Raw genomic sequence first — 72,089 nt, 5'->3', positions numbered from 1 at the left:
TTTTATGGGGTTAAAGTTTACGAGTAAATTAGTGTTAACGTATGATGCTATTGGACCGCGGTAAGGCGCGGGCGACACTCGCAAAAATTGCTCACTGCATCGGTGGCGCAGCTGGTTGTGGTGCGGACGTTCAATGGGCGTGTGTAGCGAAAATAAGAAGTTCATTAAACACTGAAAGCGTGCGTAATAGCAGAACATAATAGACAGGACGAGATTGCAATAGCCGTTTGCATGTTTTGAAACATGCAGTGAGCACCTTGCTTACACATTGGTTGACTTCCACGACCAAACGAATATGGTGCTTTTTGCTTAAGCTATCACGTATTACTTCAGATGGAGTAACCTGGAATGCTATACTCATACATTGCAGGGTTTCGTTACGTTCCAATGTCCATGCAATTCATCCAGTACCAGCACCCCAGTGTCGCTCAGCTGAATGCTGGGGAGTGCACATTTTATCAGAAAATGTGATGTGTACCTGACTATATCAAAACTTTCCTGTATCCACAGTACAAATGTCAGGAGTTCCTCCACCACAATTTCATCTGGCTAGTCTTACCTTCGGGTGGTGTTGTAGTTGCCAAGGCCAAAGTGCATTGGCTTGGAAGCTATACACAAGTTTATGTATCTTGCCTATGCCACTAGTGCATATGTATACAACATATGCTGGCACACATATATACATGCACCAGCATATATGCTTACAGAATGCAATGCATGCCGGATGAGAAAAATTTGTTTATCTAATGTGAATCGATGTGGTAGCGCTCGAACAGTCACTAAGCACTGTTTAGGGCATGTGTAGCATGCTAAGCACTGCTTAGTGACTGTTACTTATCTTGTTTTGTGCAACTAGTTGAGCCACTATTCTGGGTTCAACACTTCATGATGACCTTGGGATTGTTTACTCTGCGAAGTTCTAAAAGCGTGATAATAAGCACTAATATCAGCTGAATTACATGGCCTCTCTAATTGGAACTATTGGAAGGTGATAAAGGTGATACGCTGCCCTACCACCAGACGATAAGGCCATGTAAGCTGGATCCTGACTATATATACCCTAGCCTCCTCCTCTTACTGCCGTCTCTGTGCAGTTACTGCACTCTCCATTGGTTCTTGCAGCAACTGCTGCACCTAGCATAACCGACGCCCCTGGGCATTGCCTAGAAAAGCTCGTTTGCTCACTTACCCGCCGCGGTGGCTCAGTGGCTAAGGCGTTGCGCTGCTGAGCACAAGGTCGCGGGTTCGATTCCCGGCCGCGGCGGCCGCTTTTGTGATGGAGGCGAAAAGCAAAAACGCCCGTGTGTACGATATTTCGGCGCACGTTAAAGATCCCCAGGTGGTCAAAATTAATCCGGAGCCCTCCACTACGGCACGCCTCATCGCCTGCGTTGCGTCGGCGTGTTAAACCTTACAATCAATCAATCGTTTGCTCACTTAACATTCTTTCGCTCTGTGAACTTTTGTTATGCCCTGGATGTGGTCTAACAGAAGGGAAAATGTTTGGGCGTGTTGGTTAATACTCTCACGAGAAGCATAGCGCAGTAAAAACAGAATAAGTCGAGGACGGGACAAGTGCAAGGTTTCAACAAATGCTTTATTGCAGGGCCAGCACATATAAAGACATCTGGCTCGTAAGAGGAGAAAAATAAATAAATAAACAACAAAAGATGAGACGAAACCCGCCACATGCCGCCTACACCAGGAAATCAAGCTCTGGCTTTGATAAAGCCACAGACAGTCTACGGACATACTGATCACCAGAACATGCTATCTCACTTGCTTCCACAAGTTTCTCGTCAGCCCAGAGCAGTGGTAATGCAAAACAATTGTCTGGTCGTACATGGGATAACAAAGGTTTCCCGATACACACATTTTACAATGGGAAGCCAGGTGGCTGTTAGTGGGATCAATGTCTTGTTCACAGCCCCGAACAGGCTTTTGGGCTTGTGCAGGTTAACCTGCTTAACGCGTGTGCAAAAACCGGTCTGCTCTAAGCTGGTACGCTGTGGGCGTCATGCTGTCTACAAAATTTCACTCTCATGTGGCAGCGACTATACTGGCCAAACAAGCAGATATTTGAATGTCCATTTAAGAGTACAAGAATAAAGTAAGCAGCGTTGTCACTGACGGCCAGCAGGCTGCCCATTGTAAAAAGTGCGTATCGGGATACCCGTGTTATCCCCTGCACGACAAGATGATTGCTTTGCATTACCACCAGTCTGGACTGACGAAAGAACTTGTGGAAGCAGCTGAGATGGCATGTTCCGGTGATCAACGCATCAATAGACCATATATGGCTTTATGAAAGCTAGAGATTTATTTCTTGGCGTAGGCGGCGCGTGGTGGTTTTTGTCTCGTCTTTTGTTGTTCGTTTTGATGTTTTCCTTTTTTTCTCTCCTATTATGAGCCAGATGTTTTTATAAGCGCAGGTCCTGCAATAAAGCATTTGTCGAAAGTTAGCTCTTGCCCCAGCCTCACCTTGTCCTTTGTTTCTACTGCACTGTGTTTTCTGTGTGGTCTAACATTGTTGCTCTCTTTTTTTCTGTCTTGCTTGTCACTTTTTTGTTCTATGCCCATTGACTCCCCAGTTTGACAAAATAACAGATGCGATTCTATAAGGTAGGGCACCTACCACGCTTGGGCTAAAATTTATCCGTACTACTTGCATCACTACACACCGTCAAAGCCGCCACTGACTCGGGGGAGGAGCCGCACCCTGCTAAGGAGAGGGTGGGGAACAATGGGCGGGATCACGACTGTGCTTACAAGAAGATGTGGACCTCACTAATGTAAGAAAGTCATGAAGTGGTGCAGCTTCTTATGTGCGACAGTTACGAATAAGTAGAATGCCGCTGTTTCTGTTCCACATCATCATTCCTTCCCTCGGTCTTGCCATCCTTGTCATGCTGGCCATGCCATCCAGCAAGATGAAGAGAACACACCTCCCTTCTAAAGGGGCAATGTTATGTCACCCATGCCTCATCGACATGAAGCCTCCATTAAGGAGTGCATGTGTGTTTGCTAATGCATACGTGAAATCGCAGTGTGCCCTGCAATCCTTTAAAAGGAGAAATTGATTTTTTTCCCCCTGCAATTCCTTGTCTAACTCTCACTGCACATTTTTTTTTCTTTTGCCAGCAGGGAGACACAAGCCAGGTAGCAACAAACTTGGTGTAGATTGGTACCACTGGTGTTGTGTCCCTGGAGCGAGCCAAGAACTTCTGTTCATGGTCAGTGGGGTAGAGTGTCTCATCTGTTTGAGCGGTGGACTGGAGCCATGGCACTTGCAGAGCAACAAGAAGAAAGCGATTGTTGTGGAGCAATTCAGTGACATTTTGTTGCTCATGCCGTGCCAAAGGGCACAAAGAAAAGTTTTACGAAGAGTTACTGAGACTGCTAAACTTTTTCCTTTGCGTGTACATATGACAGTACTTCGTGGTGCCTTGCATCATTCAGCACTGCATTTGATCATTTTAGCTCTGAAAGAATTTTTAGCTCTGTTATAAGGAATTTTAAGTTTACATTTCTGTCAGCACATATATTTAATGAAGCTTGCTTTCTTTTCCGTACAGCAGTTAAAATTTGTAGGTTCATGCACGGAAGCCATACTTGAGCTGTAATGCATACCGTAGTTGCAGACTATCGGCTAATTAAACCAGTTGGTGCATTAATGTTGTCTAAGACTTTGCGCACGAAGGCAATTTTGTTTGCCTTCATAAGAAAAACGGCCGCTCTAGAAATGCACACCTCGTGCAACTGTTTTTATGACAGCGTCGGAGTGAGGAATGAGTTTAAAAAAAATGAGAGGGGGTTTATGAAAAACAGTTTTGCTCCGACCGACTTTATATACAGTGACCTCCCATGCTCGCTGATGCAAATCTTTTTTTTCTCCTTGTTTGACCTTTTTTAGTTGTTTCCTATGTCAGTGCACCAGCATGTGCTGCTTGTGATCCCCATTGAAGCATTGTGAGCTATTAGTCCGGCCTGTTGTCAATGGTATTTCGCCTCCTCCTCAGTTTGTTGCACTTATTATAGGCTCATTGACACTGCGCCAAGTACACCTGTGGGCTCGACAGTGTGCTTCAGTGAATCGCTTTCTAAATGCGAAAATATTACTTGCTATGTTGCGAAACGCTTACACCCGGTTGGTGTCCACAGAATGCACATTCGGATATTGTCTGCAGAAAGCATTCACAACAGCTGACAATTTCCTTATGCATTCCTAACATTCCACGTCATAGAATGGTGCGCACATCCATGGAATTCCATGGATGGTTGTTCCATGGCGTGGACCAGAAAGAAATAAACAAGAAGCACTTGGTGTGCACTGTTGCATATACTGCTGCAAAAAAAGAAACATTTGGCGCTTGGTCAATTCCTATTTCCTTGCAACACGCTCCGTAAGACGTGAAGCACAAAAATAAATGTGTATTCAAATAAATTGCTCCCGCAGTCTTTGTTGGCCCTCTGCTTCAGTCGAGGCAGTGCCGCAGCAGCATAGATAGTGATTTTGTAATGAGTGGCTGCACCGAATGCACTGTCAGGATTGTAGGCTATAGGCGGCATTGGCGGAACGCTCGACAACAAACCGAGCCATAAAAGACGCTGTCGCGCTCTCATCCTGTTAGAATATGATGAGATCCTGTGCAATTTTCTTGCGTTGCACTTTGAGTCAACCCGATGGTTTACTGTTGCATACAGCTGAGCAAGGCCAGCAGCGGCATGGCAAAAGCATTTTCTTTTTGTTTGGTTCTTATCGCTTTGGTATACGGGCGTGGCTCAAAAAGATATCACGAAGATAACTATGTGTACGGTTCTCTTCGCGGGCCCTGACCAGGGCCAACTCTCGTATACCCAACTTTGCCATTTGTAGGGCTGGCGAGCCACCTTGAGGACGGTGCTACACGAGTGGCACAGTTTATGTGAAAGAGCTACCGCAGCCACTGAAGAAGTTTGCATCAACTAGTGCTCCTGCAGTTCGAAAATTGTTATGCTCCTGCGCAAGAATGAGGCATTTCCCTGCTTTAAATGGCCAATTTGGAAATGCTTTGCACAGACTCAAGCGTCTCCTGTCAAATTTCGCATGTGCGCAAATGACCGTCACGCCAAAAGAAAGCTTCTCCATGTAGAGCCAAGGTTAGTAAAGGTTATGAATGTTTGAATGAGTGGGAATGCTCAAAAATTAATAATGGTAGTCGAGCCAGAAAATGTGGTACCCGTGTGGTTTAGTTGTATACGTTGACTTTTCCATTGCTGAGAGTCAGGTCGGGACGAGACATTGTATTCTAGGTGCTGACCGGTGATATACATACTAACTAAAACGGTCGGTTGTTATTGGTACAGCCACTGCATTTCGTGCCAACAGCCACTCTGTGAGCAAAGTGAAGCTGGTGAGGTTGGAGATTATTTAGCACCACCTGATGGAGTGCGCCGTCCCTACCCAGCAATTTTCAGCACGCTGGCCCTCATGGTCGCCGGCTGCCATGGGAAGGTCGCTATCTATGAAGCCAGCCTGGTTTTAGTCGCAGCGCAGTAAAAAAAACAGCGCAGAAGGAAAGATCCTTTCATTCATCCTCTTCACCTGACCATACACATAATCCACATGGATTATATGTGTATTGTTGTTGAAGTGCAGTTGCAGCATGCCAGGATATAATTTTGAATGGGTACGTGTTTACCTCTCATGGCCATTGCTATTCTTTCTGGTGCCTATAGTTTTGTTTTGTACACCTCATTGTAACCACACAAATGGCGTGTACAGTGCATTTGTGTAAATAAAATTTATTTACAAGTGCGATTCCTTTTCTTGTGTTGCACCTTTTCAATATAGTTTGTATCTACTTGTCCAAGTGTCAGTCCTATGAGTAACCTTCATCGCCAGGTCCTGCCTGACAGAGTAAGATGAAAATATGGCAGCAAAGCAAGTCATCAAACCTACTTTATTTTTCACTAAGTGCATACAGAAAATTTTCACTGAAGAACTGTCTGTTGGTCTGTGTACACCAGCTGGCCGGAAAGGCCTCCATGGAAGTATTACAAATTGAAGGAGCTCCCATTCCTAACATGACTGGGACAACAACTCGACCGAAATGTTTACAGAGGTGGCACAACTTTGCACTGCTACAAAGAGCGTTGCCTACCTGTCTGCTATTTTTGTCTGAAAAGGCAATATCTGGTGTACACCATGGTTTGCTCACTGTTGAAAACAATAACCCAAATTCTGAAAGGCTGCAATAAAATAACACAGGCCTGTCAAAGCAGCACTAAATTTTTGAGTCTTAATATTATAAGATCTGAAAGTAAAGGTCCTATATTGAATTGAGCAACCCCGACAGCTGAAACTTATATACCCTTTTTGTGTGTGTAGGAGGGGGGAAGAGGCTTTGTTCAACTTGTGTGCCGAAGCTGCACATGCACCTCGAAGCACACCATATTGGGGGCTATGGATCAATTTTGACTACTTGGGGACCTTGAAATGTGCAGCGAAATCTCTACACACAGGTTTTCTTTTTCGCCTCTACCAGAAAAATGGCTGCCATGGCTGGGATTCAACCCACATCTTCGATCATGGCAGTGAAACATCCTAGCCGCTGGGCCGTTACAGTGGGTAGTACATAATGGTTTTAATTTAAACTGGATCTATTTCTGGTTAGTGGAAACGTAATTTAAAACAGAACGAAAAGTGCTTTTGGTAATTTTTGCTTGCATCAATAACCTGCTAAGGTTCCCTACACAACGCACAGCTCCTTAAGTTGTATCAAGCTATAGAACACATGGCAGATCCTGAAGACGTTTTTCAGAAGATTGCAAAATAGAGATCCACGATTAAGGCAAATGTGTTATCCAAATTTATATGGACCGAGCTTTCAAAATGTAAGTAGTGAGAAAATGCGATACCCTGGAACACATGCACGCAATAGCCTAGAAATTTCTAACAGCACCTCTAAAGTGAGTGACCTAGCGTAAATTATGCTGTTTTTCCTATTTTTATTATGCCTCAGGCAGGGCCACATTTAGTCAGGAAAGCCAGCTTGCAAATGTGACGTCCGGCGGGATATCACAGGTGCCACGCATGTATACCTCAGTTAACGCTATTTTGCTACTATAGAGAGCAAATGGCAGATTTATGCTGTACGCTTCTTCTATCCGAAGTGCAATTTTACCGTTCTAGGTATTCAAAATTTACGAACAGAGCTATAAAAGTTTGCTCTGCCATATAACATGCAATCCTTCAAGCTTCACCACAACGAACGCCTGTTTGGGTCGGCTTTTCTGCACGACGACTAAGCCTTGCAAGAAAGCCTTATGCAAGCAACACCTTGAGCAAAGCCAGAGTGGTAACTCTGCTGTACAGTAACTGAAGTGGAATGTTACCTGTGCAAAGTTAATAAGCCGGAAAGAAGTGTCCGGCCAATTGGATGGCATGAACGAGAAATTGAGTTATTACTTGTTGGCTATGCCTCGGTAGCGTACTGGTCCTAGTAGGCTTGCATAGCAAGGGCCTTATTTCAATGACTGGAGGGGCTGCAGCCCGTCAAATATACTTCTATTCAGAGCACGTTGAAGAACCCACATGTCTCCAAGAAAATGTGTGACAAACTTTTTTCACTGCTCCAGTCTATTACTCACCTTTTTTTGTACCATTTCTGAATCAGTGCACAAACTCTACATGTCCGGTTGTGATTAACCAATTTATCTTTTCTCTCTCTTTGAGATCAGCTTTCAAAGCTGTAAACACGCTAAATCAATGATATTAAGTCGGACATATTTTATTCCATCTGCAGTCACTTTTTCTATTCGTGTGTGATTTGCGGTACAAAATTTGATATTTGTACACCCCTGCAAAAAGGTGTATCGCAGGAGTAGTAAACCTAATTTCTTTGGAGGAAGTGGAAGTTTTTTTTCCCCAATCTGAAGCAGCGCACACAGCATGCTTTTTCTGTAAATTACATACCCTCCATTATAGAAAACAAGAATTTGGCAGTCGTTTGACTTCAGTGTGTGAGTAGTAGCGCTTGAGCGGGGGAAGCACAGTTTGATTATCGTTCTGATTTTTTTTTGTTCAGACTGACGAGTGTGACACTGAGCATAGATATCAGTTGAAATACTTTGCCTGTCCACCCGTGAGACTATTTAGCTTCCAGAGTCAATGCACTGCACGAATACGAGGCAATAAAGCCGCAAAGGCCGGAACCCGGATATATATATATATATATACTGTAAGAAAACTAAGCTTGAGCTCCCCGCTTCTCACAGTCGGCGGCTGTCCTCTTTGCTGTCTTAGTAAATTGACCACAGGTTGTGCTCAGCTCTCTTTCCCAAACCTTCACGCCTCTACTTCAGTTAAGACGAACTCCATGAAGAGGATGAACAACACTTTTGCTTGCTTGTAACATCCACAACGCAAAAGCCTCAGCTTAAAACAAATTTCTGGTAATGCATATTTTTACGGTTTCCTCGAGTTTGTCTTAATGAGCGCCTACTGTATATATGCTCTACCCTGCTCTCCTTACTGTCATTCTCTGTGCATCCTGTGCAGCTACAGCCCTTACTAAGTGGGTCCAGATAGAACCCACTTGTCTTTAGCGTGTGTGAATGAGATGCAGCATAAGTTGCTCATAAGTTGCTCTTCCTTTGTTTTTTTTCTTTAAATGGCCAATTTGGAAATGCTTTGCACAAACTCAAGCGTTTCTGTCAGAGGGGTTCGGCTTTTGAGGCACCAGACACGTGCATGAATATCTTGTGGGCAGCCTCCCTAGTGCGTATGCACTAATAATACCCTGCCCTTGCCAATCCTCGAGTGGGCATGTTTCATTCTTCAGCACACTTGCACACAGTTTGTCGTAAGAAGCATGCTAAGCTCCTTGTTAAGTGTGTGATGAGACACCCTTGACTTGACAAGTTTACATCAGCCAAATGACCTAAAGTATTAGGGACCATTTGAAAACGCCCACTTTCGGTAGAAAATTACCCAGGCTGTTTCATTGCAAAGGTTGTAATTGTGTACCCAAATTGATAAACAAAAATAGCGGAAGGAAGCTGTGGTGTAATGGCACATTAAGTTTGTATCAAATGAAACCCGCCGCGGTGGCTCAGTGACTAAGGCGTTGCGCTGATGAGCACGAGGTCGCGGGTTCGATTCCCGGCCGCGGCGGCCGCTTTTCTGAGGGAGGCGAAAAGCAAAAACGCCCGTGTGTACGAGATTTCGGCGCACGATAAAGATCCCCAGGTGGTCAAAATTAATCTGGAGCCCTCCACTACGGCGCGCCTCATCGCCTGCGTTGCGTCGGCGCGTTAAACCCCAGAATCAATCAATTTGTATCAAATGAAGAACAATGCGTGAGTGAGACCCCTCTTTATCAATCTACTCTAAGGAATGTGCCTTCTTAGATAAGTTCTTTTTGTGTGTGCTCTGGTCGAATGCTTGTGGCCTTTTGTTATTGCATCTCTCATACATGATGGACACATCCTAAATAAATCAGTTGCAAGTAGCGTCCGTCCTGTTAGTTCAATCCTGGGTATTTTGGTATAAAACAGTGACTCATCCTAACGCCAAATACAAGCATAAAGCAGCGCGGCACTTTTCTGCTGTGTATGTCTTTGTACCTACCTTGCTGAAATTAATAAGCGATGCAGGCATCATAGTGGGTAGCACAAGCCACATGCAGTAACTAGAGCTTCTATGTACAGTTAAAATGCATTGTCCGTTTCCTTTTTCACCCTTCGCACTAACTTAAGATTACATGCTTTTTTAGATTCTTCTAAACTGAACACAAATGCTGGCACACGTCAAATTATGCAACGACTAAAGATCCCAGAGTCTAGAATACACTACAAATTCAAACAGACTTGACAAGCTGATGCACTACAAACATACCGAAGCGGAGCTTGCAGGCTCTAGTAGAATGAGGTTATTCATAGAAGTCCTGAGTAATTAGTCACTATTGCTAGGCATATTCCATCACAACTACGAGATAAAAGTGACGGCCGGAAGCACGCCGGCTAATACACGAAGAAGCACAGGCACCAATGTCGAAAGCTTGCAGGGAGCGTAAAGCTCGCCTTCCACTCTCCGATTCCTTGGCACAAACGGGTGGCGGTGCTGCACCAAATGCACCAAGGTGAGCCAACTTCACACAAGGATCGCACGGAGAACACTCAGCAGCAGTTTGATGAAAGCAACCAGCAAGATGGGCACATTTCCGGCGCTGCACAGTGGAGATCGGCTTCTTCTGTAGATCGGCTGATGCGCGATACCCGCTTCTAGGTTCTGTAGTGCTGGGCCGTGCTGGGCAGCATCACAGCAGACCGCAGCGACTAAAACCCACGACCGCAGCCGGTCGTGCTAAAACCCGCCCGCAACACGGTCGTTGTTCCGGGCGCGTTACAAGTGTTGCCAGCATAGCCATGAGGGGCAGCGTCCAGATGGCGTCCAGCGTCGGTCGCGGTCGGAACAAATCAGTGTTGCCAGCACGCGTTTCTCGAGTATGCTGACAACAACGTCCGGTCGGCGGGCGGGTTTTAGTCGCTCCGCGTAAACCTAGCAAGAAGAAGCAGTAAACCAGTTTGTGGGGAGACGCCGTTCCTTTGTTCCTTTCGTTCACGGGCGATAGAGACCGGAAAGAGGACGGGAGGGGCCTCGCGCACGGCGCGCAAGGCCCGCAAAACCCGCAACGCAAGAATCCAAAACTTGCGGGAGCACGCAAAGCGCGCGGCGTCCGCTTACGTACTGCGCATGCGCTCTCGCGCCTCCGCAAGTTCCTTGCGTGCGCAGAGCTGCTGCGTGCGCTCAACTTCTACTACTGGGGGCTCGCGCGCGCGAAAATCGGCGGCGGAGGAAACCAACTCCAGGTTTTCTCTCTAGGTGGCGTTGAGGAAACCGGTCCTCGCCCTTTCCGACGGGGGAGCACGTGAGAAGTCCCGTGTTTTTCAGTCGCTTTTCCTGCTGGTCCGCTTGACTAGAACCGCCTCGTACTGAACTGCTCCTTGGCAGGCGCCCGGGTTACCTAGCAGCTCACGTGATCCGGGTACTCTTATTGGCTGGTTGAGTTGGCGCAGAGCGGCGCGCCGCAAAAATGGGTCGCAGTCTAGTACCTCACACACAGACCCATACTTGTGCGGCATAAGAATGTTGCCGCGAAAGGGCATTTTGCGGCACGCGTTTGTGAGCGCGCTGCGCTGCGCGCACTGATTTCCGGAAGTGAAGACGTACTTTCTGTATGTAACTCAAGAGGCAGAGGAAGCGCAGTGCGAACGCCGTCGTGCGCTGCTCGAGAGCATCTTGTAGAATCTGGCTAAACTTAGCCCCGCCCCTCAACACTTAGCATAGCCTACTAAGAACAAGTGAAACCTACAACATACCTAAATGAAATAAGTGATCACAAAGTCATTCACTCTAATTTTGCTTTTGTTCCTGAAAGACGTCAAGCTTGCAATAAGCAATTCGACTATATGATAAGCGCAACTATGAGGCCATCATTCGTGAACTTGATGCCTTTCTTCCGTCGTTTCAGGACGGTTTTTGGGATCGATCTATTAGATGCGAAGGCATCTCATTCACCCGCCTTGTCCCTGCATCCGGCGTCGTCGTCGTTGTCGGCATCCACCCCTCCCCCATTCTCCTCGCCGCGCCCGCTTCGCTCTCCGCAACACCGAATCTAGTCGGTGTTGCTCTCCGCCGCTCAACCCCTCTCCTCTCCGATAGCGAATACTCTCTCGCGAGGGGCATTGGATTGGATTGGATTAGATTGGATTGGATTAGCGTGGCTTGGATTGGATTGGATTAAAGTGGATTGTGTGGATAGCCGCGGCAGACACACTGGCGCAGGCGCGTCCCCTCACCGTTATGCGCGCTATAAAACGCGGTGCCTGCGGCGCTCCGTTCCATCGTTCCAGCGCCGTTCCTCCGCTGTCCTACGCTGCCTTTAATGGAAACGTGCCGTGAACCACCTATGCGTCGCATCTACACAGGGGTTCCCGCGAGGGGAGGTGGGAGTTTTTTTTAGCGAAAACTGGCTACTCTTCAAAAACAAAATTAACCTGTTAGCTGACGAATTCATCCCTAAGGTAACTTTCCATCCCACCCGCCAAAAACACTGCTTTACGAAGTCATTAAACACACTTGAAAACAAGAAATGCCCTTTTCGTGTCACGAAGACTAGAAACAGTGTTTGCGCGTGCGAAAAATACAACATTGGAGAAAAAGCATATTTAAGAGAAGTGCGCAATGCCAAGTACTCATTCTTTCACACTGAGCTACCTAAAATCCTCGCTGATTCACCCAAACGTTTTTGGCGAATTCTAAATCTACATGACAGCCCCCCTGTTATCCTTAATAATTCGTATGGTCAAGAAGCAAGTAGTTTAGAAAGTGCCAATATGTTTAATGTAGCCTTTCATTCTGTCTTTACGAACGAACCTGACTCTACCAAAACTGAACTGTTCTCTGTTAGTCTGCCTGAAATGCCACCCAAAAGCATGAGCTTTTCTGGTATCCTGTCCTTAATAGAAAAAATGAAGCTGTCATCATCTACTGGCACAGACGAAATAAATACCAAACTCATAAAAACACAAAGCACATATCTGCCGAATTTTCACTATTGCTGTTTTCTCAATCCCTGTCCTCAGGAATTCTGCCTTACGACTGAAAGTGTGGGAAGGTCATTCCAGTTCACAAATCAGGTAACAGAGCCTGTCCGCTAAATTACCGACCCATATCACTAACCAGTGTGTTGGTGTAAATTATTTCCCTTTCACCGCCGCAAAAATCCGCTCCTCTTTTCCTATGAAATTGCTAACATACCTGTCCAAACAAGTGAGTCTTATAAATACCTTGGTGTAACACTAACCCCTGATCTCTCCGGGCGCACGCATATTACTAATATCATTTCATCGGCTAACCGATCATTAGGATTTCTAAAACGCAATCTGTGTCACTCACTCTACCACGTCAGACTTTTGGCTTACCAATCGCTAATTGGGCCCAAACTTGAGTACCCATCACCCATTTGGAGCCCTCACCAAGTTTACTTGAAAAACGCTATCGAAGCAGTGCAAAATCTGGCTGCTCGATTCATTCATTCTTCCTATTCATATGATATCACCGTGTAATCGCTTAAAAATGAATCTTGTCTGTCCACTCTTCGTCTTGCTGCAGAATCGCTACACTATCACTTTGCCACAAGCTTTATCACAGTTCTTTCAGCCACCCACCTTACATCGCTCCCGCCGCGCGCATTTCCCCCGCACGGACCATCCACTTCAAGTTTCCCGACCCCGTTCTGGCAAAACAACTTTTTCTGCATCTTTCTTCTGCCACGCAGCTGCAGAATGGAATGTCCTTCCCCACGACATCGTTTCTATCACCTGTCCATCACATTTTGTTCAAAGTGTATCGATGTATACCGGTCTTGTTAAAAAAAACTGTGGCATTTGTAACATGTCTGTACAACCCACCCCTTATGTAACACCCCCTTGTGGGGTCTTTAGGAAATAAAGTGAGGTGAAATGAAGTGAAGAAAACTTAGCAAAGCTGAGTGAAACGTAGCAATATGTAGCACAACCGGACCCCCAGCTCTTCTGTTCATCCACCTTTGCACCATTAGTGCAAGCAGCGCCATTTTTTTTCTGTGTCTGTTTCTGTGCGAAATCTTTAGCGGAATACTTTCGAATGTTGTTCCGCCAACACGACTTAACCATAATTCACCACTTAACCTAAGTCCAGAGCCTTCATTATTTTATTTGAGAAAAAGGTACGATAAAAGAAAAAAAATACCAGGCCAACTCAACAACTACCGCAATGACGTCATTACTGCCTTCCGATAAGCGGTGGCAACAATTTGGTTTTAAATTACCTTGTGACTAATGTCGATTCCTTGGTTTATTACGTTAAACCCGCCAGCTCTCCACTAGTGGCTCACTGAGGACATGTCGCTTTTCCTCAAAGTTGACAGTGTTAATTCGGCAGGAAACATGTAGCGAAGGAAAAAGCCGGGGAAAGGGGCTGCCATCTTAAACGCTCCTGTAGTGTGAAAGAAATGAACGTAAATGGGACTAGAATGCTCAGAAGATGGCCTTCTAGACATTAGAGCGACACAGAAGAGCGTCGTAATTTTAATGTGACAGCATTACGAGGCATAAAATAAGGCGTAGGCAGCCTAAAAATTCTACTGCGCTTGCGGCTTTTGAACGATTTTCACGGATACGTCGCATGTGTGTCATGCTGGCTCCATGAAGCTAGGTTGCACCGAGTCGTAGATTCCAAGAAGGGAGTTCTGAGAACTGCGAGGCGTCTGTGGAATGTTCTCTTACCCATTCAAGCAGATTGACCAATGACGATTACAGCTGTGCCATCAGTTGAGGGCGAATTAAGGGTTATTTCCCTTTGACGTCAACATAGCCACTGACATTTTACACATACCAATTCTTGAGGAATGGGCCAGTGAAAATGAGAGTTGCTGACAGAGGCTCATCGCCAACCCACCAGTCCGGTTGCCATAATACTGGTGCAATTAAGGCACGTAAGGGGACTTGTACAGTTAATTGTATGCTCACGAAATCGTCAAACGATTTGCCGGCATTTTTAATGGTAGAAGTCGGTTAACAAGCGCCATATTCCTGACATTCCGTCCTCCGCACGGATTGGCTGGCTTCGGTTATGAATTCATACAAACTAGCCCACGTGTCTCAATTAAAATTCAAATTTTAGGTGTTTAACACGCCGAAGGTACACCTGGGCTGTGAGGCGCGCCCTAGTGGAAGGATCCGCATTAGTGTATAGGCCTTGTGCGGGTGTTAAACGTGCACCAAAATCTCGACACGATACTTTCCATCTTCATCTGAGAAGCGGTCACCACTGCCGGTAACGCGTTGTTAGCACATTTAACATGTACAACCAGCACTGCAACATGCAAGCAGCCGATGTTAAGCAAAAATGTAGGTGAGGAGGTGGTGAAAAAAATGTTTATTGGAGCCGGTAATATAATAGAAAAAAAGTGGGTGGCATATTTTGGAGGCTGCGCTAGCATGAAAACGCTCTGAAAACCCGTGTGACGTCAGTGCACGGCAGTTGGGCTGGCGGCTAGGCACACCTCCTGGCGTTCCCTTTCTCATACCAATATAAGGCCCTAGACCTCAACTCAAACACCGAAAGAATGGTTAAACTGCAGAATGCAGTCGCGAATAAGATTTCTGTCCATTCACTTAAGCGTCCTTTCGCTTGGGTGAAGATCCTGTTCCAACAACTTCGTGTTGCTCCTCATCAAAGTGGAACGTATATTTTATAGCGAACAGCGACCTTCAAGTTGTACTGACACGAAATTTCACAGCTGAGATAACTATGTAAAAAGCTTCTCTTGTACATAGAGATATCTTCTACAAGTTTCGACAGTAACCATTCAGTAACACATATTTTAAATCTATTTTAATTTTTGCGCGCATGAGAAAGCTACGGACGGGTACCCTTTCGTATGCTCGTACTGGCCCCAAACTGCCGACTTAAGGGCCTCCGTAACGGGCCAAATGCGCCGGCTGCGGTTGGCGCGCGCTGCTCCGTTTTGTGCATCACGTCACGGTTTTGGGAGTGACGTCATGCCGCCCGGGCGTGTGGACATGGCTGAGACCACGGCTGGTTAGACGTGCGCGTACAGACTGTCAATGGCCCGACGAAAACGGTGACGTCACGAGCGCCCTTCTGTCATGGGGGCCTCACGGTGTTCGATTTGTCGAAACGTAAACTGACAGAAATTAACGACGCTGTAAATAAATATTTACGCTGCGACCCACCGTCTTATGTTCATTCTATGATTAGTGGGCTGCATGTGCACCCATAACAGGAAAAAAAAGTGACACAAAAATTTCATTTATTGCGCGGAAACTTGTTTATAATTATCAAACCACAATTTCTGCTTAACGTAAATTTTGCGATACTGAACATTTTCTCATTCTTTGAGGTTTAAAAAAAGATGCTGGAGACTTCCAAGCGAGGCGTTACAATTTAGGGAAGCGTGATTCCGTTCCCTTGTTGTTACAAGCCCGGCACTTCCTCTGCGCGCCCCTTGCCATGAACCAGTTGGCTTCGAACACTGCTTCTGTTCTTTAGAGCAGCTGCTAAACTCACTCCGCTGTTCAGCCTTAGTGGCCTATAGGAGTAGTCACGATAAAGAGGCCGTTCCTTGTTGAAGGAGCTTCTTTAATCAGCGAAGCTCCGCGTAGAAGAGCAAGAAAGAAGAAGAAGAGAGTGAGCGAGAAATAGCTGTATTCTGGAACCATTGGGTCAACGACGAGTGGCGACCAGCGCTTGGAGGGCGCCGGTGACCTGGGATGCTCGTTCAGCGAGTCCTTGCTGGTCCCGCGGATCCGAGCTGCCTAACGCCGCCTCCCAGTGCTCCACGCTAGAGATGAGAGGGAATGAGTTTTGAGGGCATTGCCAAATGATATGAGCAACTCCTTCGTGGGCTCCACAGTCGGGACATTGGGGAGAGGGAAATACAGATATAAATTTCCTGTAGTCTGGCGCCACAGGAGAGGGTGTTGGTTTGGAGAAGGCGCCAGTACCGTTCCTCGGTGATAGAGAGTGACCAATGGGGTGGAGGGTAGCGCCGGCGAGAGAGGCGGTAGTGGCAGGTAATTTCCCGGAAAGTCATAAGGCTGTCGCGGGTTGATTGGGCTCCATGGGAAGGGGTGCGACCTGGCCCAGCTCGGTGGGTTAGCTCTCGAGCTGCAAGGTTAGCCGCTTCGTTTCCTTCCAGTCCCGCACGGGCAGGAGTCCAAATCAGCTACTCGAGGGAGGTGGGAGGATTTCGAAGAAGAATTTTGAGAGCCTGCGGGGAAATGTTACCACGGGCAAAATTTCGAATGGCCGTTTTCGAATCAGAAATAACAATTGTTGGTGTAGGCCGGTGAGTGAGCGCAAGTGCAATGGCCGCCTCTTCCGCTGCGGCAGGGGAGCGCGTTCGGATAGTGAGTGAGTGGTAAGAGGTTGCTTTTGGATCAAAGATGGCGGTGACTGCGTAGGCGTTGTGACGGGTATAACTAGCGGCGTCCACATAGGCGGTGCACTGGCCCATGGGGTATTTGCGGGCTAGGACGCGTGCGCCATGTTCACGGCGTTTAATATTGTGCTCCGGGTGCATATTGCGGGGAATCGGCTACGCAAGCAGGAGATTGTGCAAGTCGGGAGGAATGTATACTCTGGGGTCAGTAACAATCGGTGCATGAAGCCCGAGCGACTCTAGGATGTATCTGCTAGTAGAAGTGCTAGAAAGGCGGGAAAGTTGATTGACAGAATGGGCTTCTATGAGCTCTTCAGCTGTGTTGTAAATGCCTAGGCGTTCCAGTTTGTCAATGGAAGTCATTTGAGAAAGTAAAAGTGCCAATTTGTATATTTTTCTTATAAGGCAGTTGCTTTTAGACAGCTCCGTTTTATACTTGGGCTAAGGTATTGAAGAGCGCATGTCAGGCGACTAAACACAAATGCTTGAACCAGCCGGAGGCGCTCAAATTCCGTCATTCCTTTGTTGCTGTTATCCGACGGATGACGCCAATAGTTTGGTTGACATGTGAGGTGAGTTGAGAGATATATCGCGTATTGGCTCTGTTGCACTGTATGATCGAACCAAGGACTTTAAAGAGGGACACATGGTATGGGATTACTTTGTATTCATATTGTTACGTCTGGAGTGGAGCGTGACCGGCGGGGGGCAGGGAGGGTCAAGAGCTCCGACTTACTTGGGGAGCACTCAAGACCGGCCAGTGCCGCTTCTGTCTGTGGACTCCGTGCCTGCCTGAAGCGCCTCCTCAATTTGTGCATCACTACCTCCGGCGCACCACAGAGTAATGTCATCAGCATAGAGACTATATGTCTAAGATGTGGAGCTTGATCTAAACGCTTAGGGAGATTAAGGAGAGCCAGATCAAAAACGATAGGAGAAAGGTCTGCACCTTCAGGGGTACCAAAGGAGGGCATGTGAATGGTGCCCGATACTAAGTCACCGACGTGAATCACGGCCGTACGATTACACACAGAACACAAATAAGCCGGAATGGGAGTAAATGGCTTGTGTCATAACTCAGTACCAATTCGGAGTTTTCAAAACTCCTTCCAATGGGAGTTTCGTCTTACTCCCATTATTTCGGCAGTTTTTTCAGTAGCATATGGGAGTTTCATTTTACTGCCACTACAATGGGAGTTTCCAGGGGTACCATTGGGAGTGTATTGTTTCCTCCAACTGGGAGTTTTCAGGGGGCACGTTGGGAGCAGTGTTGACCTGCATTCGAGGTTTTTTTTTGTGTTTTTGTGCGGTGCAGTGGAATTTATTACTGTATTTGGGAGTTCTTAATGAGGGCACAGGCCGCATTTCTATTTTTTGTTGGGGATCACGTAATTTCTAGTCTTTTTCCGCTTCAAACGTTGAATGGCGAAACGTAAAAAGTTTGTTTTCTGCACAGTCAATGTATTTCATAAAAATTACATGAATACGATATACGTGTGAACACGTTAATAAGACAATAAAAACACTGAATCAACAAAACACCTACATCGAGAACACAAGGTATCTTGGTAAGAACTTTATCTACTACAACACTCCTCAACGAAAAACATTTAAGCCATTTGCAAACAATGAGGTCAACATGTCGTCGGTGCGCTGTTTGCTTGCACCTGCCTCCCAAACGCTGACGTTGCCGCACCCCCTGGCATGTTCCCCTGGAAGCCACAGCAGCACATTCATTAGAGGGATAGCAAAACGCTTTAAATCTGCGGTAACAAATACAGAATCATATTGGGCATCTGACCTGAAAAAAAAAAAAAAAGAAACGGCACTGTAAAGAGGCTGAACTTGTCACTTTTGTGTCCAACTTTCCGTAATGTCCGAATGTTTATTTAAAGCTACGCAAAATTGCACTTCTGTCCGAGACACCTGCGCTCACTAGTTCGTCAAAACGAAGTGTTCTGCTGTTCAAAAAGGTGCGCGACCCTTGTGGCGACCAACTTCTCAAAATGCTTCCTTTCCCTCTTTCCTTGCGTGTAGTGTTCTGGGAAAGAGCTTCAGGTTTTATCACCCGCACTGCCCCTCTCTCCCCTCACCGAAAGTTAAGGAAAAATTTCGGTCGGTGTGACGCCTGCGCCTGCCCCCCTTCAAAAAAAAAATAATAATAAGCAGTCCTCTGTCGACTGTACAGAATGCTCCCTCGAATGGCGTTTGCTGGTTATAGTTACACGCGCCTAGCGTACGGAGAGCTCCCACGGGGCCCCGACCTTCTCCCTTTCCAGTGAAAGCAATTAATCGCCGGCGGCACGCGGCAGTCACCCTCCTCGTAGCACGCGCGGCTGGCACCACACCTACTTCTCAAGAAAAGCGGCCACCCTGCGACGTTTGACCGGCCAACTTCACCCTCGCCTGCCAGTAAGCCACAGACACAGCCTAACAAAAACACCTAACAGCCGTTCAGAGTTCGGACAGTTTTTATTCTGCTCGCGAGTGTGAATGAATGAGTGTTCTGCTCGAGACCCGCGCAAATACGCATTGCTTTCACACCGTTCGGCCTCCCCCAGACGCTCCGGGCATGGTGCCGCCTTACGCACAACGCTCACCTCCAGTGGCGGAGAATCGCCCGTGCAGTGGCGCGGGAAACACGTTGAGTTTATTTGACGCTAGAAGCGGCACAAGTCTCCCAAAATGTTGCGTACAATAAAAAACGTGAAAATCTTACCTTCATCCACCTCGCAGAGGCACAACCGCGTTGTTTTTAACGAGCCACTCTCAGCGATCACTGCATTTAGGCCTCGCGTCGGCTCGCTGGCGTATTCCGTCGGCTCGAAGGTCGGTGACTCGGAGGCGACGTTGCAGTCTGTCGCACGTCAGTCAAGGCTGGTTCCACAATGTTCGCAACGAGCTTCAGTTGTTGGGAAGCACTTCACATCCGTTCGTCCGGTCGCAAGTTCACACTGGCAATAAATTTTCGGGGACGCTGGAGCTCACACGACACACGACACCAACTGGCAGCCATTTTGTAAGGACGCGTAGAGGAGGAAGGGGTGAAGGAGAAGGAGAAGGAAATGGAGGTGGCGTGGGAGTTTTTAACACTCCCATTAGGACAAACGCAGTAATCACAGCCAGATACTGCGTTTTGTGAAGAGGTACAACCGTGGTAAATGCGCTTATTTACGACGGCTTGTGGCCCCCGGTGTAAACTGGCAGTTTTTCCACCATCATACTACCACACGTGGGAGCAGGCAGCCTGTCGTGAGGAGTTTAAAAGACGTATTCCAGCCAAGAAACTCACATTCAGGCTAACTTGTGTTTTGTGTGTAGTAGGAAAGTCTTTAATATAAGTGAAAACCGTTCCCAGATTTTGTAGTATACCTCGGTGTGAAACATTGTCGAAGGCTTTAATGAGATCTAGTGTAAGAACAGGAGCTGTATCTACCTTGGAGCCCGGGATAATGATCTCATGTTAAAGTCGCAAAAGGAGATCCTGTGCCGAAAGACCCTGCCTGAAGCCTAGCATGGTGTGTGGAAGTGCATTGGTCTATGTAAGATGTTGAACTAAGCGGGCATGGATGATGTGCTCAAGAACTTTCCCTACGCATGAAGTGAGGGATATTGGGCGGAGATGCTCCAATTTCAAGGTTTTCCCGGTTTAGGTATTAGTGTTATTTCAGCGTGCTTCCATGAAGGAGGCAATGTGCCCGTGGTCCAATAGAGATTATAGTACTCTGTGATGATGTAGATGGAGTTGTCTAAATTTCTAAGGCGTTTATTGGTTACACCATCTTGCCTAGGTGCTGATCCAGGCCTAATCTTCATGAGTGCCGCTCTGACCTCCGTTTCGGAGATTTCTCTGTCCGGATTTTTATCTTATTATCGCCCGTGTATGACGGCAGCTCTATGGTGTCCCCTTCAGCAATGTAGAGAGTATGAAGACAGTGTAGGAGTTGTGTATCTTGAATAGGAAATTGTTGAATAATTTTTATGAGCGGATTATTAGTAGCTATTTGCGAGTGACTGGGATCCAACATGTGTTTAAGGAGGGCCCAAGTACGCCTCATGCTGAGATTACCTTTCATCTGTTCACATAACTGGCCCCATTGAGCACGAGCAAGTTCAGAGGTATAAGTAGCGAGAGAGGCTAACCTAACTTTAAGGCGCTTATTATGCTTTTTGCTTACGCCATCTTCGCTGTATGCTTCGATAAGCGTCCCACAAATGATACAGTCGGGCATCGACTGATTACAGAGTTATTTCTGGGTCTACCGGATTGTTGTGAGTGCGTTTCTTATCGAGAATTTGGCTGACCCAGGCATGATACGTGTCACATGATATTTCAGTGGACTCTGACACGGCACAGATTTTCCTAAATGCATCCCAATCTGTAAGGTATTGCTGTGGGGGTTAGCGCAAGATTTCAGATTGGAGCCGTAGATCGAGTCATATAATGAAGTGGTCGCTGCCGAGCGTATGTGGTGTGCAGAGCCATTTAACTTCTGGGATACCGCGTGAGAAAGTAAGGTTCGGGGAAGTATCTTTTTTCACGCTATTGCCGATTCTTGTGGCGGGGGGGGGGGGGGGGGGAGGGGGGGAGGGGAGGGGTCGGGCTCGATTGTAAAGCGCTGACCCTGGGTGAGCTCCCATTAGAGACGGCCTTTGCAGGTAGTGTGTGTGTAACCCCAGGCTATGTGGGGGCATTGAAGTCACCTAATACGAGCAGAGGGTGAGGTTGCGAAGCTTGAAGACCAAGGTGAAAAAGTTGCCTGAATTTGTGTGATTGCGCACGGGGGCTAATGTACACATTCAGAATATACAACCGGGAGGCTTTGCGCTTGGGGGGGGGGGGGGTATAGGGCAACCAAATCATGTGGAATACCATCATCATCATCATCATCGTCATCATCACCAGCCTATCTACGCCCACTGCAGGGCAAAGGCATCTCTCATTAATCTCCAACTACTCCGGTCCTGTGCTAACTGCGAACAATTTATCCCTGCAAACTTCTTGATCTCATCTGCCCATCTAACTTTCTGCAGTCCCCGCTACGCTTGCCTTCTCTAGGGATCCACTCTGTTACCCTTAATGACGAACGGTTGTCTCGCCTTCGCATTACATGCCCTGCCCACGTCCATTTCTTCGTAATGTCTACTAATATGTCCTTAACACGCGTTTGTTCCCTGACCCACTCTGCTCTCAATTCTTGTCCGTTAATGTTACACCTACCATCTTCCGTTCTATTGCTCGCTGAGTTGTCATCAATTTAAATTGAACCCTCTTAGTGAGCCTCCAAGTTTCTGCACCGTAGGTTAGCACCGGTAATATGCAGCTGTCATACACTTTCTTCTCTTCAGGGACAATGGTATGCTGCCATTCATTATCTGAGAATGCCTGCCGAATGCACTCCACCCCATTCTTATCCTTCTAATTATCTCTGCCTCATGGTTGGGATCTGGGGTCACAACTTGGCCTAAGTAGATATATTCGCTTACCACTTCCACTGCCTCGCCACCTATTTCAAACCGCGGTGCTGTCCCGAGGTTATTGATCATTACTGTAGTTTTCTGCATTTTCAGGCCCACGGTTCGACTCTGTCCAGTTCGGAAAGCATGCTTTGCAATTCGTCCCCCCGAGTTACTTATCAAGGCAACGTCATCAGCAAATCTGAGGTTACTGATGCATTCTCCATTAACCCTTACTCCCCCACCTGTTCAAATCCAATGTTCTGAATACTTCTTGTAAACATGGTGTGAATAACATTGGAGAGATGTGTTTCCTTGTCTGACGCCCTTCCTCATAGGTATTTTACTGCTCTCCTTATCGAGGGTGGTGGTAGCTGTGGACCCATTGTAGATATCCTCTGGTATTCTTACATAATGCTCATTTACATCCTGGTTCCGTAATGCCTGAATGACTCCTGAGGTTTCGACCGAGTCAAATGCTTTCTCATAATCTATGAAGGCTATATATAGGGGTTCAGTATACTCAGCACACTTCTCTATCACCTGATTGATCGTGTGAATATGGTCCATTTGTTGAATAGCCATTACAGAACCCTGCTTGTTCTTTAGGCTGACTGAAATTTAAGGTACAGAAATTCTGTTAGCGATTACCTTGGTAAGTTCCTTGTAGACAACTGACAGTAAGCTGACCGGCCTGTAATTTTTCATGTCCTTCATGTCACCTTTTTTATGGATAAGGATGATGTTCGCGTTCTTCGAAGATTCCGGTACACTTGCGGTCATATAGGCATTGCGTATACAGGTTTGCCAGTTTTTCAAGTACGATTTCTCTGCCATCCTTCAAGAGGTCTGCTCTTATCTGATCCTCAGCAGGTGCTTTGCCCCTTTTCATATCTTGCCAAGCCTTCTTTACTTCTGTCGTTACTGGTGGGATGTCTATCTCCTCTGAACTATTTTCTCATTCGGCGTTATCCTAGATGTCCCGGCTACTGTACAGTTCCCTATAGAACTCCTCAGCTACTGTGACTATTTTATCCCTATTTGTGATGACATTGCCTTGCTTGTCCTTAAGTGCATACATCTAATTTTTCCCCACGCCAAGACGACTCTACACTGCTTTCAGGCTACCTCCGTTCTTTACAGCGTACCCGCCGCGGTGGCTCAGTGGCTAAGGCGTCGCACTGCTGAACACGAGGTAGCGGATTCGATTCCCGGCAGCGGCGGTCGCTTTTTTGATGGAGGCGAAAAGCAAAAATGCCCATGTGTATGAGATTTCGGCGCACGTAATGATCCCCAGGTGGTCAAAATTAATGCGGAGCCCTCCACTACGGCGCGCCTGATCGCCTCCGTTGCGTCGGCTCGTTAAACCCTACAATCAATCAATCAATCAATCAATCAATCAATCAATCAATCAATCAATCAATCAATCAATCAATCAATCAATCAATCAATCAATCAATCAATCAATCAATCAATCAATCAATCAATCAATCAATCAATCTTTACAGCGTATTCGACCCTCTTCATACAGCTGACATACTTCCGTATGGCAGCTGTCCTGCGTTTATTGATTAACTTCGAAAGCTCCGCTAGTTCTATTCTGTCAGCTGGGGTGAAGGTTTTCTTGGTTTGCCGTTTCCTAATTAGATCTTTCGTGTCCTGGGAAAGTTTACCAGTATCCTGTCTGGCCATCGTGCCCCCGACTTCAACTGCACACTCCGTGATAATGCGTGTAAGGTTGTCGCCCCCTTCCCGTGTCGTAAACTCTGCTTCTTCGGTAAGAGCTGAATATCGGTTCTCGCGATCCTGAATTCTTCTACTTTGCGTCTTACTGTTCGCTCATTAATAGGCTTCTTTCGTACGAGCATGTTACGGTCCCTCCTCGAATATGTCACGTCTGTCACGTTTGCCACCGTCCTCGTCTTTTTAGATGCAACGCATCTCTTTAACTTGCCTTGTCCCGCGTCGTTGTCACGGCGTAGTCCGCATCCCTCCCCCATTCTCCTCGCCGCGGCGGCTGCGCGCTCCGCCGCTCTCACCGCAGCTCCATCTGTGCGCCAGCGCGCTCAGCGCGCAGCTTGCGCTCGGCTGCGCTCGCTCCCGTCGCCGTGCAAGTTATGGGTTAGCGCGCAGCTTGCGCTCGGTTAAAAATTTACACCATTTTCCCGCGAAAGGAACCATGAGGTAGATGCGACGCATCGGGGGTGAACATGCTGCGTAAATAGGATACACAACAACAGCAATCCACACGCTGACATCGCTAACATAACGGAAACGCAGCGGCAACACCCGATGCGTTGCATCTACCCCATGGTTCCCCTCCCGGGAAGATGGTGTAAATTTTTGCGCTAAGCCTCCCATTGATTATGTACCAAATAGCCCAACAGCACGTTCTGTTAAAGTACCTTTCTAGCCTAATTCGAGATCTTACTATACGGTGGTCACTACAGATTACTCTTCCGAGAATTTCCACATCCTGCACGACGCCAGGGTTATCGCACAATATGAAGTCTATTTCCTTTTTATGCTCCCCATTCGGGCTCCTCCACGTCCACGTCCGGCTCCCCATATACGCCTCAGTAACACCCGTGGTCTTGCCTAAATTTTACAGCTAAGCTACGTGACAACAATTGACTCAAAAACATGCACACTTTGCTCGCGTTTTTACAGGTGGAAATGAAGAGCAGATGAAAGTAGCGCGTTGCCGACTGAGTAAGAGCCGGCCAGCAAGCGTCCTCGACCGCCGGCGAAGCCTGCATATTGTTACGGTAAAAGGGAGGTTTATTTCTTGGACAGGACGGAGAAGCTTCACAGGAACGAACGGGGCTCCAAACGCACACGCCTGAGGATCGTTCCTCTTCCTCTTCTAGCCCAGGGATTGCCCATCCGTCATGCACATGTCCAAGTATGTGAGGCGTTACAATTCCCCCCTTCACAGACGAAACCCGTAGGGTGAGTCACTGTTCACAGCGTGGAATGAATGCCTTCAAGCGGGCGATGTGAGCCAGTTGCGTCTTGTTGCTCCGGCGTCCAGTCGTAGTGAGCCGTGACAGAACGTACGTAACGTCGCTCAAGCGATCAACAATAACGAATGGGCCTGTGTAGCGTGACAGAAACTTAGTGCACAGGCCGCGCTTTCGTATTGGGGTCCATAGCAAAACCAAGTCACCTTTTGCATAAGAGACGAATTGGTGCCGACTGTCGTAGCGCTTCTTAGAACGCGTCTGCGACGCCACAGTTCGGAGTCTTGCAAGGCGGCGAGCCTCTTCGGCAAGGCACAGCGTCTTCGCAACCGAGGGCTCACAATGCAGCGAAAACGGCAAGATGGAGTCCAGAGTATTACGAGGAACACGAGCGTACAGCAAGAAGAACGGACTATAACCTGTGGTTTCATGCGTCGCAGTGTTGTATGCATATGTGACAAAAGGCAACAGCTCGTCCCAATTCTTTTGGTCCGAGTCGACGTACATGGCGAGCATGTTAGTAAGAGTTCTGTTTGTGCGTTCGGTCATGCCGTTTGTCTGAGGGTGGTATGGTGTGGAGTGGCGGAAACGATAAGTACAAAGACGTAGAAGCTCTTCGATGACGTCTGCAACGAATTGGCGACCGCGGTCACTGATTATCACCCGAGGAGCACCGTGCCGGAGAATGAGAAAGTGCAACATGAATAGTGCCACTTGAGCAGCGGTGGCGGTCGGAACAGCCGCGGTTTCCGCGTATCGCGAAAGATGGTCGACGCAAACGATGACCCATCGATTACCAGTGGAAGAGCGCGGAAACGGACCTAGCAGGTCGATGCCAACTTGTTCGAACGGAGAACTTGGAGGTGCAACTGGATGAAGAAGTCCCGGTGGAACATGGGTAGGGCGCTTATATTTCTGGCACTCTTGACAACTGGCTACGTACTGCGCTACGGTGCGATGCATATTCGGCCAGAAGAAGCGTTCTTTTGTGCGATGCAACGTTCGCGCCGTTCCCAAATGACCGGAAGTAGCGTCGTCGTGCATTGTGCGCAGAACTTGCGAGCGCAGGCGTGTTGGCACAACAAGAAGAAAACGGGCACCCCACGCGAGGTAGTTCGTCTTCCAAAGCAGCCGGTCCCGCATAACGAAGCGGCGAGACGAATTGGGACCATGAGCAACTGCAAACAGCGGTTGTAGGCTGGAGTCGTTTTGCTGCTCCATGACGAAAGTTTCAGCATCAGGAAAGTTGGAGCTAACCACTGCCAGATAATCGTCAAAGTTGTCAGCGTCTGCTTCGGGTTCAGAGGCCGGAAGCCGAGATAAGCAGTCGGCGTCCGCGTGTTGGCGGCCGCTCTTGTAGCGCACAACAAAGTCATATTCCTGTAGACGCAAGGCCCACCGGGCTAGACGACCAACTGGATCGCGAAGTCCAGTGAGCCACCACAAAGCGTGGTGGTCAGTGACCACAGTAAATGGGCGTCCGTATATGTATGAGCGAAACTTCTGGACGGCAAAAATAACTGCCAAACACTCTTGCTCCGTTACCGTATAATTTTGCTCGGCTTTGCTCAGGCATCGGCTAGCATAGGCGACAACATGGTCAACATGATTATGTTTTTGAACGAGCACCGCGCCAACACCGATTCCACTCGCGTCAGCGTGTATCTCAGAGGGCGCGGAAGGGTCGAAGTGACGCAGAATAGGGCCTGATGTCAGAAGAAATTTGAGCTGAGAAAACGAAGCCTCACATTCCGGTGTCCAATGAAATGGGACGTTGTCATGTAAAAGGTACGTAAGTGGCGATGCCAAGTCCGCGAACCGAGGAACGAAGCGACGAAAGTATGAGCACAACCCCAGGAAGCTGCGGAGCTCGCGCACTGAGCGTGGTTGCTTGAAGTTGCCGACAGCTTCAATCTTCCGAGGATCAGGCCGGACGCCATCCTTGTCAACCATGTGGCCAAGAACCAGCGCTTGACGCTCGCCAAAACGGCACTCCTTCGAATTCAGCATGAGGCCGGCACTCTGCAGGCAGTTCAGGACGGTATCCACGCGGCGGTTGTGCTCATCGAACGTTCGCCCGAAAATTACTACATCATCAAGGTAACACAAACCAATTTCCCACTTCAATCCACGCAGAATCGTGTCCATGAACCTTTCGAATGTTGCCGGAGCGTTGCATAATCCGAACGGCATCACGTTGAATTCAAAAAGACCGTCAGGAGTGACGAAGGCTGTTTTTTCCTTGTGTGCAGGTTCCATCGGGATTTGCCAATATCCGGATCGTAGGTCCACGGACGAGAAGTAGGACGCTGAGTGCAGACAATCAATTACGTCGTCTATTCGAGGAAGCGGGTATACGTCTTTCTTCGTAATGGAATTGAGGCGCCGATAGTCCACGCAAAATCGCCATGACCCATCTTTCTTCTTGACAAGGATGACAGGTGCAGCCCACGGACTAGATGACTCTTGTACAACACCCTTTTGCAGCATTTCTTTGACCTGATCCGCTATAACCTTGCGTTCATATGGGGCGACTCGGTAGGGCTTTTGTCGAATTGGACGTGCCGAGCCAGTTTCAATTGTGTGACGCGCACGTGAAGACGGGATCCGGATGTTGGGGCCGTCTTGGGCGAAGTCAAACAAAGAAGCATGTCGGGATAGAACGGTCACCAGCGTAGCACGCTCACTTGAGGAGAGGGATTTATCAATCATGCCCAGAAATTTAGAATCAGGCACGCCGCTAGTGGCAACCTGAGGCTCACTTTCACACACCACAGCAACAGACGCGCTCTTGTAAGCCTCAAAACGGGCAAGTTTCATGCCTCTAGGTAGAACCACGTTATGAGCGGAGCAGTTCAACGCCCACAATAAAGTGTGACCATTGTTGATGCGAATAAGGCACCGCGGCAACAAAATGTCTTTTTTCGCACAGTTCCCGGCCAGTGGCTCCACAAAGGCGTCCAGGGAGCTGACAGGGATTTCAGAAGCGGTCACCGTGATGGGTGATGCTGTGTGTGCTGGCAGAACCACGTCGTCACAAACAACCAGAATTTCCTCAGCTGGAGAATCGTTGCCAGACAAGGGAAAGAGAAGACTGCTGACTGAAAGTTCACCGGCACCACAGTCAACGGTTGCCCCACAGTCTCGTAAAAAGTCCATCCCGAGAATGACGTCGTGTGTGGAACTGGGAAGCACCGCGAACTCCACTGTAAACGTTTTCCCGGCCACCGAGACGTTCACACTACAAACACCCATAGGTCGCAGCCATTCGCCACCAACTCCCCGGAAAGAAAGAGGCTGATCCCAGCTGAACATTACTTTGCGGCCAAGTCTTTCCTTGAACGCATAACTCATTACAGAAACGGTGGCTCCAGTGTCCACTAAAGCCATTGTTGAAACTCCATCGACCGAAACTTGAACTTTGTTTTTGTCCATAGAAACAGGCAGAGGTTTATCGATTACAGACGGTCCAGCGACCTCACCCCCATCGGCCGCACTGGTTAGTTTCCCGGGGGTGGTGACATCGGGCGGCGGCGAGGCGATGGCGACCTCCTCGGGCGCATTGTGGGTGGTGTCAGGCTGCGATCCGATGAAGGAGAGCCACTTCGCTGCGCATTTTGTCCGGAGGGGGTCGGAAGTACTCCCGGATGCCACGATGAGTCAAGCCTGTAGGAAGAACGTTGAGGGTATGCGTCTGGGGCCCTGTATGTTGGCAGCTGGCGTCGACGACGGCAGAATCGGTGGATGTGTCCCGTCATGCCACAGCGATAGCAAACAGGCGGCCGACGCCCCGTATCTGACCGTTCAAAAGACGCATATCGCATATCTGGTTGGTAGGCACGCTGGCCAACCTCGTAGTTTCCTGTGTTCGAGTGATCCAGTTGTAGATTCGGTTCGTAAGAGTCGGCATATAGATTACGAGGAAAGCGACCTGGCCGCCAAAAATCTGCGTCCCTGTGATAGGGACCATTAAGATTTCCCGCGGCTCGGTGGGGCTCAATGCTTGCAGCGTTGATGGACGGATTCATGCATTCACTGTGGACACAAGGGCACCGGCACGCAGCCTCTTTCGTCAGATAGCGTTCAGAGAAGCTTGCTGCCTTGCTTGGGACGTCTTCATGTAGTCGCAACTCTTCACGGACTATTTGCCGTATGGTAGCCGCGAGATCAGCGGGAGACGTGCTGTCAACGCTTGCGACAGTAGTTACGTTGGATAAGCGGCCAAACTTTGGAGTTATACGGCGTTTTTTTAGCGCTTCGAACTTGCGGCAATGCCGAATTACATCCGGCACGGTGTCCAAATGCTCCTTGCTAATGAGGAATGTGTAGACGTCCTCAGCAATTCCCTTCAGTAGATGGCCCACCTTGTCGTCCTCAGGCATTTCGGCGTTAACTACTCTACACAGCTGCAGAATTTCTTCAATGTAGGTGGCGCAGCTTTCCCCTGGGACTTGAGCTCGCTGCAGAAGAGTCTGCTCCGCTCGCTTCTTCTTGGATTCAGCGTCACCGAACCTTTCCTTCATTAACTCTACTAGCCGATCTCACGTCGTACATTTCGCTCCATTGTTGTCAAACCACACCAGGGCGGTCTTCTCCAAGGAAAATACGACGTTTGCAAGCTTGTCTGCCGCATTCCAACGGTTGTACTTGCTCACTCGTTCGTAATGGGTGAGCCAGTCATCGACGTCTTCTTCCGCTTTGCCTTCAAACTTCCGTGGTTCTCGTTGCAGCTGCCAGCCGCCGGGCGGTGTCGCCGAAGAGCTGCCTTGAGCCGGGGGCGCCATGACTTCTCGGACGGGCGAGAGGCCAGCTACGCGACGGCTTCGGCGAAGATCCAGTGACGCCGTTGTCCGCTGGGTTTACCCCGCACCTTCCACCAAGTCTGTTACGGTAAAAGGGAGGTTTATTTCTTGGACAGGACGGAGAAGCTTCACAGGAACGAACGGGGCTCCAAACGCACACGCCTGAGGATCGTTCCTCTTCCTCTTCTAGCCCAGGGATTGCCCATCCGTCATGCACATGTCCAAGTATGTGAGGCGTTACAATATTAACAGGGGCGATCCGCGGCAGCTTTTGTCCCTGATGAAACTTCGGCCGGAGTTTCGTGACCATAAAAGCATTGGCGCTGCGAAGGCGGGAAATTTGAAATGTATTGGGTGGCAGCAGTGAGCGGATAACGGTGCTACAGCCCATTATGGGAAAACACTGCTCTGCACTTCCGACAGCTTTCACATTGAGCGGAACGGCTGGAATGTTTTACTTTCCCCCCCAAACCAATATAGTTTCTCTTAGTAAGCACCCCCTTTCTGGTCAATCCCCCTGAGTGGCTGAAAGCCATCTTACTGGAACTGTCACCACAAAGGAAGTCGGTTTAAGTAATTCTCGCCTAATGACAAAGAAAGGAAAGCGACGCGAATACAGCACTGTGAATTTTTAATAAGTATCGCCAGGCTTTCACCTCCGAAGCACGTAATCCCCGAGAAATTTTTCGCAAGATCCGTGACTTTTTTAGCTGGGAAATGTTTTATGTATTATTGTTATTTGTTATTGTTACAATATTTTGTTTAATTGCATTTGAAATGTTAGGGTAGTTTGGTATGTTTTAGGTCGGTTCAGGGACGGCACGCGGCAAATTAAAAGTTCTGCATCTGAACAGGAGTGTCAATCTCAGAACGGAACATCGCTTTCGAGAAAGGTTTTGGGTCTTATCTCCGTCGTCTTCATCAGCATCATCATCACCGCACGGCCTCGTGGAAGGGAAGCGCCTGCAGTGTTCCGCGCGTGCTGGCACAAGAAGAAGCTGAGTGACCGAACGAAGCCGTTATCTCCACCGCTGCACTACACAACCACTGGACCACCTTATCCAAGGTAAGACAAACTCGTATTTGCCGACATTCCTCATGCGAGCCCGAAATGGTGCCGGGTCTGCTGGACGGGCTCGTAAAATAGCCGGAGATAAGCATCGACTCGGGTTAGATTTCGAAGCGATGACTGGCTTCTCCTGAGTATGGCAGAATCACAGTTGGGGGTTTGGCACCCGTGCCTCCGCAGCACGCTGCATACATGGCCAAGCTCGATTTACTGGGAACAGGGTGACAAGTTACGTTTACCTCTATTGCGTTCACCTTGGCCGGGAGAAATGGTTGGAGGAGGAGACAGACAGCTGTGGGGCAGGGACGGCAGCAGAGTATCGTCTGTCGACGACATTTGCAACGGAGCGAGAAGATACGTGAGCAATTTTTATAGATGAATGTCTCGTGCTAGGCTCTTATCAAAATTGCCTGTGCCTATAGCACGAAGCGCGAACAAGACAGGAGGGCAAACTAGACTTTCTAGCGCGGACAGACAATGTCACGAGCGCTCGTCGTAGGTTAAGCTAGCGGCATATGCCCCGGACGAAGAAACTGCGCGGCCGCCGCACCCGCTATCATTTCCTGCATCAGGTGCCGTTACCCTCTCCTTCGCCGTCGCAGCGACCAAATCTTGCAGTCCGCCTCGGTTTTCATTGTGACGTTATCTGGTCGCTTGCCCGCTCTTATTTATTTACTTATTTATTTAATTTTTTATTTATTTAATTATTTGTTTGTTTGTTCGTTTATTTATTTATTTATTTATTTATTTATTTATTTATTTATTTATTTATTTATTTATTTATTTTTACATACTGCAGCCCAGGCGGACTATCGCAGGAGTGGGTGAGGTACAATGCTTCATATAAGAACAAGGTAGGCTCAGTCAAGTGCAATGCATCAAGGGTCAGGTTCAAATACATCAGATAAAAACAAGGTAAGCTCAGAGTCAGTGTTATACAATAATGTTCAGACGACCCTCAATTTCGTACACAAATACATCAAAAGGGAGAGAGCGGGTTGAGCCGGGGAGAAAATTCCATTTTTCTATTGTACGAGGAAATGTGCTGTACTTGAAAATATTAGTGCGAGCAAAATACGGGGTAACATTGAGGGAGTGGGTTGATGATTGATGGTTCAGCGAAGATGATGTAATGATTATCACAAAGACGACAGTGCGAATTAACAGCACGATAAAGAAGCTTCAATGATTCGATATCGCGACGTACAGCTGTACGATATCGCGTAAGAGCTGTACGATATCGCGACGTACAGCTCTCGCCACAATGGTTGTTTCCCCCCTTGCTCCGTGGTATATAGGGTCGCGTCGACAGAGTCGCACGCGCTCTCTAAAGGCTATAGTGTGGAGTGCGCTGTAGCTCTCAATGTGCAGTTGGTATCTTGGAACAAATGTACTGAAACTGGCCGCTAAGTCGACCGTGCCACGGCGCCGAGTGTAATTTACTTGTCATAAATAGTTCGCGATGAGCAAAGTTGCAAACCGCACAAAATTCCGGCATGCTGCCAATGCAAGGCAACCTACGGAGGGAGTGTGCACGAACCGCAGTTTCGTGCGGGAAGTTCGGCACCGGCCTGTGACATTTGCCGTCCTGCGCCCCGCGGTTGTAGTCATGTGTTCATGCAAACGAAGAAGGCGGGAAGCAGACGCTATCCTCGAAGCAGGCGGCACGTAGGACAGATTGAGTCGTTCGTTGAATTTTATTCTGGCTTGGTCAAGCAGACGACAATATGGTTGAGGGGGTGATGATGGTTGGTGTTTATTTCCGCAAGGCCAACAAGGACAAAGAGAGCCAGAGAAGTTATTGAATGGTTGATAACACCGTAAATAATAAAACCAGTGAGTGAAAGTAAAAGTGACACAAAACAAAAGACAATGAAGGTGGCTGGTGTATAGGCCAGGATGATTACACGTGATACGATAAGAGCTGCAGAAAATTTACCTCAGCGAAAAACTTAAAGGGGCAGACAACCGATTTTTGTCGAGTATATATTCTCTATCCCAAATGAAAGGGCATCACTTAAAGCACCTTGACGAGAAAAGGTTTTGCTGATAACGCCCTGGAACTTTTTAAATCGAAATTTTTAGATCTAAGATTAGTATGGGTCTCTCCCAAGAATAATGCTGGCAACCATGACATAGGGTTGCTCGGGAACATACTTTTGGCTGTATGCGAAATGAAAAACAATATTTAAAAACGTGTCCCCAGCTAAAAAAGTTTGAATCGCAGGCCTCCCTGTTCCTTTATGTGTTTTTAAATGCAATGGTCTATTTTGCACGAATGCGCCATCTGTTGGGATAGACGATACGTAGAATCTGGCTTCACGTTGTGGATGTGGGAAGTTCGATTCTCCAAGATCCAAGGGCGCGACGTTTTTTTTTTTAAGCTGCCGTTGGCGTATTTGGAAACTGAAATCGAATATTCTGGCAGAACAAACGCCCCGACTCAGGCAGAATCGTCAAAGCTCCTTCACTGGGTCTGTTTACTGAACGGTGCCGTTGATTCTAGGCACGGAGGCTCAGTTAGCCACACTGAGAGCAACCCAGCGACGGCGGGCGGCATGTCCTAAAAAATTTCAAAATAATGTTAAAAAATACATGTACAATTCAAACTTATACAAATATTTGTGTTCAAAGGTTTTCAATAAGTGAATAAGCGTTTCAGCAGTCACAGTAGCTTCTAGGTTTGCAGGTCACGTGACAGGGACACATATTGTAGTGTCAAGTTAAGACACGTGCTACGAACCGCCACCCTTCCGGTTTCAGGAAGTTTGCTGCCGAATTGAAATTATTTCTGCCATTTTGTTTAGAAATTGCTTGTGGTTACCGGGCTATATAAAACGCTGGCTTTCATATGAGCTAGAGAACATATACGCGACAAAAATCTGTTGTCTGTCCCTTTAAGATTGATCGTAGGGTTTAACGCGCCGACGCACGCAGTGCCTAGAATCAACGGCACCGTTCAGTAAACAGACCCAGTGAAGGAGCTTTGACGACTGTGGCTAACTGAGCCACCATGCCCAGAATCAACGGCAGTGTTCAGTAAAGAGACCTAGTGAAGGAGCTTTGACGATTCTCCCTGAGTGAGAAGCGTTGGTTCTGCCAAAATATTCGATTTCAGTTTCCAAATACACCAACGGCAGCGTTAAAAAAAAAAAAAAAAAAACGTCGCGCCCGTGGAGAATCGAACTTCCCACCTCCGCAACGTGAAGCCGGATTATACCTATTGTCTATCTCAACAGATGGAGCATTCGTGCGCAATAGACCGTTGCATTGAAAAAAACACATAAAGGAACAGGAAAGCCTGCGATTCAAACTTTTTTTGCCGGGGACAAGTTTTTAAATATCGTTTTTCATTTCGCATACAGACAAAAGTATGTTGCCGAGCTACTCTATGTCATGGTTGCCAGCATCATTTTTGGGAGGGACACATACGGTTCGCAGATCTAAAAATGTCGATGTAAAAAGTTCTATGGCGTTATCAGCAAAACAGTTTCTCGTCAAGGTGCTTTAAGTGATGCAATTTCATTTGGGATAGAGAATATATACTCGACAAAAATCGGTTGTCTGTCCCTTTAAGAACACGTTAACCAGAAAACATTGGTTCGTCAGCTAAAAAGTATGATGGGTGGAGTGGATGTGTCGTAATGTGGGTGAGGGGGTCATGGGCGTTATTTCTGTCGTAATAGGTGAATTTTCAGCTGTCGTCGCAGTACCATGCCCCTCCATGACGCTTGAGGCGTCGTCTTCGCAGGACCAGCACGCCAGCACCGCGCCGGTCGGGAAGGTGCGGCCATGGGCGCACTCTCGCAGGTCTACGCCATCGTGTGGAAGGACGTGTACGTGCAGACCATCCGGCGGCACTACCTGGTGACCGCGTTCGAGGTGGCCCTCATCTTCCTCTCGTTCTTCGGCGTCGAGCGGGACCGGCCGCTGGTGGCGCCACCCGCACACTGCAGCCAGCAACCGCCCCCCTGCCTCACGCAGCCCGTGGACTATGCCGAGCGCAACGAGACCGACTTCAGGCCTCCGCAACTGGCAAGCATGTCTTCTCTTCGCCATCTACCCCCGCCTGGGCCGTGCGGCATTTTTTAGCGGTTCGACACAGAGCTGGCGACACGTTTTCGGGACTTTAAGGGCCTCTGAGTTCAGGACGAGGCACAGTTGTAGAAAAATGGACGACGAGGAATAAGGGCGAAACACATGAGCAGAAAATGACACGTCCGCGCCCGCGTCTCCGGCTATACAACACACGGCCGTTCACACCCTCATCCAATCTGCTGAATATTTTGCCCACGCCGGCCTAGAAGGTAATGAGGTGGCTCCCACACCAGCTCGAGATCTTTCTCCCCGAACAGGCCCTTCTATTACCATAACCACGAAGCGCAACACACTAGGCGTAGAATTACAACGTACGCGGCTTTAACCGCGCTCTACCGCCTCCTCTGCCAGAAATACCTGCAAGCCCATCCGCCACTTCACCAACATAACAACGCTTGTGGCGGCGCCTTCAAGCTAATACCATTCCGCATCGCAGACGCCGTCATCGCATGTACGCTGATCGTAAATACCCACCACACTCTGTGGAGGTGACGACATCATCTGCCACACTGGAAGCGTGCCCCTTCCCCCTAGTCCTATTTATGGATAATTGGGAGGCGGCGTTGTGCTGCTCTGACCCCAGGGTACCGACCCCAGTGGTCACTGCACTAAAGTTCATTCCTTGTCCTACCGTGCTGCGTTGAAAACCGCCTCCGACGGGCGCGCATGTATCTGGCCTTTCACGGCCGCACGATGGTCTTGTTTCCATTGAGCGGCCGTGGCCCTTTTTAAGCGCCACACACTTGAGCGGGGAGGGACGCGTATTTCAGGCATCATAGCACTCTGGAAACCGGTCTGACGGCGGCCAGGAGCACGCATGAAGGCTGCAGGACCGGTTTGGGAGAGGGAAAAACGGGCGCGGAAACGCGTCGCTCTCCGCACATGTGTACCCCGATCACACGCCTCTAGGAGTCGGGCCTCAACAGCCCGTGTCTGTGTGTGCGTGTGCGTGTGCGTGTGCGTGCGTGTGTTGTGTCTGCGCACGCGCGCGCGCGCGCGCGCGCGCGTGTGTGTGTGTGTGTGTGTGTGTGTGTGTGTGTGTGTGTGTGTGTGTGTGTGTGTGTGTGTGTGTGTGTGTGTGTGTGTGTGTGTGTGTGTGTGTGTGTGTGTGTGCGTGCGTGCGTGCGTGCGTGCCTTTATGTGGGAGCGCGTGCGCGCTTCATAGTCCTTCCTATTATCGGCTGCCGTAACTTCGCAATGTAAATATTATTTGTATAATAAACACTTTCCCTCTTTCTGTCCCCCCTTGACTCTGAAAACCGTCACGGCAACGGACAGGCGTGGGAAGCGTGTGCGAAAACGCGTCGTTCTCCGCACATGAGCTTGTCGAACACATAAGCGTCGAACACACGTTTACAAACACGCATTTTGGAATCGCAGGGTCGAACACGCGTGCTTTTCCGCTCATGTGTTCGACCCTTAATTAAAGCGGGGGACACATGTCCGTCCGAGCAATCCGGCTTCCGACGCTGCTCAGCAAAATATCTGGCAGATTGGATGAGTCCGGGAGCGGCTAACGCGTCGCGTCATCCGGCAGGCAAACCGGTTCTCGGGGCGGAGAGGCGCGCGGGGACGCGTCGCTTTCCGCTAGTGTGTTCGACCCGCCGCGTCGGCCGCTCCCGCGCGCATCCAACTTGCTACATATTTTGCCGAGCTGCGTCGTAAGCCGGATTGCTCGGACACTTATAACAGAAAGAAACAATGCGCAAAAGGAAATAACATTCAATTACTGAACCCGTAGCGGTCTGGCTGTCGACCAAGACGACCAGATCGCGTTCTGTATTCTGGGGGGTCAGTTCGCGGTAACAAAGGGCTAGATGAATCGTCAGGTACCACGCTGTCTGTAACACGCATCGATCCCTGTTCGATTTCTACCCGACTGTCTGTCTAGGGAAATCATCGCTACCGCCGTCGTCCTCACAGTCATTCAGCTGCGAAACAAAGCGAACAAGGAATTTTCTGTTTCTCTCCAGAACTACGCCGGTGGAAGTTCTAACCACATACGACATCGGCCGCTCAGCATGACGCATGACTCGCGCTTTCGCTTTGCAGTCTGTCACCCAGACTTCCACGCCCTGTTCGAGCGCTGGCAACGAAGTAGCTCTATTGCGACGGTTGAAATACGTACGCTGCCGCTGTCGAGTGGTTGTATCGTGGTTTTTCAACCTGCTCAGGCTCACTTTCTGAGGCAGAATGCTTTTTGGATGGACAGGTATCGTTGTGCGTAGCCGCCTGCCCATTAGAAGTTCTGCCGGGCTTTTTCCCAGTGGCCCCGGAGTGTCCCTGTACGCTAAGAGAAAAGGATATGGGTCCTTCGCTTTTGTAATCACACATTTAACTGTTTGCACCATCGTCTCTACTTCCCATTGGCCATTCCCGAGGCCATTGCTTCCCCGAGGCCATTGCTTCCTTCCTTGCTTGCTTCCTCCCTCGCGTTTGCCTTTCCCTTCCGACCCCATTCTTCTTTCTCCCGTTACTCCGAACGTTACAGTCCATTTCCCCCTTCCCCTAACACAACTTATTCCCGTTACTACGTCTAATTGTCTTTCCATCTCCTGCCCACCGCCTCACATTTTCTTCACTTGATTCGCTTTCGCTTCCAAGTCTGTCCCTCGCTGGTAACCCACTCAACCATTTCGTTCAGAGCCACCCCCACCCCCTTTACGTTCCCTACACGTTCGTCTTTGTATTCTCTTGTCCCACTCAGGATATCGTTCTTCCTTCTTTCCTCCTCTCATCCCCCACTTTATACTCCTTTTACTCTTAGGCAAGGCCGCTTACTCCTTGTGGGTCCGTCATATAAAGGCAGCAGGCTCACCAGTAACATTTCTGTCTGGCACGAGTGAGACGCCGGTACGTTCGACGGGGACAGGGAGAATAAAGTTTTCGGGTTTAGGTAAAAGGAAAGCTAGGACCCCTAACAGTGCGCTGCAATGCCGTTACTGTCACTATTCTTTCAGATCCTGTACACGCCCCAGACTGGCAACGAAAATTTGGTGGAGGCCGCGTTCGGGTCCAAGGGAGGACGCGGCGTTAGAACCCAGGGGTACAGCTCCGAGGAGAAGATGTTGCGCGCCTTCTACAAACTTTGTCCGATGCCCAATAGCGGGCCTGAGCAGCGGATCATCGCGCTCGTTTTCGGCACCCACAACGGCGCCAATGACCTCGAGTTCACGGTGCGGTTCTTCGACGAGGCCGAGTACGTTGCGCGGCGGGGCAAGGTTTTTCCGATGTTTGCAACGCTGCCCAATCCCGTGTCGCAACGTGAGAGCGTCGCCTATTGCCAGATAGCGCTCGTACGCGCCAAGACAGCGCAGATCCTCGCCAGTGCCACCAAGTTCGGGAAGCCCAACTCCGGGCGACGCCGGTATGTCATGACGACGCGGCGCATGAGCGAAGGCCCGTTGCCCGTGGACGCGGAATCGGAGCGTTGGATGATGATTCTGCGTCTCGGCATGGGCTACATGGTGCCCTTCACTGTGCTCGTGACGCGCCTGAGCGCCGAGGCTCAGTCGGGACTGCGCGAGAAGCTGCGGCTCGGCGGCCTGAATGACGTGGTCTACTGGCTGGGCCACTTCCTGGCGGCCATGTTCGTCGGCCTCCTGAGCGTCGCGTTCATCGTGACGTACATGGTGTTCGTGGAGCACCGCGACGGAGACCTGAGCAGCAGCTTCTTGCAGGGCACGGACACGGCGGTGGCGCTGGTGTCCATGCTGCTCTTCAGCCTGCACTACATCACCTCGGCCATGGCGCTGTCCCTGTTCCTCAGGGAGGCGCGCTTCTCGGTGCTCTTCTCCGTGGCCTGCTGGGTGTCGGCCTACGTCGTGCCCTGGCTAGCGCTCGAGGACTCCCGGGGCCTGGCGGCGCACTACATCAAGCTCGGTCGCGCCACCAAGCTGGTCACTTCGCTGCTGCCATGCGTGGCCCTGCACTGGTGCTTCCGCATCATCGGATGCGCGAACCTGACCGGTGAGACCCGCGTGCTGGTGGCACCGCGGGCGCTCTCTTGATTCTGATAACGGTATTTAGAAGTGACAGCATCAAAAACAAATTGATGTAGCTTGCACTAATGGTTCAAGACGGGACAAAGAGCTGGCGGAACCTGTCATTTCGTCGGAGACCCGGCTGTTGCCCCTCACAATGATTTGATAACTTGCCGCTGGAAATTCTCCATGACTGGCAGGCCCGGACCATTTTTCCTCCGCAGGTCTTCAGATGTCTCCCAAAGTGGATCGCGCTAGCACGCGCTAGAAACCGCGGCAATCAGCGTCGCAAACTTGGCGTCTGTGGCGCGAACACGGCGTGCTCCCCATTTCAGACGCGAACACGCGTGAACTGGTGAGGGAAACCGCACGCGAGAGATATACGCCGCTAACGCAATCTCGTAGAAGCCGGGTTCAAAAACGTGAGGGACTCAGGTTAGATTTCGACCGCGGGAAGAGGTTTCAAGGGCGATATAGTCGTTCTTGGGCTACTTTGGGGCGGAAATGTTGGTCTGTCTGTCTGTCTGTCTGTCTGTCTGTCTGTCTGTCTGTCTGTCTGTCTGTCTGTCTGTCTGTCTGTCTGTCTGTCCGTCCGTCCGTCTGTCTGTCCCTCAATTCAGCGGCCTGGTCAAATTTAATGCAGAGGTTAAACGATACGTTTATATACCCACAGTCATTTACCCATATACCGATTGACCGTATACCATATACCCATATATACACAGCCATTTATATACCCACAGCCATATACCCACAGCACAACCGCGGTAGCAATCACGTTTATCGCCAACATGGCACATTATTGTAACTCTCTAAACACCAAATAGAACACTAAATGAAGAAACAAGATGTATGTTTCCTACGACTGCAAAGAACAAGAACAAATGCACAGAAAAAAATCTCAGCAAGACATTTTAGCTACTTTTCTGACAGCACACAATTACGCAGAACTCACTGTTATGTCTTGCAGTGAAGAATAGCCATTCGCGAGGTTAGGAGTTTACCATTGTAACATTTGCATACCGTATCTAGTGCTTGAATTTATCTTTAGAAAGGTTTTATTTGTGAAATATGATGCCTCTTCAGTTTTATACGTATTGAACGGCTCACAATATACTTTTATTTCACGAAAAATATGTTTTGAAAACGCGCTGTTTATACAACTTTACTTTTAGATGCGAAACATCTTATGGTCGAGCCTGTTCCCTCCGCCGTTGTGTGGGCGCCGTTGTGGGGCGTCCACACCTCCACTGCGCTTGCCTGGCCAGGCACCGCTGATGATGATTGTGGCGGGATGCCCCTAGGGATTGGCCAACCAAAGAATCCATCACGAGATAGCTTCGCGTTCAACCACCGTCATCTTCCTGTAGGGGAACCCTGAGTAGGATGCCAGGCATTCCTCCTCTCCTCTCCGACACTCATCCTCCCCCCCCACCCCCGGCATTCCTCCTCTTTTCTCCGGGATGGCGCAACGAATGGCAACACCTGCGGCTCCGCGCGCGATAATGCGATGCAGCTTAGAGTTAGAGACGCGACGGTAGTCGCTGCATACTCCGCTGGCGGCGCCAGTGTGGCTCCGCGTTATAAATGGCTCCGCGTTATCATTCTCCGCGTGGCTCCGCGTTATCATTCTCCTCCCGCAACGACGCGATCGAACTGAAAACTGATGGGAACTTGAGTCGACCCCATGGCTGCTTCGCATACTACTCAGGGTTCCCCTACGGGGGAAGATGGCGGAATTTTTTTTTAAGTATCCGGATCACTGCGAAGTATATAGATGTGTGTTCACGACAGAATAAATTTTCCGTAAATGGTACGCATTTGTTTTGCATTGTAGCTCCTCAAAATTACAACTCGATGCAACCCCGCAAAGTTGTAAACACATTGTAAAACATGATGCACTGCACTAAATAAAAGTGGCTGCCCTGATGTCATTGGCCACGGTGTACAAATTCTTGTTAATATTCCGAAAGATAAAGAAACTGTAGCTTATATAAGATTCATGTGAGGTGTCCACCGAAAGATGTTATGAGATAGGGCCCGGACAGTTTTTTTGGCGTTCATGATTATTTGATATTCATGATTAAAATATTGGGGAGTTATCAAGGTGGTTCATTGATATACCTGAATAAAAAAACAAAGTATCTTGTTTTTGTTATCATTCAGTAAGTGTTGATTTTCATTTAACCAGCAAAACAGAGTTTCAAGCCTAAATTGGCATTCGAAATGGGTGACGAAAGGTTATAAGGCGTCAAAAAGAGATTGGCATCATGTGCGTTGGGGAGAATATCTGTAGTAAATGGGGCATTCCCAATGTCGTTAATTTACACCAAACTATTGTTGGTCATGCAATGTACACTTAGGAAAGGGACTCGAAAAATCACGCAAGTCGTTTCAAAGATGTAAATCACTTGGGAGGGCAAATGAATTAAGATACAGTTTGAGAAATTGTTCTTGTTGGGCAGTCGTTGGCAGACTGTAGGCAGGGTTCCCAGGTCTGGCGGTTTGTCGCCAAACTGGCGACATTTCGAGTTTCGTGGCGAAGGAAATTTCAGTGTTGTGACTTGGCTACCTTCGGGCTCCTATGAGCATTCGTGATTTATTTCTGGGCACTTCCGATGCCCCACTATTGAAAAAAGGGGTCCTGTATGACGTTTCAGTGCATTTCATCCGTCGAGGCAAACTGAGCAGACAGAACAGAACAGTATTTTAGGCCGACGACATTGATCTGGCAAAGTCTAGAATACGTCCCAACGAATCAGTCACTGAAACACACCACCATGCAGCGCTACTTACCGGCAACAATAGAAATTTGCCTTATGTGCCTTATGAGCCTTATGTGCCTAAATTTGCCTGATGACTTTTTCTTATGTGGACCTGGCAACCATGGTTGTAGGCGCTGTTTTTAAACCCAGGTGGCTCCTTCCGGGGGGTGTATGTGCGCAGGCGAGCAGTACAGCATGTCTTCCGTGAACGGTTACGTTTTGGAGCTGGACAATGTCACCATGCTCGAGGTGTGGACAGTGATGCTGGCGCACGCCGCGGCCATGTGCGTGGCCATCTGGTACCTGGGCAACGTGCTGCCCTGGACGCGGGGCGTGCCTCGTCCGCTGCTGTTCCCCTTCTCTGCCAGCTACTGGGCGCCCGACTGCCAGGGGGACACCAGGCTGCTGCAGCCCAGCATGCCGGACGGAGTCCATTTTGAGCCGTACCCTCCTGACAAGCAGGAGGCCGTCTTCGTCAACAGGTAGCGTCACCAGAAGCACATGCGTTTTTGAGCGGGTCGAGAGGGGGGAAACTCGTCGGGTCAAGCATGGGTGCTGTAAAGCAGGTTTTTCTTATGCTAGCCTCGACAATTTCGAGATGTGACTTCCCATATCCTCGTTTCGCCGTTGACGCGGATAAAAGGGAGTATAAACACGGTATTCTAGAGTAAGCCCTTCCACCCTGTCCGAGCAGCGGTTCTCCTGGTATACCAGTGCCCTATTTTACGGTATTTGCTAAAAGTGTTCTTCAGAAAGTTCGTTACTGTTGTTAACGAAATTTTTTCGACGACCCCTTACCGGAACCAAACCAAAGCCAAGAGGAAGCAAGAACAGGCACGAAACAGGCGTAGTATGGCAAGCTGAGCGCCATAGCGGTACGCATGTTTCCCTGGTTTGAGTTTCGCGTGGTTTTTCTAGCAGTTTTATGGCTCACTGCGCATTGCTGCAGCCGCATAGCTTGCTTTTTGTCGGGCTGTTCCCGCCATAGTGTTCAAGAAGGCTTATTCCTTTGATCATTTGTAAAGCCCAAAGACCGCAAACTCCGATCCGCTTGCTGCGTCTGCACAGGTGCAGTCGGCAGTCCAACCCAGTGATTTCTTTCCCTGACGACTAAATGCTTAGTTTTTACCACGAAAGTGTTTTATTCCGAGGTACGCAAACATTTGAGTGACGTCATATTCGTCACGGACGTGACGCCAGTACAACGAAGCAAGCGGCCTGTAAAGGGTGCACCCCTGCACATGGGGCCTTCTTGCGTGGAAGCAAACTTTAGAACCACAGACTACGTTATACATAGGGTTGTTCGTTTTCGGGTGGTATATTTTACCACGAAAGTGTTTTATAGAGGGATACACCAAGATTTCACTGACGTCATATCCGTCACGGAAATGACTCCAGTACACCTTTGCCGAAGCGACCCGCCAGCAGGACGTCGCTCGCCAAGAACACCCACAAGACAGCCGCCGACCCGCAAATTATGCTCAGGTGCAGATTTCGCTGCACAATTCCCTTTAGGGTTGTACCGATTCCTATGACAGAGGAATCAACCACAACTTTTCTACGACGCCTGTCGCGTAATGGGCGTCATAAAAAACGGCCGCCAGAGTTACCACAAGCAAATGTGGGGTCGTCGTTCACCAGCCAGTGAAAGGCAGCTCTCAGTGTACTTTACAAGTAAAATCTACCTGATTCCATTTGTAAAGTACACTGAGAGCTGCCTTTCACTGGCTCGTGAACGACGACCCCGCATTTGCTATGGACTATGAATTTTTAAAAAAATTCTGTAGTACCCTGGAACAACATTCATTCACAACTTATTTTTGTGCAATATAGTGCGTTCCCCTTTGTGTACCGTTCTTATTTCACAAATTTTCCATCACGCAGTGCGGAGCCTATTCTCTCCGTAAACCAAACTCCTGAAAAACGGAACATTAGGGTCAGGTTTCGCTTAGCGGAAATCCAGTGTACTGCAAGCCGCGGTGCGCGTTGATACCGCAAGACCTCAATTGACGTTAAGCTTATGTTACATTTGCGATAGGTTTTGAAAACCACGTTTTGCTCTGGAGGTTAATTTTTTCTTTCCTTAATTGTGGGAGGGGTACTTGGAGTTTTTATTAAATATTTGTCAAAAATTTGTCTAAAAAATTGTCTAAATTTTTTAACGTTGAAAGTTGAGCCGTAGGAAAGTGCGCACGCGCACATTTTGAAAATACGGTGCGGGTGTAGAATAATGATGCTTTCGGAATCGTCCCGAGGCGTTCACAAAGCATGAAGGCAGCCACATGCGCTCGAACGCAGGCTGGAGTTCGAGAGAGGGCACAACCACATCCTCCGGGAAACGAGCTTCAAGGCGTACCCCGGAGAACTGCTCGCGGTGGTGGGCCCGAACGGGGCTGGCAAGACCTCTTTGGTTCGCACAATGACGGGCATGGACGTCCTCAGCAAGGGCCAGGTCATCGTCGAGGGCTACGACGTGGGCAGTCAGACGTCCAAGGCCCGCGAGAGCATCGGCGTCGTGCTGCAGGAGCCCATACTGCTGAGCGACATGACCGTGCACGAGCACCTCCTCTTCTTCGGCTCCATTGCGGGCCTGCTGGGAGAGCAGCTGGTGCACCGCGCTCTCGAGCTCGAGAACTTGCTGCAGCTGAAGGACGTGGCCCACACGCGGGCTGATGACCTCCGCATGCCTGTCCAGAGGCGGCTGGACCTGGCCCTTGCCATTCTTTCGAAGCCCAGGTGGGTCTCCTTTTTGGTCAACAATGCCAAGCAATATGCGACTAAAGAATTCCTGTCTCGTGGAAATTCAGCTTTTACTTGCAGTCATCTGCGAAGACGTACGAAGGTAGAGAGTAGAAGGTAGAGGCGTACTGGACTGTAGCTCTTCAAATCCATCAGCGAGCCTACGTGCAATGCAATAGAATCATTGTATATGTCCAGGGCGTAACTGCTTAACAGCCGATGTCTAGTATAGTACATGTATGGCGTAATTGTGTTACTTTCGATAGTTAACACAGCACTGTACTGTCATTCACATGGTAAATGACAGTCTGCATGTTATTGTAAGAACAGGTTGCTTCGCTATTTCATCTCTCCATCCACGCCTTTTGGCCTTCCGCTCCACCGACACTTCCGCCAAGTATCAAGAGCGAAGGGTTCCTTCGCCATCACAACGAACCGCAAAACTTCAACAAGGATTTAGAGAACTATTGAGTGCTTTATGTTTACACAAGGAACGATCTCATCAGTATTTTATATTGACGAAAATAAAACCGGCTCGAAAGTAACAATAATATAAATGGATTAGTGCAAAAATTTTGGGCATCGATTCGGGGCTGATGGTGGAATAATTTAGAGTACATTGCGTTTGTGTGTATTATTTGCATCCAATCAGTGGTGTTAGTGTGCGCCAACGCATTCTTGAAATTAGTATCACGACAAACCACTTCACTGGCCAATTTGCGCCGACAACGTAGACAATTAGGCGAATGACAGCAGCGCGCATATATCATCTGAATCAAATACAGTGAAAACTTGTTAATTCCAGCCTGACTAATCCGAATTGTACGATTTTGTCCGGCGAAGCCTCCATGGAAATCTATGTATGAAGAAGCCCGTAATTGGATCCAGAGTAGGTTCCGCTACTGATAATTTGAACTACGCGCAACCCCTCTGGCGCCTTAATTAGCGACTGGCACACGCCCGAAGAATCGCACCCTGTGCTTACACGCGAGGCTGCACTTAGTCGAGAAGAAAAAATGTGGTTGATGCCTCTTTCATAGGAATCGGTAAAACAGGAAAGTGAAATGTGCCTTTACTCGAGCATTTATTGTGCATCCATATAAACTTAGATATCGCTATTTATATTACGTCGGTATGTCACCGTTAGACGCATCAACGTTAGACAATGGATTTCATGCGCCGGAACATTGCGTAAATCCGACTGAAACCACAGCCCCTTGAAAACCGTCCAAACAAAACGGAACCGAAAACGAAACTGAAAGCAGTAGGTGGCGGAAGGTGCCTCGATTCAACCACGTCCTGCGTTCACGAAGGCGCTGGCATCGAGGCGCGAACTGTCGGCGCTCATTAGTGTCATGATGAACTACTTCGCTTCACTTCTCCTAGACGGCAGCATCCCCTAGACGGCATCTGAATGAAGAAAGTAGTTCGACATATATAAGGCGCGTTCGTACCACTACTTGCTCTTGAATTCGTTGCGCCGTGGGCAGAGCGCTGTGTACCTCCCGTTGTGGCGAGAGAGTTCGTGGGTCGAATCCAGGCGCAGCCCCGTCAATGGAACTTTTTCTGGCAACGTCATTTCCGTGACGGATGTGACGCCGGACAGATCCTGGTGTTCTCGGGCACAAAACACTTTCGTGTTAAAAAAGAGTAAACCAATGTAAATGCTGCATGGCGAGCGTTTTAAAAGGAACGTTCCTTGCGAACTCGAGCGATGAGGACGCGAGAACAGTGGTGTATGTGGTGCACGGACAGATGAGGGCACCGAACCACAGGCCGGGGGCGCAAAAACCTGTCGCTGCTAATGGCCACAAGGAGGACGCGGTCGAAGCGTTGTGCGGCTGTTCACTCAGAAGTCATAGCCGGATGGAATGCCTCCCACCTCTTCTTCAGCTTTGAAAAAGGCGAAGATAAGGCTTTCCGCCACATTCGTTTGTCAGAGCAAAAAGTGTGGAGACTTTAGCTTTGAGGGATGAAAGGCAGGCCGCAGATAACGGGTTGTTTCGACCCTCAAAGTGTTGACACGCTCTTCTGCTTCCCAATCGCACTGTACTGTTGTTGTTGTTGACTTGCCTTTCAGTGAAAGTTGCCTTTCAGCGCAGCTTTTAAAGCAAAGCTTTTTACCTCTACCCCCAAGGGTTCTTTCGCGACCGTTGGTGTCACCAGAAAACTCCAGCTAACAAATAAAAGAACTTACTGGCCCCGCCGGGAATCGAACCTGGAACTAATAGACTAACAAAGCGAGAGCCCGTTGTCTTAGCGATTAAGCTACGAGCCCAAGCGAAGACGGAGAAGACAGGGGGTGTACTCACCAAGCACATCTACGGGTTTACCGCCTGCGTTCTCGCCGAACGCCACGTGAAAGCGTCAAGCGACCACTCACGCCCGTCTAGCGGCCCTGTCGCTCCTTGCTCACGTACAAAGAGTTACAAAAATTAAAGGAACCTCACACCAATGCATGGCATATCACTTCTAGTACGCCAATGTGCTAAAGCCTCTGGCCTCCAGTGCTCACGTAAAAATCACAACTCCTTGTCGCCCGCCCTCACGCCAAATCAAGGAATACATTCAAATACTCCTTGATGGTTAGGCCATCACTCCAAGCCCCAGCATCAAAATCCTGGGCCTACATCTTGAGGCTAACACCAAGAGTGACGTCTCCTTGCAGCGCCTCAAAAACAGCATTAAACAAATCATACACATGGTCAGGCGGGTTGCCACCAAGAAGCGAGGCCTAAAGGAATTCGGTACCTTTCGATTAATTAAAGCTTTTGTCCTCTCGAGAGTCACTTGCGTCAACCCCCTGTCTTCTTTGCGACAATGAAGACATAGAGATGCTTTATATAATGATTAGAAAGGCGGTCGAGCAGGCCATTGGTCTTCTCATGAGTGCGTGCACACTGAGGCTGCTTAGCACGGGACTCCACAACACGGTGGAAGAGCTGATAGAAGGCCATCTTTATAACCAGAAGGTCCGACTGAGAACTGCGGTGGGTAACCGCATGCTTCACCAGATTGGCTGGGCAGCCCAGAATGTTACTCCCCTTGATGTACTCCCGGACTCTTGGCGGCCAAAATAAAGATGCTCCCTTTGCTTAGAAATATGAACCCCTCGCATGACGAGGGTTACCGAAAAGCACGGGCTCAAGCGCTAACCACTACCCTCGGTGGGGATCATATCTACACAGAGGCCTCCAAACATCGAGGGCAGCAATACGCCATCATCATCGTGGCTACCTCCAGAACCAACCTCCTTGCGTGTACCTCGCTTAGTACCCAAGAAATGATGGCAGCAGAAGAGGCAGCTGTCACCTTGGCTCTCACTCAACCAGGGGTTCGGAGGGCAGTCACCGATTCTTAGCAAGCCGACTGGAATTACCAGTCGGGTTGGGTGTGCTGACCTGCACTGCGCGTGCTAAAAAACCACTCCCCAAACGGTTCCATTCAGCTCATCTGGACACCCCCTCACGCTTCAATGCAGGGCAACAAATGCGCCCACCCAACAAGCCTGCGCTTTTACCTCCCGTGCTATGGAGCTGCACGAGGACAGTCACCCGCTTGCCACGTTCAGGGAGATAACCAAGCATTATCGCCTTCTGAGACAGACCGTACCTTCGCCTTACCCTGACATTTCCAGAGAACAACAAACTACCTACGGCTCATACAATCCGGGCTCGTTCCCACATCCTACGCGTCTTCACTAAATGCATCCGAATAGCTACTACGCTGAATGTAAATTTTGCTCAGAAGTAGGAACACTCCACCCCGTTATCGGGGTGTGCGACTTTAGCCCTGAGCACCCTCCTCTCTTTCCTTCAACTACCCAACAAGAGCAATGGGAGATGCTGCTGTCCAGGCCCTCTCTACCTACCCAGCTTCAGCGGGTGGACAGAAGACAGACCGCGCGGACTGCATATGGGCCCCACAGAAGAAGGAATCACTCCCCAGGGCTGCACTCTAGGCCGTTCAGAAATCTGAACAGAAGTATTTCTTCCTCATCCTCCTTCTCTGCCGCAAATCTCGTCGCCTCCGTCCGCGGCGCAAAGACGGAGAAGACAGATCGCCTAACACCGGGTTGGAGGTTACTTTAATTTTATAAAAAAAGTCTCCACTCTTGTGCTACACCAATACAACTCAACCAAACACAGTTCATGCATCATGGATTGATTAAACCTTACCGAGAATATCTCTTTGAAGTAATAAATGGTGTGTTTAAGTGCATTTCACTTCTCTCTGGTTTTACTATTTGTTGAGCGATGGGAGTGACTTTAAGTGACGTCGCATGGGTAATCGTTATGGGTGCCGTTTACAGCTTTGCTATCCAACCACATTCACGGCGTGAACTGGCGCGATTTTTTTGTGACTGCCCCCTCCATGTGTACTCAAGGAAGATAAAGTTTGATTTGATTTGATTTGATTTGACTTTCATTAGTTTTAACTTCCAATAAGGGCACAGGATTGAGTAAGGGTTAATGTAGAATACCTCAGTAACCTCAGATTTGCTGATGACATTGCCTTACTAAGTAACTCGGGGGACGAATTGCAAAGCATGCTTACCACACTGGACAAACAGAGTAGAACTGTGGGCCCGAAAATTAATATGCAAAAAGCTAAAGTAATCATCAATAACATTGGGGCAGCGCAGCAGTTCGAGATAGGTGGTGATTCAGTAGAAGTGGTAAGCGAATATATCTACTTAGGCGAAGTTGTGACCCCACATCAAGGCCACGAGGCAGAGGTAATTCGAAGGATAAAAATGGGATGGAGTGCATTCGGCAGGCATTCTCAGAGAATGAGTGGCAGCCTACCATTGTCCCCGAAGAAGAAAGTGTAAGACAGCTGCATCTTACCGCTACTTCCCTACGAACAGAAACTTGGAGTCTCACTGTGAGGGCTCAACTTAAATTGAGGATGACTCAGCGGGCAATGGAACGGAAGATGATAGGTGTAACATTAAGGGACAAGAAGAGAGTGGAGTGGGTCAGGGAAGAAACGCGTGTTAAGGACGTATTAGTAGAAATTTAGAAGAAGAAATGAACGTTGGCAGGGCATGTAATGCGAAGGTCAGATAACTGCTGGTCATTACGGGTTACAGAGTGGATCCCTATAGAAGGCAAGCGTGGCAGGCGGTGGCAGAAAGTTAGGTGGACAGATGAGATCAATAAGTGTGCGTGGATAAATTGGTCCCAGTTTGCACAGGACCGGGATAATTGGAGATTAATGGGGCAGGCATTTGCCCTGCAGTGGGCGTGGATAGGCTGATGATAATGGTGATGATGGACTTCCAGTAATTCGAATTGGCATGGTGTTTCCTTGCGGTTTGAATTCACTTGGTTTTACTGTATACAACTGTATACTGTATACACAGTGTCGAAAGCCTTCCGAAAGCAAGAAATATGCTGTCCGTAATCGACCCGCGATTTAGAACTATGTGAAGACCATGAGTGAAACGTGAAATGTGCGTTTCACATGAGAATGATTTTCTGAAGCCGTGCTGTGAGTCACTGAAAACAATTTGTCTTCCAAAAATTTGGCAACGCAAGAATAGATGGCGTGTTCCATCAGCTTGCATGAAATGGAAGTTAATGACACTGGGCAAGGATTGTGCGGCGAATGTGTATCCCCAAACCCCTGGAAGGGAACCACCCTGCCAATCATTCAATCATCCGGACAACAGTGAGTTTCAAGTCATTGCGTGAACAGTTTTGTCGGAAATATAGAACCGTGCAATTTTGTGTTGATAAGAAATTCGGAATTGATGTGGTCCACTCCACATGATGACGTTTTTGTTTTCCAATTAAGCGTAAAATGCCAGAAATGTCGAATATAATTGGTTCCATAGAAAGCACCTCAAGAGAGGTGACGATCCCATGGCTTTGTTTTTAGGCCTTAAGAATGGAGCAAAACGAGAACCACGTGGAGGAATGAGTCACGGAAGAAGCGCTCACTGTGTTGTTATTCTAGCTACTCTAACAAGCTACTGTCACGGCATTTTTCATACGTGCGAATTTGGTTCATTGCACGGAATATTAGATTTGCTCCCGCACGGCACTGTGCTGAAAGTGGCCATATTTATTTATTTTATTTTATTTATTTATTTCATACTGCGGACCATTGAAGGTCCATGCAGGGTGGGTAATTACATAATATTCAAAGCAAGAAATACAATGGAACATTAATACAGTGAAACAAATGTAGCAATGAACGTCACTTGGAATGAGATATAGGATCATAATCATAAGTAAAATCATAAGAGAATCATAAGTAAAACAAAGCAACAGACATCATTTTGAACAAGGTGCGGGCTCTGCAAGAGAATTCCAATCAGCTACTGTAGGAGGAAAGAAAAAGAATTTAAATGTGTCGGTTCTATCGAAATAGGGCGTTAGTGAATGAGGGTGGTGATGGCGCAAAGGTCGTCTCATTAGAGGGGATAGATACGGAGTGGCGTCAATGGCCATTGTTTGTTGACGAGTTGCGCGAGAAAATCCACGCGAAATTGTTTCCTCCGAAGTTGGAGGAGAGGGATATTGTTAGCTTGCATAAGGTCAGAGGGGGAATCAAGTGGGAAAATTTATAGAAAACGAATCTAACGGCTTTTCTTTGAATCCTTTCGAGTTTAGTAATGTTAGCATCAGTGAACGGATCCCATACAATGCATGCATATTCAAGTTTAGGGCGAATAAGTGAGAAATAAGCAAGTAATTTAACGTTTGGAGGTGTTTTACGGAGTTTGTGCCTCAAGAAACAGCTTTCGCAGAGCAGAAGAGCAGACATTGTCAATATGGGAATTCCAGGACAGATTTTCGGTAAGTGTTAGACCTAGATACTTGTGGTTGGTGACTTGTGTTAAAAGAAAAGACCTTAGTGTGTATGTGAAAGGAATGGGCGTTTTTTTACGAGTTATGCGAAGAAGGACGGATTTATCATTGTTAAGCAACATTCCCCACTCCCTGCACCACTCATTGATATTATTTAGGCTTGCTTGGAGGTCACCTTGATCATTGGAACAGGAAATACTTTTGAACAAGACACAATCATCCGCGAACAATCGAATGTTAACACCAGGCAACACGACAGACACGATATCATTAATATACAATAAAAAAAGCAAGGGTCCTAGTACACTTCCTTGAGGTACGCCTGAAGTCACTGGAAGACTCCCCGATTGTTGCCCACCTACCGTTACACGCTGTACGCGGTTATTCAAGTAAGCTGTGATCCAGCTGATTATCATACCTAGAAGTCCTATTGATCTTAATTTTAAAATTAGTTTGTCATGCGGGACCTTGTCGAATGCTTTACTAAAATCTAGAAATATGGTATCAATTTGACCGTTGTTATCGATTACTGAAGCGAATGAATGAACTATCGTTACTAGCTGCGTTACTGTCGAATAACCTTTCCTGAATCCATGCTGCCAAGGTGTTAATACAGAACGTTCTTCTAAGTAAACCAGTGTGCGGTTAGCTATAATGTGTTCAATCAATTTACAACAGGACGATATCAAGGAGATAGGACGGTAGTTTTGGGGTAAAGATCGGTCACCTTTCTTAAATATTGGTACAATTCGGGCTGCCCTCCAGTCTTCAGGCAGCACACTGGACATTAGTGAACTGAAAAAGTGTGTTGGTGCAGGCTTGTTGGTACATAACTGAATATAGAAAAACAGCGCTAAAACGGGACAGCGCCCAGGCTTGTCACGTTCTTTTGTCCCGTTTTAGCGCTGTTTTTCTATATTCAACATTAGTGAGGCACGGAACAAAAACTACAAGGAATTTTCCTAAGGATTCGGCGTATCGCCTCAAAAACGAATTCGGGATATCATCCGGGCCACAAGACGTTTTGGTTTTTAAGTTTAACAACATTGAAACAACACCACGATAAGAAATGAAAGATACATCTGAGGGGACAAAAGATTCAGCATTGGGTGTACATGGGTTTGAGCAGGAGAATACGCTTTGAAAGTAGTTATTGAACTGTTCTGCAATTGATGCATGGTCAGTAATACATACCCCATCAATAAATAGCTCTGAGACGGGCTGTTTTCTTTCGCTTATGTAATTCCACAATTTTTCAGGTTCATTCTTTATAAAGTCAGGCAATGTTTTTTGGAAGTAATGCTCCTTCGCGCTCTTTAGTTCACGTGAAATTTTCTCTCGCAAATCCTTTAACAGATGAGACAGAGTTTGCTTTTTCTTAAGACGCTTGATCTTTCGCTTAAGGTGGATAATGTTACGAGTCATCCAGGGGGTTTCTTTAGATGTACGTTTAAATTTGTTAGGTATGAAGTTACTGATGCAGAATTGACACATATTCCAAAAACGGCTCCAAAGTGTGCGGACGTCTCCCTCGCAAAAGCCTTCAAAAGCACTTTCCATGTATTGAATAATCCTTGCATCATTCGCACGAGAAAAATCTTTAAAACAGCCCAGCGGTGGTTTGCTGTGCCTCTTGAGCCGTACCATAGGCATCGAGACGCTTACGAGGAGGTGGTCAGATATGCCTGGTTCAATGGTGACTGACGTACTGTCAGCGTAGGTTCTGGGAAGGAAAACCAAATCAAGAATAGAACTGCAAGTTCCCTGGACACGTGTAGGCTGGAGAACAACCTGAGTAGTGTCATGTGTAACCATTAAATCAAATAAAATATTCACTTGCTTTCTGTTTTGCGAACAATCCTGAAGGCGTTCCCAGCTAACGTCAGGGAGATTGAAATGACCAACCAAGATTACCTTATTTTTGCTATGTTGTCTCATATGAGCCTGCAGTTTTTCAAGATAGTCAATCGGTGCATCAGGTGGCCTTTACAGAGCATATAAAATGAACTTGTGGCCCCAACAACTCAGACTGATACACAAGCATTCTAGGTCGGCGACTTCTCCTAGTGATACGGCTTCAATTGGGCTTTTGATAAGCACCGCTACACCACCACCCCTTTCAGACCGGTCTTTGCGGAACACTCTGTAGGAAGGGGGAAATACATCCTCGTCACAGAGTTCTTCACGCAACCAGGTTTCAGTTATTATGGCGACGTGTGGATCATTTTCAATGAGTGCAACTTCGAGCATATCAGTCTTATTCGCTAGGCTACGCGCATTTATGTTGACCAGTCTGAGCTGTTTGTCGGTTGATACGACATTCAGTCGAGGTTCCGATAGGGAAGGTTGTTTTGCCGTTTTTTTCGTCACTTTCACCCGTTCATTTTTGCATTCATCCCAGATGTACTCGTCCTTGTCTATTTTTAATCTGTCATGGACCAAATATACCTTTTTTCCATTATTCTTGTCCGCCTTGGCACTTTCTCACAACAGTTTGCGCTCGCGCAAGGTTTGTGGGGAGTAGTCGTTCGGTACAGAAATTTTTGAACCCTTTAGCTTTGGGACGTTTCCAAATATAGCTTTTTTTTATTAAAATCTTGGAGGTAAACGATCAGAAAAGTGTGGCTATGTCGATAACGAATAAGAAGTGTCCCCTTGTTTATAATTACACAGCTGATGGAAATATCCTGAATCGAGTGACTGAGTACAAGTATCTCGGCTTGCATATATGTAGCAACCTCCACTGGGATCGACATATCAACTACATAGCTAATAATGCAATGATGAAATTACATTTTTTGAGACGTTCTCTTCGATATTCGTCATATGACACTAAACTTTTAGCATACAAATCTCTTATCCAACCCATTCTTGATTATGGAAACATTATTTGGGATCCTTACACCAATGTCAATATCCATAAACTAGATAGAATCAAAAACAAGGCTGTCAGATTCATTTTCAATAAATACGGCCCAACGTCAGTCTCTGAATTGGTTGTTAAAGCCGGATTGAAACGAACATCAGAAAGGAATAGAATTGCCCGTTTGTTGTTCTTCTTTGAAATAGTTAATGGTCGGATAAATAGCACCACAGGTGAATACTTAAACTTCTCTACCGGTTATTCTACCAGACGTCACAAACACACTGTCGTTCCTTTCCAGCCCAAAAATAATGTTTTCAAGTATTCCTTTTTTCCGCGCACTGTCAAAGAATGGAATGAGCTCGACAGAAAAATTATTGAATCAACCAGTATTGAGGAATTTGAAAAATTGATATCTGCCTAGCCATGCTTACTTTTTTTTTGCTTTGCATGTGAAATCTTTTCCATGTTGTTTGAAGTGCATTGTTCTGTGTTCTGACTTCGGTATTGTACTGTTGATTTTGTTCTTGTACCATGTACACCCACTATGCTATGGCCCCACGTTGGGGCTAGCAGTATTGCTAAATAAATAAATAAATAAATAAATAAATAAATAATATTACTGGCGTATTACCGGTATTTTTGCCAAGCCGATGAATTCGCCCGATAGATTTGCACTCGACTTCTAAAGTTTTCTTGAATACGTCTGTGACAACTTTTTCTTTTAGAGTTTCGCCTGTTTCCTCTGCACTTTCTTCCAGGCCATAGATAATCAGGTTAGAGCGTCTACTTCGATCTTCCAGATCAGTTAATTTTTGGGATTGAAAAGTCATGACATTGGTCATTGAATTAAGGCTTGATTGCACTTGCTCGGTGGTTTTTAGAGACGATGAAGGTTCGGAAATCCTTTTGTCAATTTGGGTGCACAAGTTCTTCAGATCAGTTAGCATGGTAACTGCGGAGGCCAGTTCTGTCTCAATTCCAGCAATATCTGCCTGGATCGCAGCTTGACCAGCAAGCAACGTTTCTAAGACATCTTTGTTCGAAGGACCGGGACCAGGGTTTGATTCCACGTCACCACAAACAAGCAGTTTACATACAAGGAAGCAATCATACGCAATTTTCACGCACTGATGGATGGGGGCACGGCACGACCACTATACCACGACTGTCGCTACGACATGAGGTTGAGTGAAAACTAACCTGCAAGGTCAAGTAGGAGCGGCTTAGAATCATGGCACTGCCGGGTCTGCCGTCCCCACAAAAGACGAAATTCTGAGGGGCCTCTTTTATAGTAGTCGCCGAAGATGATGTGACGTCACGGAAGTCATGTGCCACTTGAATGATCGGGCCACCAGAGGGTGTCCAATCCTTGAAGAAGATGACAGGCGGTGCGCGCTGATCGCCGTCGATGAGTTGTCCTTTCATTCGGTCATGCTGCTGCTGACACGTGTAGCCGTCTGCAGGAAGCGCGGCCAGGGCAAGCACGATGGTCTGCAAGATCAAGTAGGAGCGGCTTAGAATCATGGCACTGCCGGGTCTGCCGTGGCTTGCCTAAACGTGTCATAAACGTATCATAGCTTGCCTAAACGTGTCTGCGTCTTTCCAAAAAACAATCGTGCCAACATGTCACAACCTTCGGTATCTTTGCAGGGTGCTCATCTTGGACGAACCAACGCTACGCATGGACGTCACATCCCGACTCAACGTCTGGGAGGTGTTGAAGACGATGAAGCAGAGCTGCTGCGTGATACTGACGAGCTCGGATATCGACGACATTCTGGTGCTGGCCGACCGTGTCGCCATACTTGGCTTCGGGGGCCTCAAGTGCTGCGGAACGCTGGCCTTCCTGAGACAACGCTTCGGCTGCGGCTACAACCTGCGAGTGAACAAGGGCCCCGGTTTCCAGACGAAGGCGCTCTTAGCTACCATCCGGGGGGCTTCCCAGGAGGCTCGTGTCCTTCAGGCATGTCTCCACCGTAGATCGATAGACATTTTTGAACAATGCTCTGCGCCATTTGAAGATAAAGTAATACACTTTTAAGCACCGGTACTGATTTTCATGCAGACAATGGGTATGGAGACAAAATACAACCTGGGTTCATTAAACAGACAGCGCTGTCCTAATAATATCGGCACCAATTTTCACCGAAACTTCAAACAGATGGTAGGTATAATAAATAACATGGGTGCAGCAGTGGCTCGCCCCCAACCACTTTCCGTCCATTTCTCTGTAACGTTACAGAAATTCGTTAGAGCGATTGGCGGCTCTGTAGTCTCATTTGATGGTATAATTTGAATGCTAACGTGCAGTCAATAAACAAACACCTGCGCTTCAGTGCTGTCCCATATTACGTCACGTCTGCGCATAACACTTCACTGTAGTGCGAAATTTGAAAGTTTTGCAACAGTTATTCCATTTCTTGGTTCAAAACGCCTTCGGTGGCAGGAGGAGCGCTAGCTGAGTCCATAAATAAAGGCTAGTCCTTTCAAATTCAACAATATTACATTTTGTCTTCATGGCCCCTTTAAGCTTGGCTTTCGAGGTACACCGGAATATGCTTGCCGCTTAAAGAGCGCACGCATAGGAAAGTGTTTGTCATAGTCCATTTAGACGATGCCCAGTGATTTGATTTAGAAGCAGGTGACGTTTAATAAGCAGTGTTAGGATAGCGTGTGTTAGTCACCCCCGCCGATGATCTTGATCATTTCGTAGTTTTCTGAAATGTGCGGCCATCTGGTTTGCTATGCGAGTGTATGCAGTATAATGACTCACCCTAGTCAAGCTTTTTATTTGCTTGGTTTAGAGTAAAAATGTCAACAGGTAACGTTGTGTAGAGTCATTTCCGGCAATGAATGTCAATGGAGGCTGACAAGCACGTTAAAGTCCGGAAAAAGAATTTCATTTCCGCTACATGGGCATAAGAAGTTGCTTGAGCACAGCTAGCATGGTTGGTGGACCACCATTAAGTTGTGATTTTCACCCTTCGCAGATCAGCGATTGCAAAGTCAAGTACAATCGTATTCTGCTACGCGTGAATCTTTCTAAGTAAACGAAGTGGGGAATTCACCACGCTTAGTACGCCAGTTTTCAGATTATTTGTACATTTCGTAAATTATTTTGTTTAACCGGCGCAGGTTTTGTTGCAAAACATAGCACTTGTATTTCCTAAATATGTGGCTTTTAACACGAAAGCGCAGCCTGATTGAGTACCCCATTAGTTGCTCTTCACCAGAATTGATTGTATTCGCAAGGCAAGATTGTATTCGAGGGTCACGGAAATCCTGTAGCAGCACCTTAGGCTTTTATTCGAGCATGAACAAAGATAGAAAAGAAAACATCCATGGTAGAAATGATGCGCTTTATAATTAAATTATTCCCTTTTCATGGCATGGGTGGTCAGATACAAGCTAAGGCTATATCTCAGTAGAGGAACACAGAAACTCGTGGAATCCAGAAACCCCGCATGGAATCAGTCTTAGCCAGATCACAGGAGTTTAAAATAACTCTTCTGAACAAATTCTCGCTTTTCAACGAGCAGAACGAGGTCTGTGTTTAGAGGCTAAGTGACAACCTAACATCGGCACTCAGTGAATCAGCAGGAGCTGTGGGAGAAGCAGCATGCAGAGGACAAACGGCAAAACTAAGAAAACGAAGGAACCAATTGCCAAACGTAAGAACATGGAAGTGTCAAGTACGATGGATCGGACTGAATTGGCAGAGCTGTCACAATTGATTTACAGAAATAAAACGAAAGACATGCGTGCATATAACATGGCAGTGATCGAGGAAACGCTGCAAACAGGGAGAATCTTGAAAACGACTAAGAGAAAACTAGCCATCAGCAAAGACAAGACGTGCGCACTCAGAGATAAGCAGGGAAACATTCCGCACAAATTGGGCGAGATAATTGAGGTAGTCGAACGATTGTACACCAGTCTGTATGCCAGCAATGTTAGACAAGCACGGAAGCTGCTGAGAATACAAGCTTAACTTGCGATGTCCCACTAATAACATAAGAGGAAGTTGGAAAGGCTTTCAAAGGCATGAAAATAGGAAAAGCTGCAGGCGAAGACACCATAACCGTTGATCTTTTGAAGGAGGCAGGAGATATTGTCCTGGAAAAGCTTGATGTAATATTTTCGGAATGCTTGAAGACTCAAAAAGTGCACATAGTCTAGAAATACGTCAACATTATTCTGATTCAATTCATCAGAAGGCAGATCCCAATGACCTCAGCAACTCCAGACCCATAAGCCTACTCTCAGCTGTTTACAAACTGTTTACCAAAGTTATAGTTACCCACATAGGTCACAGCCCAGATTACCATCAACCCAGAGAGCAGGCTGGGTTTAGAAAAGGTTACTCAACCATGGATCACACCCACGTCGTCAACCAAGTGATAGAAAAATATGGTGAGTACACTAAACCACCTTACATGGAATTTGTAGATTAGGAGACAACGTTTCATTCCGTACTCACCACAGCCCTTCCAGAAGCACTAAAAGATAAGCGAATAGAGCAAGCCTATATAAGACTTCTAGAAGACATGTATAAGTGATGCACGGCAAGGATAACCTTCCACAAACAAAGCGATAAATTTCCTATCTAAAAAGGAGTAACAGAGATATTATCTCTCTAAAGCGATTCCCCGGATATCTAGAGGGGGTATATAGAAAGCTTGACTGGGAAAGCATAGTATTCAAGAAAAACCGGGAATATATAAGCCATGTGAGGTTTTCGGACGACGTAGTCTTACTGAGTGAGACTGCAGAACACATGGAGACAATGCTTGAGGAACTACAATCAGAAAGCACGGCCGTGGGGCTAAAAATAAAAATGAATAAATAAACAGAAACGAGGAATAAGTCTGCCAAAAACGTCCTCTTCAGCTTAGGAAACGAAACGCTAGAAATAAACGAATATAACTACCTCGGACAGATGTTCAGTGCTTACCCCAACCACGAGAGAGAAATCCGGGGCAAATAGGTATGGATTGAGGAGCACTCGGCAAGCACTCCCTAATAATGAAAAGTAAGCTACCCCTGTCGCTCCAAAGAAAAATTACAACCACTGCATACGAACGGTGATGACATACGGAGCTGATACTTGGCGCGTTACTAAACAGGAAGAAAGCAAACATATGTCGGCTCAATGGGCCATGGAACGAGCTGTTAGGAATAAGACCCAGGGCCAAGAAACGAGCTACCTGGATGAGAGAACGAACAAGAGCAGAAGATATTATTGTTCAAATAAAGGAAAAGAAATGGACTTGGGCCGTGTAAAAAGCGAACCGAGAACTGGTCGGTAATTAGTGTAAGAGGGTGTATACCAAGAGATAGGTCTCGAAGAATTGGCAGACCAATAACACGATCGAGGATGCAGGGAAAAAATACTGAACTCTGGGGGTAAACTGTGGGCTCGAGTGGCGCAGGGCAGGGGCTCTTGGCTGTCGATCGGCGAGGCCTTCGTCCGGCAGTGTACCTGAGCAGGCTGATGATGATGATGATGATGGTGGTGATGATGATGATCATGACAACATCTGAGAAATGTTGCCGCTGCAGATCGAGAATGTACCATCTCATGCGGTAAGGTTACCCTCCCTCCTAACTACAGCCTTAACAATACAGCTATAGAAAGTGTATCCTCGTACAAGTACCTTGGCATTTACATTTCCCATAACCTTACCTGGAACACATACATAAACTACATTTACAGTAATTCTAGCCGGATGCTCAAATTCTTACGGCGTAGTTTTTCACCGGCAACTCCAACTACCCAGTTGTATCTGTACAAAGCCTAGTGCGGCTTAAACTTCAGTACGCAAGCTAGGTCGCGGGTTCGATTCCCGGCCGCGGCGGCAGCTTTTCTGATGGAGGCGAAAAGCAAAAACGCCCGTGTGTACGAGATTTCGGCGCACGTTAAAGATCCCCAGGTGGTCAAAATTAATCCGGAGCCCTCCACTACGGCGCGCCTCATCGCCTGCGTCGCGTCGGCGCGTTAAACCCCACAATCAATCAATCAATCAGTACGCAAGCTCTGTTTTTGACCAATCTGCTCTTCTTCTTCTTCTTCTCCTCTTCTTCTTTTTCTTTTCTTCTTCTCCTCCTCCTCCTGCTCCTCCTCCTCCTCCTCCTCCTCCTTCTTCTTCTTCCTCTTTTTCTGTTTCTTCTTCTTCTTCTTCTTCGTCGTCTTCTTCTTCTTCTTCTTCTTCTTCTTCTTCTTCTTCTTCTTCTTCTTCTTCTTCTTCTTCTTCTTCTTCTGTTTCTTTTTGATTTTGTGCACCACAGTCTAAGGCCACGTGCACGTGCAAATAAAAATGAATGAATGAATGAATGAATGAGTGAAAATCGAGCTGCTCCTTTTATTCTTTGTAATTATTCTCGCCATACAAGTCAAAATTTCGTCGGTAAAACTAACCCTTGGATTGCCTAACCTAGAGTTACTTCGAGAAAAGATAGCCTGCGTCTTTGTCAGCGGATTTATTGCAATAATGAGACCGCGATAAATGAGCTAATCTTCCCACAATCATGCATATCATCACGCACAGGTCATTGTTTCAAGGTTGAAGTTCCCGCATGTCGCACCAATGTTCATTTTGATTCGTTTGTATCACCAACGGCGAATGACCAGAGCCATCTCCCTGCTTTCAGCGCTGCTATCACCGACGCCACCAACGAATGAACACTCCTCTTTTTACTGCCTACGGGCCTTGGGAGTACGAAAATAAATAAATAAATAAATAAATAAATAAATAAATAAATAAATAAATAAATAAATAAATAAATAAATAAATAAATAAATAAATAAATAAATATGTATTTATATCCTGGCTTATACAACTCGCAACGGAATCAGTCACGGGGAATTGAAATAGGTGCAAACACCTCTGTCGTTGTCAACGTCTTTTTTTACGGTGTTATTTAGATTTAATTCTCTACAACCGCAGATGCCACAAAATAGACTTGGTATTATGTCGAAGTAACTACAAGGTCAGAGTATTTGTCGTTGTGTGTCTCAATTTATCGGCGTTAGTAGTACTAGGGATTGCACATTAAAATTAATCCTGACAACAACCGGCAACACTGAACATTTGGAATAAATGCGGGGTATAAATTGGAGCTTGGTCACGAGAAGTGGCATTATTCTAGAGAAATCACAGAGGGATCACATCTCGCCATGGCGACGTATTTGTGTTTATAACCATACGCTTTATTTTTGTAGCTAGTAAGAATTTGGAATGGGGGATCGCTAAGTGAAGACAGAAGGGAAAGCCAACAGTAACGAAACACCAAAGCAGCATAGGGGAATTGGCGCAGAAATTACGAGATGTTCGAAAGAAAATGGAGAAAGAAATTGGCTCCGATCCACGCTGTGATGGAGGTTGGAAAGCAAAGCTGTAGACGACACACACAACTGCCCATGCAACGTCACTCGAATTCACACACGTGGCTCTACAAAAATTCCCCCGCATTTCCCCGAGCGGGAGAATGTGAAAGTCCGAATGCACGGTTGTCGGCCCGCTTGCGGCGCTTGCGCTCGGCCCCCCGCAGCCCACCGCCTCGCCGCCTTCTCTTCCATCTCTTCCATCGGGTTTGTAGTATCACGTGTACACCACGCAGTTATCAAGCCGCTATAACGCCGCTGAGTCGCCAACGCACGCCGCTGACGACGTAGTTTGAATGCGTTAAAGATATAAGGCGCGTCACTAACACTGATATCACGTCGCGTCCGTGGCTTGGTCGGTAGAGCGTCGCGCTGCGGCCGCAAAGTCCTCGGATCGAAACCTGGCGCCGGATGCTGTTTCTTTATAGAGGAGCACTGCGGACGCCGACGCCGCCGACGCCGGCGGTGGATGGTTTGGGGTCGCTTATAAAGTGCATTCGCACTTAAAAAGTGAAACCAGAGATTCTACCCCTATTTTTCTTACGGTCTGTTGTAAGAAACTGTTCTACAGTCGGCCACAAAGCAAAATGTACCAAGTGAGCGGGTGGGAGAAAACTATTGGCACGACACCTTCCGGGCCAGCGCCTGCTATCGCGATAGCTTAGTTGCTTCTGCGGGTACTTCGCTACCCAGCCACTCCATGTCAATTTTTTCGGTTTCGGCAACAGCGCCTCGTTTCTGTGGGATAAGGGAACCGCGCGCTGGCTTGTGCCGCACGCCGAGCGAGCAGCGCGATTCTCCGCCAGCCTGTGGCGGGTTCTAAAGCCGGTTCCTTTTGAGCTTTGCGATGATACGTACACGTTCCGTTATAAGTAATTGATCAAGGTTTTAGGAATACCAAAATATTTGCCTTACTGGTTTTACATCACCGGTTTACAGGAAGTTTTTTCTATTAGGGAGAACACCTTTAAACGCACACAAAATGCATCCAGGCAGTTTCCCGAAGAAGAAATTTATGTAAATTTACGAGACCATGTTTTAGTCACATTGGCGGCACCTGTATGTCAGGAGATCGGTTAATATGGTGTTGTTTGCTCTACGGTAGATTGGCTTTGAAGCAACTCGACTATAAACCTTCGGGAGTACCTGAATTGTTACCGGTCAGTATGCAACGTGGAGACAGATAGTATATCAAGCATCACTGCGCCGCTTGTGATTATTTTCCATTTTCCATTTTCCATTTTTATTACCCTAAAGGCCCTTCCGGGCGTTACACAGGGGGGGAATAACAAAAGCACACGGTACACTCAAGTGCCAAGAAAAAATACAGATGCTAAATATCTGTTTAGATTGAATTTAAACAAAATGTTACAATGGAACAGAAAACTCCGTGTGCAAAATACAGTGCAGTTAAAAAAACAGCAGAACACCATAATAATAAGCAAACAACGCAAAGTTAACCACAAAAATAAGATTACATAGATTCTACCAATATACCGCAGGCACATACTACCATCTTTTTGTTACACTCACAAAAACAATTTTGTAAGTTCTTCGGCAAATGTTTCAGGGTTTGTGATGACAGCAATATGTTTTGGGAGGGCATTCCAGTCACTGATTGTTGAAGGCAGAAAGGAAAGGCGGAGTAGGTCAGTACGGGAAAATTCCGGCTGCACTTTGTTGGGGTGGTCGATACGCAGATATGTGTTGTGCGGGTTTTATTCTTGAGATAGTCAAATGAGCAGGATTGTGATAAAGTTTATGGAACAATATAAGCCGGGAAATTTTGCGCCTTGTTTCCAGAAGTTGGAGGCCGAGGTTACTTTTTATCAATGTAATGCTTGAATGAGGTGTGTACTGCCCTGATATCAACCGAGCGCTCTTGTTTTGAAATGATTCAAGCTTTTTGGTTAAGTATGATTGATAAGGGTCCGAAATTATTGCGGAATATTCAACTTTTGATCTTACAATGGACGTATATGCGATCAGTTTAGTGTCCTTATTGGCGTGCCGTAAAGAACGACGGAGAAAACCAAGCGTTCTGTAGGTATCTGCTAAAATAAAGTTAATGTGCGTTTTCTCGGAAATGTTGCTGGTAAGGTGAACCCCTAAGTATTTAAATAAATTTACAGGTTCAATGTTAATGCTTTTAAGTGTATAGTCGAACAATAATACTTCATTTCGCGTGGTAAAGCGCATAACTTTAGTTTTTTTAGTATTAATAGACATTTGCCAGTCAGCACACCACTTTTCCAATTTACGTAGGTCATTTTTAAGTTCAATTCAACTAGACTGGTTAGTTACGCGCCGGTAAAGTACGCAGTCATCTGCGAATAACCTAACAGATGAATTAATGTCAACAGCTATGTCATTAATGTAAATTAAAAAGAGAGTGGGGCCAAGCACTGACCCCTGAGTAACCCCAGATTTTACTACTTGGAATGAGAACTGTACGTCATCTATAATAACTGCTTGGTGTCTATTAGTTAAGTATTCTTTAACCCACCTGATAACATTCCTTTCTATCTTAATGTTTTCCATTTTCTGTATAAGGCGATTATGAGGTACACGATCGAACGCTTTGGCGAAATCAATTAAAATAGCATCAGTCTGTTGAAGTTTGTGTAGAGAGTCGTGAATATCAGTTGTTAGCTCGAACAGTTGAGTCTCGCAAGAGAGCCCGCGCTGGAAACCGTGTTGAGTTGGGTATAAAATGTTGTTACTCGTAAGGCATTTCATTATTTGTGGTGACAGAATGTGCTCAAAAAGCTTACATACGACGGAAGTTAAGCATATTGGTCGGTAGTTGCTGAACTCGTTTTTATCGCCTGATTTGAATATCGGAACTACATGGGCTAGTTTCCAGTCATCAGGAATAACGCCAGTGTCTAAAGACTGTTGAAAGATGAGTACAAGAATCAGTGCGGAAAACTCTTTTGTGATTTTTAGTAATTTCGTACTGACGCCATCAGGACCTGGGCTTGAGTAGGTGGGCAATCGAGTACGTTTCCCTCACCAATCGAGTGGGCAATCGAGTATTTTAAGTACGTTTTCGTCGTAAAATTAAGTTACATTGTTATAACAATTAAACGAGTTAACTACGTCTCCCGCGTCAAATGATGCACGTTTAGTTGCATTATTATAACAATTCAACAACTTAACTTCCCCGGGTATGCATCTTTATGCGTATGCATGGCGTTATACGCATCGAGCTTCGCGATCGCTGCGCCGCCTGCCACCGCTTCTTCGCGGCGTGTACGGGATTAGCGCGGTGTGGATGATAGGTGGATGATACAGTGTTTTGGTTCTCTTTCGCTTCTCTTTGCCTTTACGCGCACTAAACAACTTGTTATGGAGACGCCTGTAAGCAAATTGCAAGTTTGGTGCACTTTAAAAAACAGCTGTGTCTTGGTAGAGCGCCGGAACGCCAACAAGAGCTATCCGGGAAGGCGGTTCTGCGCGATTCTTGGCCGCTCTTGCGGGCTTCGGCGATGGCAGCGGCATATCACCACTGTCCCCTTCAAACGCGTCATGCACAAATGATTTCTGTTGTCGCCTTGTTTAGACCTGGTATTGGCACTGTAAGAGGTTGGTTCGTTTTGCAGCGCAGACAACAAATGCGGCTTTGCTTCAAATATGTACGTCGTACAAAAATATGTTTCGGGGATGTGATAACCCAATAGCTGACAATAACTTGTGCCTTATATGGGAATATAAGCCATGCGAAAATGTAAAGTTCACTCAAAGGCTGTGCCTTGTTAAATATGTACCCACTCACGCCTCATAGCAAGAACCAAGGTAAAGTTAATAAAACCGAAAAAACCAAAGAAAAACGAATGGTCTGCAAGGCTTAAATAAATAAAATAGTCAAACGGGAATGAAAAAAACGTAGTGCAGCTTCGTAAATGCTAAGGACGTTTGTTTAGGCAAGGTAGTATTCCTCAGACCAACTAGATGCGAAATCCGCTGATATTTCGCAAGACATTGGGAGGAAGGGGGGGGGGGGGGAGGGGGACACTCAATTATCGATGTTTACAAAAGCGGATCACAATAACGAATGAACGTTTTAGTAATCACACACACAAGCTGCGTGTTCACTTTCAGTTTGTTTTTACGCCTTCAACGAAAGGCTGATCATTGGCGGGCGCATTTTTTGAAGATTACAGTGTAGGCAGTTCCCAAGCGATACAAGGTGTCGTTGGAAGAGTTAATTGATTGATTGTAGTGTTTAACACGCCGACGCAACGGAGGCGATGACGCGCGCCGTAGTGGAATGCTCCGGATTAATTTTGACCACTAGGGGATCTTTAACGTGCGCCGAAATCTCGTACACACGGGCTCGCTGGAAGAGTGTGGTATCTGATAAGGCCCCCTGATTTCGGTTTATGCTAAATTGTGCAGTCTCCCTGTGTCATAGGACGATGTTTCTTAGAAGAGTTTAGTCGTGGACGCGGATTACTCTCTAAGCCCGTCTCAGCGCTTCTTGTGCAGGATAAATGTAACAGATTAAGCTTTGCGAGCGCTAACCCCGCGAAAAGACGACAAAGCATTAAATTTGTCGTTAAATTGTTATACTCCAGTATAATTTTGCATTATCCATAGTACTTCTTTCGTGGAATGTTTGTGAAATTTATGCCGCATTGGCTGATATCTGATATGTGATATCGGCAAGCGTAACTTGCGTGCTGTCAGGTATGACTGCACCGATAGATTATGTAAGCGCACTAAGCCGATTTACATCAAGTGTATGGCCGAAACATGACCACAGGATGAAACACTGCTTAAGGAGACACTGCCCCTAAATTTCAGGGCAGCGGAAGTGCAATCAGCTGAATGCGTACGGCGGCTTCGGGACGCCGGTGTGTGACTAACCTGGCGCTCATACAGACCGACACTAAGATCGCGCCATAAACGTTTATACTCTCGTAAACACACCACGCTTGCAAACAGTGGGCCTACTCCACATTATTCTGTATTTCGAACGCGTGCAAACGGTAAATAGCAGTCTTGAACGAGCCCAAAAATCAACGGCGACAGGGGGGAGCGGGCCGGTGACTCCCACGGCTGCTTTCGAAACGGGCCGCTAGGGGGATTTCAGTGGCGCCCCTACAGGCCGCGCCCGAGGCGTATAGGTTCGTTGGATTATCATTCTATTTTTCATTCGTTTTCGTGTTTGTTCCTTCAGGGCAGCTTATTTTTCTATTCGTCCTTTGATGACGGTGTAGAAGAGACATTTCTGATATGCTTAGTTAATTTCAATTCTTGGAAATTCCGGTTTTAAAAGTTTCCGTCGGCCCGTTATCTCTATCTTCGCTATTAAACGATAAAATGCATTACCTACGACAATTATGAATGTTTGTGCTGAGTGAAGGAGTTGTACAGCTGAGAGGGGGTGGGTTCCCGGAGTATGATTGCCAATTAAAAGTGCGGCGGACGCACACATCGCACACACCTTGGAGCTGCATAGAACTACAGCTTAAGCGCATGGCGCACGCGTTTACGAATCGTCCCGCTCGCTCGTCCTGCCGCTCAAGGCGCCGTCGGGTGCTACTTTCGAGACATGTAGCGAAGCGTTGCGGCTGAGGTCCAGAAAATGGATATGCACTGAGCAGCGAAGGACTCGCCTGCGCACTCAGCTATCATGACAGCAGGCGCTCGGCCGGGAGGTGTCGCGCCGCTCGTTTGTTTCGTTTTACTTTTGGCCGCCTGTGCATGGAATTTATAGATTATGAAAAAGCATTTGGCTCAGTGCCTACCTCTGCAGCAGGTAGGGCGCACCGTTTGAAGCCGACAAGCCGTTAGTGCGCTACACATGGAGTCGACAAGCCGTACGTCACGCTGTTCCTAGATGTACATAACAGACGCAGGGTAACAATTCTGCGTTATCAAAAAGCTAGCAAGTATCCTATACGGAAAAGTGGGAGGAATGGCATCGCAATATCTCAGCAGTTATTTACAGCCTGTCTGGAGGATGTGCTCAGGAAGGTTAGGGGAAGGGCATCAATAGTGTACCAATAAATAGGGAATATCTGAGCATGTTAAGGTTTCCGGACGAAATCTTTCTATTCAGCCAAACGAGGCGGGACATGTTCGACAATGGCGCTCAGAAAGTTACGTTTCATGGTTATAAACAAATATTATATGAGCACGCCATTACATTGATATAATACCTAAGAAAGTGTGGGAGCCAAGCCTTTCATGTAACCTTGTTGCATAGCATCAGACAGGCACTCTCTGTGGGTACCGTTCCTGGGTTCAGGTCGTACCCGGAAAGCATGTTTTCTCCACTTTCTTTCAAATATTTCAGAAAATCAGTTTCAAATAGGGCTGAAAGACTGAAGGTTTTTTTTAAAAAAAAACGCTGGCTGTTCAATCAGTAAGCAAGCTGGCACCAGGAACGCTTGCGTGCCCTTCTTTCTAATGTCATGAAGCGGGGTAGGTCCGCGCGAGACTGCATACGATAATGCCACATATGAGAGGACTGTGGGATTATTTTGTGTGCGCGCATGCTCTATGGTTTAGTTTTATGGGCCATTACATTATAATAATTCTATTCTATCTTACCTCAGGACGGAAAGCGCTTCTGCAACATCGCCTTGGGCGACCGCACGGCACACGCGGTCGTTTCGAGTGCGCTGCGCATCGTGGAACAGCGCAAAGCAGAGTATTTCATCGAGTCGTACACAGTTAGCATCATCACCATGGGGGACATTTTTGTGCGTGTAATTTTCGAGATGGACGCCAACGCCATTGAGGTCAAGCGGCACGCGGCTGAGAGTAAGGAAAAGCGGGAGCTGAACAAGCAGTTGGCGCTGACCGGTGCCTCGATAGCCGAACGCTCGTCGATCGTTATGGTGATGCCCACAGCGGCCGCGGGGGCAGTGACGCAGTCGCCGGAGGAGCAGTACGAGTCCTCGGTGAAAATAGAGGAGCACGTTCGCGCCCTGTACTACATGGTGGCGGGCAAGCCGAGCACGGGTGACATCTTCGTCGCCATGCTGAACAAGCGACGCCACTACCTGCGGCAGACCGTGGCGCCGAAGCTGGTGTGCTTCCTCGTGCCGGCGCTCCTAATGGTCTTCGTCTGCTACTATGAAGCGAGCGCAGGCGAGAAGGGCTTCTTTCCCTTCTCTGCCGACCGGATCATCTACGACCTCAAGGAACTGCACCCGCGCACCGAGGTCCTGCTCTCGCACGGCGAAGGGTCCACCCAGCTCGCCGAGTCCTTTTACGACGTCGTGGCCAAGTCGCATGACGTGCGCGCTGTGCCTGACATGACAGAGTACATGAACCAGCTGAAGCGAGACAGGCGTGCTGTCGAGGACGCCCTGGTCGGAGCCCAGTTCGTGGACGGCGGTGACCCCGGAGAGCCCGCCCGAGCGATTGCCTGGTACCACGGCGACGCCTACCACACCCAGTCGGCCTCGGCCGACCTCGTGGGTACGGTGCTGCTGCGCTGGGCGTCCAACGATCCGGAGGCCTCGATGCTCTCCATGCTGCAGCCGATGAGGCGCCAGAACCGCAGCATCTATTCGCGCTCCCGCCGCCGATACCACGCGGTCGCCGAGATGCATAAGCTGTTGTCCACTCGCCTCATCCGCTTCGTTCTGCTGCCAATGGTCACGTCGGTGACAGCGGCCAGCTTCGTGCTTTTCGCCATCGACGACCGCGTCAGCAATTCCAAGGCTATGCAGTTCACTTCAGGCGTGCCTCCGCTCGTTTACTGGATGGCCAATTACGTCTGGGACATGCTGATGGCGTTCATCGCCCTCGTCTGTGCCTTCTTTCCGGTTATGGTGTGCCATTCGTCGTTTCACCTTATTGGTAAGCAATCTGCATGATCATAAGCTTGTGGTGGTGGCCAAGCAGTGGATACGAATTTATAATATCCAACGAAGTATCATGTCGCCTCGTTACCCAGTTAGAAATAAAGAAGAACGCTAAACAGTCCGCACGATCTCCTCGATGATGCCGTGGGTAGAGCGTCCTGCTGGTTATATCAAGCACACTAGCGGCGTCCTTGCAGCGGTAACGGAAGATAAACACGAAAACACCGAAATATTGCCCCACGTGAACGCTGCCCAACTGATATAAGTGAACCCTCTACCTATGTGCCGCCTGCGCCAGCAAAACGCTTTTATTGCTATTCGAAAGCAATAAATAAATAAAAATTATTGACATTTTGCTTGAAACCCAAAGTTACGCGAATTACGCTACGCAGACAAGAGCTCTTGAGAACGTGAGCTTCAACAAATATTTCACGCCAGTGTATACGCCAGAATTATGTTGTCTAACCCAACCACACAACGACGCTCGCGCAGCAGCGAAATGTTGATTTTCTACTCCGAAGATGTCCAAGAACAAAACTAGGTTTCAAGCAAAATACACTGCTGAGCAAAGTGATGCTGATTAGGAATATTAGACAGCACGAAAAACAACTACGAGAGAAGGACGATAGGACAAGAGAACACTAGCAAGTAGATTCTGTTAGAAGCGTCGTCTGAAATAATACATCTCTCATCAATCTCGGCATGAAGAATGGAAAAATACTGATAAGCACATTCAAGGTGACGCTACCAAAAAAATTAATTTAGCTCGATGGCAGAAGTGAAGGCGTGTCGCAGACTCAATGTCCACCCTTTTTAATGCTTTTAAAGCTCTCTGGCGACTGTGTAAGGGCTTCTGCCGATTTCTCACTTACGGACATGTTTAGGACTTCTAAATTCTCTTCTTTACAGACTAAAGCGTACAACAGAACACGGCACTACACCCCTCCATAGAAGATGGGCCACCTTACACAGAGAGGGACAGCATGGCCGCTCACAAAGTCGCAAGGCCGAAGTATTAAAACGATACATGCACACACCGCACACACTGCACACACCGCAACACCTTCTCTGTGAGACATAATACCATGCATAGGAGTAACGCCAAAACCAAAAATCATTACGCGCCGCTGTGGCTGAGTTGCTATGGCGTTGTGCTGCTGAGTCCAAAAAACGCGGGTTGGTTTGCCGTCCGCGGCGGGCGCTTTTCTGATGGAGGCGAAAAGCGAAGCGCGTGTGTGTTCGAGATTTCGGCGCACGTTAAAGATCTCCAGGTGGTCAAAATTTATCTGGGACGCTCGACTAAGGCGTGCTTGATCGCCTGTGTAGCGTCGGCGCGTTAATTAAGCACCACAACCGATAAATCAATTAACCAAGAATCATTATTCGTGTAAGGAATCCAAAATCTGCACTTCTCATTCCAACGTTCTTTTGCGGACTTGTTTTTCTTAGGGTTTTGGGGAGATGTACACGATGCATTTTTTTTTGTCAGACCATAGTTGTGAAATCTTAATTTTTCTATTTTTCTCGATTCTGTTTTTTTTTAATTCCGTTCTACGAATTATCTCAATTTACGCGATTATGATGACTAGAGGTATCTGTTTTGCCAACTCACCGTTTTGTGGAAATTCAGGGCGTCACTCGATTTTTCGCCATATATTTATTCGTATTTCGAACGCTTTTCTGCAGACCTTTGTTGTTTTTTCTGGGGTTTTTGGGGAGATCTATAAGATGCCAAATTTTGGTTTGGTCAGATCGTTTTGTAAATTTTTATTTTTCTAGTGTTTTATTTTGGGTTTTTCAAAATTAGTTTAGACGAATTCCCCTTTACGCTATTATAACAATTACAGGTGCTTTTATTGCCAGATCTGTATTTTTGTTTAATTGCAGGGCGTTACAGAGTTCTTCGGCATTTTCGCCATTTTTTCATTCGTTTGTTGAATGTAATTTTCGTGCTTTCTTTTTATTGTTGGGTTTTGGTGAGACCGTGAGATGTATAAGACATATTTTTGATTTTGTCGAATCATTACTTTGAAAATTTTATGTTTTGTATACTAGTTTTTAAATAATATTTTCCACCAATTATCTCCATTTACGCTATTATAACGATGCGTGTGCTTTTTTTTTCGCCAAATTTCCATTTTCGTGGAAATGCCGGGCGTTACACCGTTTTTCGCCATTTCGCCATATTTTGTTCGTATTTCGAACGTTTTTCTGCGGATTTCTTCTTTATTCGTCGGTTTTGGTGAGAGATTTATAAGATGAATATTTTTCTATTTTATCGGGTAGTTTCTGTGAAATGTTTCTTTATTTTTTCATTTT

The 72,089-nt window shown here is 47.4% G+C and overlaps 1 protein-coding gene across 1 annotated transcript; it reads left to right on the top strand.

The window, feature by feature from the left end:
* The first annotated feature begins 35,068 nt into the window (after positions 1-35,068).
* Positions 35,069-56,770, top strand: LOC144180131 (phospholipid-transporting ATPase ABCA3-like). Its single transcript, XM_077708523.1, has 5 exons — positions 35,069-35,320; positions 38,344-39,352; positions 42,313-42,613; positions 44,430-44,867; positions 56,208-56,770. Exons 1-5 carry the CDS (start codon positions 35,078-35,080, stop codon positions 56,596-56,598), a joined length of 2,382 nt encoding a protein of 793 aa, XP_077564649.1. The 5' UTR covers positions 35,069-35,077; the 3' UTR covers positions 56,599-56,770.
* The last annotated feature ends 15,319 nt before the right edge of the window (positions 56,771-72,089 follow it).

Source organism: Haemaphysalis longicornis, unplaced genomic scaffold (genome assembly GCF_048455015.1).
Source record: "Haemaphysalis longicornis isolate Haplotype H1 unplaced genomic scaffold, Haemaphysalis longicornis Haplotype H1 scaffold_4, whole genome shotgun sequence".
Lineage (NCBI taxonomy): Eukaryota > Metazoa > Arthropoda > Arachnida > Ixodida > Ixodidae > Haemaphysalis > Haemaphysalis longicornis.
The sequence above is the reverse complement of the archived record's forward strand: the minus strand, read 5'-3'. Positions and strand labels throughout refer to the sequence as shown.

Excerpts from the sequence above, each read along its gene's own strand:
- LOC144180131 (XM_077708523.1), top strand. The coding sequence starts at position 35,078 with ATGGGCGCACTCTCGCAGGTCTACGCCATCGTGTGGAAGGACGTGTAC. Across the intron at positions 39,353-42,312 it reads CGGATGCGCGAACCTGACCG|GCGAGCAGTACAGCATGTCT; the intron begins GTGAGACCCGCG and ends GTATGTGCGCAG. Across the intron at positions 44,868-56,207 it reads GCCATTCTTTCGAAGCCCAG|GGTGCTCATCTTGGACGAAC; the intron begins GTGGGTCTCCTT and ends GTATCTTTGCAG.